General features: G+C 60.2%; 4 protein-coding genes across 13 annotated transcripts in view; 2 read left to right on the top strand and 2 right to left on the bottom strand.

Moving 5' to 3' along the window:
• Positions 1-7,358: 7,358 nt before the first annotated feature.
• On the top strand, positions 7,359-28,777 carry IMPDH1 (inosine monophosphate dehydrogenase 1). Of its 10 annotated transcripts, none has more exons than XM_088129146.1 (15): positions 7,542-7,700; positions 8,019-8,117; positions 12,682-12,730; positions 15,099-15,200; positions 15,412-15,486; positions 15,774-15,980; positions 16,200-16,287; positions 16,466-16,665; positions 17,477-17,567; positions 19,603-19,698; positions 20,280-20,423; positions 20,917-21,061; positions 21,368-21,511; positions 23,548-23,631; positions 28,035-28,776. In XM_088129146.1, exons 2-15 carry the CDS (start codon positions 8,020-8,022, stop codon positions 28,054-28,056), a joined length of 1,545 nt encoding a protein of 514 aa, XP_087985272.1. In that variant the 5' UTR covers positions 7,542-7,700; position 8,019; the 3' UTR covers positions 28,057-28,776. The 10 variants fall into 10 exon arrangements, with proteins under 10 accessions (XP_087985266.1, XP_087985272.1, XP_087985270.1 ...); XM_088129144.1 differs by having other exon boundaries at positions 17,477-17,565; positions 19,592-19,698; positions 20,166-20,423; XM_088129145.1 differs by having other exon boundaries at positions 17,477-17,565; positions 19,592-19,698.
• A 1,635-nt stretch (positions 28,778-30,412) lies between these two features.
• Positions 30,413-46,449, bottom strand: PRRT4 (proline rich transmembrane protein 4). The gene is made up of 4 exons (XM_088129072.1): positions 46,164-46,449; positions 42,636-43,199; positions 42,206-42,325; positions 30,413-32,719 (listed from the first exon to the last, which is right to left on the bottom strand). Exons 1-4 carry the CDS (start codon positions 46,447-46,449, stop codon positions 31,011-31,013), a joined length of 2,679 nt encoding a protein of 892 aa, XP_087985198.1. The 3' UTR covers positions 30,413-31,010.
• Positions 38,206-39,645, bottom strand: LOC103063377 (adenylate kinase 8-like). Its single transcript, XM_015890297.1, has one exon. It carries the CDS (start codon positions 39,643-39,645, stop codon positions 38,206-38,208), a length of 1,440 nt encoding a protein of 479 aa, XP_015745783.1.
• Positions 46,450-56,516: 10,067 nt separating the features above from the next.
• Positions 56,517-66,399, top strand: part of RBM28 (RNA binding motif protein 28) — a 10,399-nt gene continuing 516 nt past the window's right edge. The window contains exons 1-19 of the mRNA XM_088129049.1: positions 56,517-56,722; positions 56,821-56,973; positions 57,077-57,180; positions 57,352-57,427; positions 57,787-57,879; positions 58,843-58,917; positions 59,207-59,300; positions 59,668-59,861; positions 60,292-60,361; positions 60,598-60,707; positions 60,949-61,022; positions 61,108-61,243; positions 61,471-61,535; positions 63,578-63,736; positions 64,494-64,628; positions 65,011-65,085; positions 65,568-65,899; positions 66,072-66,159; positions 66,257-66,399. The exon at positions 66,257-66,399 is cut by the window's right edge and continues 516 nt beyond it. Coding sequence (XP_087985175.1) covers positions 56,563-56,722; positions 56,821-56,973; positions 57,077-57,180; positions 57,352-57,427; positions 57,787-57,879; positions 58,843-58,917; positions 59,207-59,300; positions 59,668-59,861; positions 60,292-60,361; positions 60,598-60,707; positions 60,949-61,022; positions 61,108-61,243; positions 61,471-61,535; positions 63,578-63,736; positions 64,494-64,628; positions 65,011-65,085; positions 65,568-65,899; positions 66,072-66,159; positions 66,257-66,397 — 2,334 coding nt within the window. The 5' untranslated portion in view covers positions 56,517-56,562 and the 3' untranslated portion in view covers positions 66,398-66,399. The remainder of the gene's footprint in view (positions 56,723-56,820; positions 56,974-57,076; positions 57,181-57,351; positions 57,428-57,786; positions 57,880-58,842; positions 58,918-59,206; positions 59,301-59,667; positions 59,862-60,291; positions 60,362-60,597; positions 60,708-60,948; positions 61,023-61,107; positions 61,244-61,470; positions 61,536-63,577; positions 63,737-64,493; positions 64,629-65,010; positions 65,086-65,567; positions 65,900-66,071; positions 66,160-66,256) is intronic.

The raw sequence follows: 66,399 nt of genomic DNA on the forward strand, positions 1-66,399 counted from the left end.
GAGGAACTGCTGCCACCTTCAGACTCCAGGCTGGAGAGCCAGAACAGGCTGGTCCCCTGGTGAGCCCTCACTGGCATGTTGAGAAGGGCTTGTGGCCCTCCCCGTCCCTAGCAATGGAGCAGGTCAGTCCGTCCAAAGCTTTGGTGGGAAAGGATTGGGAGGAAGGAGAGTTGCCTGGAGGTCACCCGGTCATCGGCCTTTGGAGGGGAAAGAGGGGGCCAGGTGGGACTGACAGCCCCGAGGATATTGAGGAAAAGGACGGCCCTGCAGGGATGCTCTGCTGGCACGGCCTGTCAGTTTTCAGCCACATGTGGATTTTACGCCCTGGGTTTCCACACAAGGGAATGCTGGTGGGACCCACCCTCCATTGCAATGAAAACCATTACAGGTAGTCCTCACTTAACGATCATTTGCTTAGCAACTGTTCAAAGTTACACTGGCACTAAAAAGGTGCCTTACGACCAGTGCCTGAAGTTACAACCGTCACAGCACCCCCACAGTCACTTGGTTACAATCTGGGCACTTAGCAACCAGCTCACACTTATGACAGTTGCAGCGTCCCAGGGTCACGTGATTGCCATTTGCAATCTTCCCAGCTGGCTTCCAGCAAGCAAAATCAATGGGGAACCACATGATTCACTTAACAATCACAGTGATTTGCTTAACAACCGCTGCGAAAAAGGTCGTAAAATCCAGTTAAGTGATGATTTGCTTAACGACCGCATCGCTTAGTGACCTAAATTCTGGTCCCCCTAACCCTGTATATAAAAACAAGACAGTTAAACCTCATGTGCTAAAATGGTTGGTTTTTAAAGATCTGACAAAAGAGATGCATCTTGATTTTTTTTCTGAAGGCGGAGGGGGCTCAAACCCAACAGAGGGGGCAATGCAGGAGCCCTCCCCCAGCTGCCAGACAGGCTGCCAAAAGGGGGAGGCATCTTTGTAAGGTCAGCCTGAGTGCAGACTTGTACTGAAAGATGGATCATGGGTCGCCATCTGAGATCCCTTTGGCCAGCCATGACCAACTCAGATCCTCCACGCCCCCTGCCACCCAAAATAGACTCTTCCAGGTCGCTTCTGCCCAGAGGCTGGGGGAGCTGGACTGAGATTCTCAGTCAGGCCAGGCGGGGGCAGCAGTCGCCCAGAGCCCTGGCAAAGTATGGCAGAGAAAGGGCTTTTGAACCCTGATGCGTGGTCTCCACTTGGCAGGCATGCGCATGCCCACCGCCCAGAACCATCTTCATGCTTGTACACTTGCCAATGTGAAAAAAACTCCACCTTAGGTAGGAAACGTCTCACCTGCTTTTCATTCTATCAAGAAGCTTCCTATCAGTCTGAGAGTCAATGGGTGGGTTGCTGGGTGTTCAAGGGGCGTTCCGGTGGAAAGGCTGGCGTTCAGATTCCTGCACTGCGAGGGGGTGAGGCTTGGTGGCTCAAGGGCCTCTTCCAAGTCTGGCGTTGTCTGGCCTTACCCCGAGCAGTCCGGGGCATGGGGGGGGCGGGGCCTAGAAGGCTTTGGCCACAAGAGGAAGATTCAGAGGTCCACAGAGGGGAGGGCAGGAGACCCCAGCCTTTCTGCTCACTGGAAATGCCCCTTTCTGCCCATCCTGCATTTGGCCAGAGGAGTGACCCACAGCTCGTGAGCCGCTGCCTGTACGTAGACCCCTCCCGTGGGTGCTGAACTCATCCTCCTGCCTTTTCTCCAGGACTTTGCTTGGGATCCCTCCTCCCTTTTTTATCTGCAGGACAAAAGGAAATGCCCCTTATCTGGATGGGTTTTCATCGAGTTAGCCTTTGCTTACGTTTCAGCTGGGTGCTCGTGCGCCTGGGGGGTGCCTCATCCATTCAGTGTTAGTTCCTGAATGAAAGCAGGTAGAACCCACCCTCCACATTTTGGACTGCCTATGTTGGGTGACATGGCAGGGCCCCCTGGACATGCCATGACAGGGGAAAGGAGATCAATCTCTTCTGGTCCAGTGCCCCCGAGTCTGGGTCCTGGCGGCCAGGTTGATGCTCTCCTGGGTCTCAAGTTGATAATGAGACCACATTTGTCCATAAACATGTGATGGATGAGAGGTGGCCTGGCATGTAATACAAGCTGTAGTTTGGGGAGGGGGATCTTGCCCTCTCAGAGATCTGTCCTCTTGGGCTTGGAGCCCTGATGCCAAGACCATGTGGGGGGGTGCCCTTGATCTTGAAAAAGGGGAATTCTTCCCTCTCACTAAGCTGTGATCTGCTTTACTGTGGCTTATTACATAAACCACAGCTGGCCAAGCCACAAGCCATCCTTACCCTCACTGTGGCTGGATTCCTTGCTCCTCTTGGCTGACGCCAAGGCTGCTGGGTGAAGAGGGGCCTTCTTGTGCCCCAAGGGGCTGCATGTGGAGTCGGGCGCTTGCTGGTGCACCCGCTGCCCTACCCGGTCCAGAGCTGGGCTGGTTGGCACCGGAGTCCCCTTGGTCCAGGTGTTCATGGTCACCTCTGGCCCCGGAGCTGGCCCTGTGCGAGACCTCCTGCTGCCTGGGAGCCGCTAGGCTCGACGTACCCTCAGCCCTCTGCGGGGGCCGGGTCATCTCCCACTCCGGAGAAGCCCAGGCGCTGCCAGAGACCTCCGGCAGCGCCCGGGGGCCTGACACATCCTGGCAGGCGCTTGCGGAGTTTCCAGTGACCTGACAGCCGCTCTGGCACCGGACAGCCCCCACCCCCCCCACCCTGGCTCTTGGCATGATGCTCCCAAGCCCTTCTGCCTGTTGGGCGATGCCAGGCGGCGCCCAGGTTTATCCCAGAGCTCTGGGAGAGGGAGGTGCTGCTTCAGTGGGCAGCTTCGGTAGGTGGTTGCGGCAAAGAATACCTGCCGTCTTCTGGGTCTCCGCAGCATTTGTCTCTTTCCCCTGCTTTCTACCATGTACATGAAACCATGGAGAGACCATCCAGGGTGCACTGTCAGCAGGCCTGGGCGACACCCAGTTGCCGTTCAGCACCTGGGCTGTTCGAGAGATGCAGCGGAGGCAGCTGGAGTTGGCCGAGATAGAGCCGTCTGAGAGGAACCCAAGCAAGGCTGCGTTGCTGCTTGGGCGCCAAGGCACGCTGCCAGCTTGTGCTGCCTCTTGAAGGGGTGGCATTGCAGCCCGAGGACCAGGTCGGTGAACTGGGGGTCCTCACGGCTACCACTGGAGATACAAGTGGCCCCTGCAACTTGGAGCTGCCTTGCCCAGGGGACCACCGCAGTCTTACCGGGAGCAGGAGGACCCCACGGTGGCAACTTCAGATGCTGCCATTCGTACTGCTAGCTGATTGTGTCGTCAGGGTTGGCGTCCCTTAGGCTGTTAGGGTTAGCCCTCTTTTCCCTTTCTTTTTCACCCTGTGACCAGCTGTGAGTGAACCCCTCAGATTTAACCCGTGAGGAGCGCTGGGCTGAGAGAGAGGGAGCAGCTTCCCGGCTGAGGGCGGCCCGGCCCTCCTTCAACTTCTGCGCCACTGGGCATGCTGTTCTTTCTTCTTTTTATTGAACGCTTGAAGAAAACATATAAACAGGTGCGAGAGAGACCGTGAAAATGAAATAAAAGGATGTAATGCAGATACATAAACCAGGGATTTAATACCTGCACTTTTTATGGATCCAGCAATGTTGGGCGTCTGACAGCACACGTCTGAAGGTGTCGTCCAGTGAACTTTGCCAAGCATCCGTCACCCTGGTAGCCCCCTTTCTGACTAACCCAGTTTGTTAAAAAGCAGGAGCTTTCATGAGCTGCAGTGAGGACGCCTAACCCTTGCAAGGTTTGGCAACCTTGGAAGGTCGTGGTTGCTTAAAAAGGTAGCTTTCATTCCTGCCCCAAGCCCACCTGGAATGTCTTCCCAGACCACAGTGATCCAGGACCTCAGCTGGCAACAACTGCCTGAAAAAAGATTACCCCCCCCCCCCACACACACACACTTTGATTAAGGACCCCTTTTAATTGTCTTTTCTTCCTTCTTTTCCAGCTGGGCCCTTCCCTTCAGCATGAAATGCAATGCCACAGCAGCACACCAACCTTAATGGCAGACACCTCCCCTGCCCTCCTCCAGCAAATCACCAGATATTTTTTAAAATCTCAGCTCAACTCTGGCGATTGTTGGTGACCTCCTTGCCAGCATGGCCAAGATGGCTGGCCACCGCGTTCTCCCACCCACAGCCCTGAGATGCCTGGTGGTGTCCCATCCAAGCACGAGCCCTTATAATAAATTAAAGCAAGCTTTGCATGAGTCTCCATTTACTGCCCGTCCCTCATTCACTCAGATTTTCCCACCAGCCCAATTGCATTATTGTATTTTTGGTGCTGCTGTTTGGGGAGTATAAACCTTGTTAAGTCCTTCTTTAGCATAGACCAAAGATTTTATACTTGTCAGAAGGTGAGGGGATTCATAAGTATTTACTTCTCTTCCAGAGATTTAACTTAATTGTTGCTTCTTTTTGTAGGAAGCATATATGATAATTGGACCACAAATGCACGCACCCTCCATGCCAAGGGCAGCGATGCAATCACGTTCCTATTAATATGGAATACTATTTCCAGTTCCACCAGGTTGATAAAATCTTCAGCTTTCAGCAAAGAGACATTTAAGGCCTAATTAAGAGATGCACTTAAATTTTCGCCACACCAGAAAACAAACTTTATAGAAGGGCAACGATAGTCCCAAGCCCTCCTCCTTCATCAGCTGCTACTAAACATGTGGCCTGGATTTTCTAGCATAATTTACAGCTTTTTGTGATGCTAAATCATCTGATGAAGAAGCAGCCCCAACGGACAGGGGAGGAAAAGCAGGCTGGGGTTACAATTCCTCCGGTGGAATGAAAGTGGTTCCTTTCGGGTGGGCGTGTTGTGAACGGTCCTGAAACTCTTCCCCCCATTCTGAAGACCAGCTGTGAGCCCGCCCAGGTCCTTCGGGCTTGGGGGAGGCCGCTGTCCTATGGTTCTGGGCCTCGCCCTGCGAGAAAAGTGGGTGGCCGGTTCCACCCCACTCCCCAGTCCTGAGCCACCCCTGGATGCGGTGCCTGGGACTGCCCTCCGAGGCCAGCAGGCTTGGCCTTGGTGCCCTTGACTTCTGGGGGGCTTCGGTGCCCTCTCGCTGCAGGGTTGCCGGCTAGCTTGGTCCTGGAGCCCACCAAGCTGGGATGAAACACAGCACAGCTGCCTGCCCACGCCAGGGCTCGGCCTGGGCTGCTAAGGAGGCGAGAGCGCCTGGGGCGTGCAGTGGGGCAGGCTTCGCCTAGGCACAGCTGTTCCTCCGGGCTCACGGGCACCAGAGTTCCCTTGAACCACCCACCCCACGCTCTCCAAAACAGAGCAGCCGCCACCGCCCAGGGCTTCTGGCTCAGCCAGCAAGGGGGAGCCTGCGCCTCTCGGGCTGCCTGGAAAGTTCAGCAACAGCTCCCCACTTGGTGTTCAGGAGCTCCGAGTCTGGATCGGGACCACGGCACAGGCAAAGAGGCTCTTCCCCAACCGCGCCTCCCCCTTGAGCCGCAGAGTGAACAGTATTCAGGTGCAAACAGGGCTCTGCGTGCTGCCCCCCAACAGTCTGTGCCAGGGCCTGGGTGTCGATGGTGCCAGAGCCCAGGAAGGAAAGGGCTAGAAGGGCCTTAAGTCAGGCAAGCCGGGACCAATTCTTTGATCTCAAAATTGCTGTCGGTGGCAGGACTAGGCTCCTGGCCAGCAGAGGGACATGGTCTCTGAGCATGGTCAGAGTGCCTTGCCTTCTCTTGCTGAGGGGTTGGGGGCCCTCTACAGAAGCAGGGCCTCCTGGAATACGGCCAGTGTAGGAGAGACCTCTGTTTGAACAGCGGGGCTCACTGCCAAAGTCGGCTCTGCAGGGTGAGCCTCTCGCCACGCCGACTTGCATCTTCTCAAACCCCAGCTGGGGCCGGAGAATCTCGCACGGAGAGGCGGCGGGACGGCAGTGGTTCGAAGCAGGAGCCTTGGCCACGCTGCAGCCACACGGGGCTTCCACCTCCGGCCTCGCCTTGCCCGACTTCCGGCTTATTTTCATGGCCCATCCAGATAGGAGCCCTGGGAATGTAGAGGAGGGGTGGCGTGGCGTGAGTCGCTGACCCCTTCTGTCGCACGGGAGCGTGATGCAAGAAGGTTAGGGTGCTTTAGAGGAGAGCGCGCGGAGGAGCAGCACCTGTTCTTTCGAGCGACTACAGCTCTGCGTGGAACTACAGTTCCTAGGATTCAACGGGGCAGAACCAGCCAGGGATGGCCCTCCCGAGCTCAGGATTTGGAAAATGCCCTTTGCTTCCAGAGGAAGTTCTCAGCAGGGCGTCCCGCCTCTCTCCACTGCTGGCTGGGCCTGCACCCTGGGCAGGCTCCGGCGGGCGCTTGCCTCCGGATCATGCCACCCAGCCCCAGTCCAGCCCCTCTCGGCACCGCTTTGCACTCCGTCTTGGCCATGTGATCAAAGGGGCTGCCCTTTGGGGAACCAAGGCTTCGTCTCCCCCCCCTTTCCTGGCAGAGGGAGACCCCCAGGTGACGGCTGCAGCGCCCCTCCTGCCGGGCATTTGTTTGCCAGCCCTTGTATTCGCCAGCTCCAGGCAGGTCCCCCCGAGTCTTGGCTGGGGGGCAGATGGAAATCAAGCAGGGAGCCTGACCGGAAGGCGGGGAGGCGTGTAATGGAGGCGTGTAATTGAGCCTCGCTCGCGTGGCATCCCGTGGTCAGGAGATCTGGACGAGCTCGTGGGTGGCAACGGCCCACCAGGCAGGGAGGTGCAGATGTGGGGGTAAGTCAGCTTGGGCTTGTGCCACGAGCGAACCCCACACTGGAGCCAGCTCGTCGTGTGGGGGGAGGCGAGACTCGGCCCTCCTCCTCTGGCGCCCTGTGGCCAGCCATCCCACTGGCCGGACTGCGGTTGGGCCGGGCTGCTTGGGCGAAGCATACCCACGGGGTCTTGTAACCCGGAGGGTGGGGGCGGTTCCTGGATTCTCTCGTGGGTTCCCTCAAAGGGGCTAGCCAGAAAAATGGAAAAAACGAATTCGGCCTGGAAAGCCTTGGGAAGAACGGCTCACCTTGCGGTCCAGTTAAGGTGACCTCTGGACGGCCCCCCCCTTGCCCCGAAGAGGGAAACGGCTGCTTTCAGTGGGCCAGGAAAACGGGCAGCCGTCGGCACAGGGCTCCCCGGGGCATAAGGCGCTGCTCGGATTGGGCCTGGCTCCCTGCATCTCCAGGGGAGGCCGGGCAGGGTTTGCGGAGCTGGGTGAGGCTCGCCCGGTCAGAGGGGGGCAGACTGCCCAGGGAGGGGCCGCACCGGCATGCCTTGCCCGGCTGGCCGTGCGGAGCTGCATAGGAGAGGAGCGAAGCAGCCCCAGCGCCAGGCGGGAAGCTCGGCTTGGCCAAAGCCCGTCTGCGCGTCACAAGCGCCCGCTTCCTGGCCGGGGAGGGCCCTCCTCCCACGCGGGCGAGGCCGGGGCGCCCCCGGCTTCCCCTAGGACGGCGCCCGCGGCCCTGCGGCTGCCAGGCTCAGGTATGGCACGGCGGGGGGGGGGGGGGGCGGGCGCTGCTGCAAGGGATGCCGGGACTCTGACGTCCAACCCAGGAACTGAGCTCAGGATGCGAGCGGGGGGGCGCGCGCGCCAGCTGGGCAGCCTTCAGACAGCCCGCCGACCTGGGCGCTGACCGGCCCGGCTTCCGGGGGGCGCGCCGCGTGGCACCGGCGGCGAGCAGGGCGGGTGGGTGTCGCGGGGGCGCGGGGGGGCTGGGCCGGTCGCCCGCGGCGCGGCGAAGCGGCGGCTGCCCGCGACGGGCCCTCCTCCGGGGGCGGCGGGCGGGGAGGAGCCGCCTGCCCCGCCCTGCCCCGCGGGCAGCGCATCCCGTCCGCCGAGCCGCGGGCGCGCCAGGCAGGGAGCCGCCCAGGTGCGCGCGGGCCGGCGGCTGGGTGGGCAGGCGGGGGCCGGGGGCCGGGGGGGCGCGGCTCGGGGCCGGGCGGGCGGCGCGCCGCTGACGGCCCTCTCGCTCCCTGCCTCCCTCCTGCCTCCCTCCCTCCGCAGCATGGCCGATTACCTGATCAGCGGCGGCACCGGCTACGTCCCCGAGGATGGGCTGACGGCGCAGCAGCTCTTCGCCGTGGCGGACGGGCTCACCTACAAGTAAGCGGGCGGCGCAGGGGCGGGGGCGCGGAGGCTGCCCGGCGGGAGTTGCGGCGCACGCGGCTCCGCGGGCGGCGGCCGGGCGCGGCGGGCCGGGCGGGGGGCTGCACGAACGGCGCGGGCGCGGGGAAGGGGCCCGCTCCGGAATGGGGGGTGGGCGCGGCGGCGCCTGGACGCCCCCCGCGCCTTGGCCGGAAAGGGCGGCTCAGCATCTCCGCGCCGCAGCTGGAAGGCAGCGGCGGGGCGGGGCGCACCGAGCCTGGAAGCGGGACCCTCTGCTGGGGTGGGCCGGAGCTGCCGCTCCCCGAGCCTGGCTTGACCCCTCCCGGACCCTCAGGCCAAACGTCAGGCCTTGTTTTGGGAAGAATCGCCTCCCCAGGTGAGGGGCTCGGCCCCGTCTCCTGGCTGACCCCCTGGCTCTTTCGGCGGAGCGGGCTCGGTCAGAAACGCTGCGAAACGCGAGCTGGGCAGCCTGGCAGAGGTGTTTCGCCCTCCCAGGGCCCCTTCGGCGGCAGCCTCGCCTCTGCGCACCAGGTCAGCCCCGGAGCCCGCCGCGGCCGGCTCCGGACCTCGGACCCCCCGCCGTGAAAAGGCTTCCAGCCCGTTTTCCGCAGGGGGTTGCCCTCCACGCGAAGAGGCCCGCCTGCAGGGGCCTCGCAGAACCGCGGTTTGGTGCGCAGCGTCTTGGAAGTCTGAGGCTCCAGGAGTATTTGCTAGGGAGGGGTGCTGTGCACCCCGGTGGAGCTGCTCGCATCCCGGCCCAACCACTGTGTAGCTGGGGCGGCCTGGGTGGTAAGCCTTAGCCCCCCGCCTCCTGGCTGACGGAGGGCAGGGGAGAGGCTGGCTTCTCAACCACCTTTGCAGGGGCCGCCTGCCGAAGAGCAGCCACCTCCCCGCCCTCCTTGGAGCCTAGCTTCTGGGTCTTGTCCCTGAATTCCCGAATTCCCAGCACTTGGCACATCCTTCCCTGAAGGGGCACTTCAGGGACTAAGTCCAGGGAGCAAGAATAAAGTGGATTGGGCCTTATTTGGAGCAAAAAAAGCTGTTCTGATAGGCCCAGGATTGGGTGTCTCAAGCAGGGTGTCCCTTGTTTAAAATTGTGGGTGGCTTTGGGCCCTGAGGGAACCTGCAGGGTAAGCCATAAAAAAATTTAAAGGGGGAGGGGAGAAGCAAGGATCCTTTTAGCTTTGCAGATAATTGTACCAATTCTGATGGAAGCGGAGATATTTCTTGGCCCTGGTTTTAAGAAAAGAGAAGGAATGAAGGAGGTGGCTGAGCAAAATTTGGAAGAATTTCTCTGTGTGAAATGCAGGGAGTGTGAGCAAAGAAGACAAACGTGGTCCCAGGAGACTCTCTCATCCCTCAGCATGAGCAACCAGGGTTTTCCAGCTTGAGCTGATTTTCAGTTTCGCCGAATGTCTGCTGCTCCCTTTCCCGCCTGGGCCTTCATCCTCCAGCTGTTTGGGTGCAACTGAAATGCTTTGCCCCTCCTCAGAGCGCTGGTTGCTCTCTGAGGCTTCCTTCTAGGACACAGTTTCCTTTTCGAGAACAGAGACTTCCCTTTCAGTTCTGGCCTCGGCTTCTCAGTCAAGCAAGGTTTCTGATAAAGCAGGTGTTGCACCTATTATTTCTTACACAGAAAACCAACCATTAAAGTTAGTTCCTTCTGAGCTGCAGGAGCAGCTAGAGAGTGGGGCCAGAGCCCCAGAGGGGTGGGGTGCCCCCTTCCTCTGTCCCTTGGAGAGGCTTTGGCTGGTATTCCTGAACCTACGGGCTGGAAGTCCGTAGCCTCTTCCAACTCTACGAGTCAATTAATTAATACCGATTTTATTTATATTTTAATGTTAAATATCCTAAATTTCTGCTGAAAAAATGCTGTAACATCTCTGGGTTGATGGTCAGACTGTTTCCTTATGACGCTTATTTACATAAGTCTCATAAGGTTCCTCCCAACAGCCTTGTGGAAGTTGATAAAGGCCTTATTTATTTAATGATTGGTGTATAATCGCAGTGTTTGATCTGCGGAGCTATCTGGTTGCTTCTTTTCAATTGTGCGTTCTGTTAATCGTTAATTGTTGAGCACTGCCTAGAATTCTTTGGGGGACAGGCCGGAAGTCTGCGCTTTAAGTAAGATGCTTGTTCTCAGAGCCAGTGCGTGGCATGCCCAGAGCCTCCGCTTGGAGGGTTGGGTGGCCTCGCTGGCTTTTAGTCACGCACTCACACCAGCCTGGGTGTCCGGCAGTCGTCTTGAGTCTGGCGTATGTGGGAATGTGGCAGCTGGACCAGGTCTGATCTGGGCTAGGCTCTGTCCCGGATGAAATTGGCACCATAAGCACACCGCTTGTGCTCTTCGTTTGAATGAATGCAGAGCGTTGCAGAAATTGTCCCTTCTATGAAATGCATTTGGTTCATGTTTCCAGGGGAGAATATATACCTACAGGTCAGCTGTTGTTGCAAGTTTTCTGCTGGAAATTAGGGGTGGGGGGCTGTGACCAGGGTGGATCCAGGCTGGTTAGAGTGGGGGTCTGTGCGCGGAGGGAGGAGCAGCCCCTTGCTCCCGGCGCAAGGGAAGGGTGCTTGTCTGCTGTGCCCGAGGAGAGTGTGGGCTGTCCAGGGAGAAGGTCCCTTCCTGCCTTGCAGCTGAGCACAGGGTCAAGTGGAGAAGGAAACGCTGCAGGTTTCTGAGAAGCACGTCTTGGGAAGGCTTCCTCCAGCGTCTGGATCCCCTTTGTTTCCTGACGGAATCCTCGCAATTTTGACCTGGCTGGGGGTTCACAGTTGGCTTTGCCCTCTGGCATCTCCTCAAGTGAACAACCTCTGTTGGAAGGTTGGATGACTTCCAACTTCAGGCCCCTTGGGGGTATCCGAAGGCCCCCAGTTCACAGCTCAGGGCCTGAGTTCGTACCACTCTTAACTCTACCCAGTGAACAGAAAACCCATGTCTGTGTCAAACGTCATGCAAAGAGGAAACAAAGAAATCACGGCCCAGCTTAAAGCGATGGCTGGGTTCAAAGCACATACTGGGTGGTGGGGTGGCGACCTGAAACAGCCCCCCAGCCCTTAAGCCCTAAATCCTCTGCTGCTGCTGCTGCTGCTTTCTTGTTTGTGCTACAGAGGGCAGCTGCACACGCGCGTACACACACACACACACACACACACGCAGAGTTTGGGCCCCCAGACGTTGATGTCTCCTCATCCTGAACAGTCGCTGTGGCCGGTCAACAGTCTTCCAGCCGCCTCCTACTCTGCTGCCCGCCCGTTTCTGGCTGGGTTCAGGCCGGGTTACAGTACAGTGCGGGTGACCTCTGGAGGGCTCGGGACGGAGGTGGTGTGACTTTCCTGACCTTCCTGGATCTCTTGGTGGCTTTCGGTACCATTGACCATGGTATCCTTCTGGCCAGTTTCAGGGGTTGGGGGCGGGAGGCGCCGTCTTGCAGTGGTTCTCCTCCTTCCTCCGTGGCTGGTACCTGTTGTTGGGCAGGAGAGGTCTGGCCTTAGGTCCCGGGGTGTGCTGTGCCTCAGGGCTCGGGGCTCCCGCCCCTCCTCTTTCACAGCTACGTGCAACCTCTGGGCAGGTCATCTGACTCATCACTTTACTGATGATGCCCACTTGCACCTCTCCATCCCGGGCCGTTTCAGTGCCCGGGGCTGTGAGGGTCTCAGTGTGGAGGAACCGGCTCCGACTCAACCCTTGCAGCATGGGGTGGCTCTGGGTTTTTGACCCAGAGGGCCTGTGAGGGGTGATCTTTGACTCTTGCCGGGATGGTGGAGTTGAACTGTGATTTGGGGGTCCTCCTGGACTCGCAGCTCCTGCTCGAGAAGCAGTGGCGGCTGTGGCCGGGGGGGGGGCCTTTGCGCAGAGTCATCTTCTTCACCGATTCCGCCCATTCCTGGACCGAGAGGCCCTGCTCACGGTCAGTCACACCTTGGTCACTTCCCAGCTAGACGATTGCAATGCGCTCTACTTGGGGCTGTCCTTGAAGACCAGCCAGAAGTTACAGCTAACCCAGAACACAGCAGTCTGCGCAATGCTGGGCCTCCCTCGGTTTGCCCATGTCACACTGTCGCTGCACCAGCTCCCAGTTTCTGGATGCAATTCAAGGGGTGGCTAGCCCCTTTGAAGCCCCGCGTGGCACGGGGTCAGCTTATCAATTGGCGGGACTGCCTCTCCCTGAGGACGCCTCCTGTCCACCAGGGTAGATAGGTTGGGCGCGGCCCCATCCTCGAAGAGCGACTGTCTAGTGGGACCTTGGAAGCATCCGGCACTCGTAGCCTTCCAGAAAGCTGCAAAGGGCCGGCTGCTCCTCCAGGCGCCAGAATGGGGCAGGGTTGGGCCTGGGGGTTGCCTGGATCGATGGGTGGTCGGGTGCCTGGTCTCAGAGTTTGGGCCTTATTGTCGTGGCAAGCTGCCCGGAGTTGTGCCCGGCAAGGTGGATGCCATGTTGATCTTCTAAATGAACACGGCTGCCAGGCCAGGGAAGGCCCGCCTCCTGCTTCTGCCTCTGGGCTGGCCGGGCATTGGGTGACGGCTCCCCTCTCTCTCTCTCTCCCTCTCCCTCCACAGCGACTTCCTGATCCTTCCCGGCTTCATTGACTTCACGGCAGATGAAGTGGTGAGTCTGCCGGAGAGAGCCGGGTGTTCCCATGGGGCCTCTGGGGAGCCCCAGCAGACATGGGGGGGGGGGCACGGCTGACCTGTTCGGCTCCCCGGACAGAAACAGGCTTTGCTTATCTAGCTGTGTCCGAGGGGCTCCAGAGATGCAGATCTCTCTTCAGTTTATCCCAACATCAAGCCTGTGAAGTGGGCTGTGCTGTGAAGTGCCCAAATCATCCCTCAGGTTCTTCTCCGTGGTCCTGGCTCAGCTTCAGGAACAGGTGGCGCAGGAGGGCAGGCCAGCCTTCTCTGCAAGGCTGCCGTGGAAGGAGCCCTCCCTCTTCTTGGAGAGCAGCAGCACCTTCCAGCTTCCTGAAAGCCCTTTGGTGGCAGGGGGTTCCATGGGGAAAGCCTGGCTGGGTTCTGGCAATCTGCCGCCTCCGCGGTCTGGGACATCCAGCTGGGCGTCAGAGAGCCAGGCCAGGACTGCTGCCTCGGGGAGGAGCTGGTGAACTGGCGGAGCAGGACGCCAAGGCTGGCCACTGGGCCAAATGCCAGCCCAGGGATTGACCTCCCTTGGGCCCAGCCTGGGGCCTCTTCTGCTGCCCAGAGAGGCAGGCAGCAGGGGCAGATCTGGGCGAAGAGAGGGGCTGCTTGAAGGACACTGAGCTGGCCTGAACAGTAGGGCCTTGTTGTCGGGGCGGGGGGGGGGCACGGAATGGCTTCAGCTTGAGAGGCACTTCTGTTCCTGCCTCTGTGCTGCCCCGTGGAGAGCGTGGGGCCCACCTGGTGCCCCAGTCCTTCCCCACCAGAAATTGGCTTCTAGGATTCCCTTTTCCTTGGTGGATTTCAGGCGGCAAAGGGAGGCTGGGTGTGGGTGGCTGCTGGGGAAGTGAGTGGTATGGGGCTTGGGGGGGGGTCCCATCTCATGCTCTGGGTGTCTCTGCCATGCCCACCCCCCACCATTAAGAAAGCAGTCCCTTGGCAAAGCTTGGGGGGATAATTTTTAATGACATTTTAGATGAGCTGGCATTAACTTGCACATAAAGGACTTGGTATTTGTGGCTGCTGACAATCACCCCAAATGCCTGGTCAGTCATGGAGGAGAGGCCTGTGCCAACGGCCCCAGCACCCTCCGCTCTCAGTTGGGCTTCTTTGCCATTGAGCTGATGAAGGTCAGGCCAGGGTGCTGGTGTGGGTTGGAGGAAGGAGAGCATTGTCTACTGCTTGGAGGGGTTTGGCAGCCCAGTGTGATGTCCAGCTGCCAACACACCTCAGTAAAGCCCTCAATGCTCTTGTGAAATTCTCCTTTGTAACATCATAAAATACAGGCTAGGTGATGCTACTGTTAGGCTCACGTTTGGCTTACAATTGCACCCCCATTAGTGGCTCCATTTCAGGGGGAAATGGAGGGGTGGAGTGCCATGGGCTCTGTCCTGGGCCCCGCACTGTTCAACACTTTTGCCATGACTTGGAGGAGGGAGTTGAGGGGACAGAAGCCGGGGAAGGTGGCTCATGCTCCAGAGGAGGCAGAGAAGACCCCATGAAGTCCAGGCAGGCTTGAGCAGAGGGCTGAAGTGAACAGGATGGAGTTTAGCAAGTTCTGCCTCTGGGTAGGAGACATGAGAGGCGTAAGTCTAGGATGTGGGGAGGCCCAGCTTGGCTCAGGTAGATGTGAGAGTCCTTGGGCATCCTTCTTGACCACAGGTTCAACTCGAGTCAGCAGTGGGAGGCCACTGCCGAAAAGGCCAGTGCTGTTTTGGGAGGTATTAACAGGTGCGTAGAGTCCAGACCACGTTCCCACCTTAGTCTAGTCCCTGTTTGAATACTGTGCTCAATTTGGGGCATGGCAGTTTAAAAAGAAGATCAATAAACCATAGAATATTCCAGCCATAGTGGACCACCAAGATGGTGAAGGGTCTGGAATCCATGTTCTACAAGGAATAGTTAAAGGCACTAGGTGGTTTAGCCTGGAGAAGAGAAAGCTGATCCTAAGAGATCTGAGGGGGAGTCATAGGGCAGGACCAGGACTGGTGGGTTGAATTTTCAGGGAAGTAGATTCAGGTAACGCGTGAAGACTGTGCAAGCTATTAGCCAACAGAACAGGCTGCCATATACTGGGGCCTTCAACAGAGGCTAGATGGCCATCTGTCCAAAATGTTTTAGCAGATTCTGCATCAAGGTCCTTGCAGCTCTGTGACTCTTTCCGTGCAGAGGTTCAGAAAAATATGGGAGTGTCTTTCTCACTAATGTTGCAAGGGAAACGGAAGATGGGCAGAGGAGGTACATCCCCCTGCCTTTCTTGGGGACAGGTAGTGGCCCTGGGAGAGGATGGTGGCGCCCGGCTGGCAGAAGACAGAGCTGACCCCTGCCCTCCTTGCCTGCAGGACCTGACCTCTGCCCTGACCCGGAAAATCACCTTGAAGACGCCCCTCATCTCCTCCCCTATGGACACCGTCACAGAGTCAGATATGGCCATTGCCATGGCGGTGAGTCTCTTCCAGGGCCAGTGGGGCACCTCTGCTGTCCGCAGGTGGACCCGTAGCCGCCTCTGTGGGCCTGAGGCTGCACAGGGGACGACCTCCTCCCATGCACCCCTTTCTCACTCGGGGGTGCCGGAGCAGGGGGCTGGGAGACCAGAGGCCTGGGCAGCCCCTCTGGCCCTGCGACTTCAGGGGTCCTGCCTCTTTCCCCCTGCAGCTGATGGGCGGGATCGGGATCATCCACCACAACTGCACCCCGGAGTTCCAGGCCAACGAGGTCCGCAAAGTCAAAGTGAGTGGCAGCGGCTGGTCCCTGGAGCTGCGGGTCACCTGGCCGGGCTGGGCTGGGCTGGGCTGCAGGAGCGCTGCCCAGGGGCGCTGGCGGAAGGGCCGCGCTGGGGGTTCTCTGAGGCTGGCCTTGCATTCGGAGCTCAGAGGCCCTCCCGGACGTGTCTGCAAGCTCTCTGCCAGCGTGCAACGGAAGGGAGTGGGACATGCCGCGTGGGGCATGTGCAGCTCCTGAAGAAGCGAGAAAGGGAAGTTTTACAGAAAAGGCCTCTCCTCTCCCTTGGGCCACAGAAGTTTGAGCAAGGCTTCATTACTGACCCGGTGGTCCTGAGCCCCACCCACACCGTGGGGGACGTCTTTGAGGCCAAGATCCGGCACGGCTTCTCGGGCATCCCCATCACGGAGACGGGCAAGATGGAGAGCAAGCTGGTGGGGATTGTGACTTCCAGGGACATTGACTTCCTCTCCGAGAAGGACTACCGCACCCCCCTCAGTGAGGTAGGGGTGCAGAAAAGCCTGGACGCGGTGGCCCCACCTTCCCTCCCACCTGCAAGGGTTCCTGGGGTTCAGAGGTGGAGGCCCCTTATGAAGGCCGGTCTCTCCTCCAGGGCAAGTGCCCCATCCTGCCCCATCCCCAGACACGCACACCAGCGCTGGTGGCCTGGTTCGCTCCACACGGGCCCAGCTGAGCCACCACCTCCCCTCCCCTTCTCCCAGGTCATGACCAATCGCAATGACCTCGTGGTGGCCCCGGCGGGCGTCACCTTGAAGGAGGCCAATGAGATCCTGCAGCGGAGCAAGAAAGGTACAAGGGGAGCAGAGGGAAAGCCCCGCCCCGGGGCTCGGCATTGGAGGCATTCCTGTCTCCCGCCTTGGGGGGTTCCCTCCCCGTGGGGAGGGAGGGAGGGGAGACCCTCTGCAGGGGCTCCCTCCAGGCCACGGCCCAACCTGCACGACCTGGCCCAGCCCTCCTTGCCCTGCAGGCAAGCTGCCCATCGTGAATGACACAGATGAGCTGGTGGCCATCATCGCCCGCACTGACCTGAAGAAGAACAGGGACTACCCTCTGGCCTCCAAGGACTCGCGCAAGCAGCTGCTGTGTGGGGCGGCCATTGGCACCAGAGAGGATGACAAGTACCGGCTGGACTTGCTGGTGCAGGCCGGCGTGGACGTGGTGGTGCTGGTGGGTGACCCTCCCTCCGTGGCAAGCTGGTGCGGGGAAGGGACCTCCAGAGCTCTGAGAGGGAACCGCAGCGGGTTCCTGTTGGTCCCCCTGGGCGTCTCTGCCGGAAAGGAGCCGTTGTGTATCAGGGCGACCCAGATGGCGGGCTCTGAATGGTACCCATCTCCTGTGCTGCTCCTCGGCACCCGAAAATTGTGCCCCCAAAACAGAGAAGCCAAACGGCCTTTCAGAAGCTAATCTGACACCTCTGGGAGCAGAGCACTCCCATTTTCATACTGAATCCCCCCCACAAGCAGTCCCTGAAAGGCCTCCCACTCTTTCCCACCACTAAGCCCCCCCCCCGCCCCTGCCCCCAGCTGCAAAATTAGCCCTGAGAGCTGTCAGGAAGCCCCTGGGAGTGGAGCCTGCGCTGTACCCCCCCTTCCATGTTCAAGTCTGGGGCAGGTGAGTGAAGGAGATTGAAGCGCTTCCCCACAGCCTGCTTCCCCCCCAGCTGCTTCCTGAATTTTGTTTTAAGTGGTGAGGCTCACAGAGCTTTGCAGCTGGAATCCTGGCAGGTTTCTTTGAAAGGGTGGAAGGAAAATTCACATCACGGTCCTCTCAAAGCCATGCTTGGCATGGCCTGCTGCCCCCTTGGTGTTGCACCAAAGGGGCTCGTGGCTGCCTGCCTTCTGCCACTTAGTGTCTGTCCTTTGGGGCTACGTGTGGACGTGCAACAGGGCTTGCATTGCGCTCCATGGGGGTACCTGTGGGGCTGTTCTAGGTGCCTGATGGTCCTTTCTTTTTCCTCCTCCCCCGCAACCCACCCAAGGATTCATCTCAGGGAAACTCCGTCTATCAGATCAATATGGTTCACTACATCAGGCACAAGTGTCCAGAGCTGCAGGTCATTGGGGGCAATGGTGAGTACCTGGGGGCACTGCCAGGGTGTTTCCTCTTGCAGAGCTTCTTTGCTTCGAGTTTGCTTCCCCAGCTGAGTGGGTCCTGCAGGGTCCAGTTGCAGCCCCTGCCCCCCGTTATTCCAACTGACCAGCATGGCCGCTGTCACCATGACAGGAAAGAAATACCATGTAGATGACAGGCAGAACCCAGTGAGTGATTGGAAGTTCCTCTTGTCTGTGCGTTCGTGCACATTGCAGCTGAGTTGCCAAGGCTGGGAAGCTGGGAGATTTCTGGCACCTGCAAATACGTGCAGGATTGCAAGTGACGTTTTGAAAAATACTACCTTATATACTTGCAGATAAGCCGAGAATTTTAGGTGCCAAAATGCACCCCAGAAATTGGGTTTGGCTTATCCACCAATGGGCTTATCCGTGAGCATATACAGTAGTACTTTTTAAAGTACCTGTTGGCAGATAAGCCGGCCCTTGAATTTTTCATCAGAATACCATGAAAAAATGTGGGTTGTCTTATCCGTGGGTGGCACATTTTTCGTGGTATTTTGGTTAAAAATTATCCATGGATGGGCTTATATGTGAGTATATATGATAATACCATTGCACAGCTAAAGTTTTTTTCCTGAATCACCATTTATTTAGAAAATACCCCTTGAGAATTCTCACACACTCAGAGGAAGACAACTTGGTATCAGATTTCTGTCTGTTGCTAAAAAACGGAGGGATGGGACCCAGAGCGGCCTCTTGCTCTGTTGTCTTGGAGGCCATTGTGTAGCTTCGGTGGGAGGAGGACATGCAGAAGTACACACTTGATTTCAGTATAAATAGGACTCGCTTTTGACACATAGCTGTTGCTGGAATTCTTTCACAATAGCTTCTTGGCCTTCTGCAGTAAATTACTTCACAGAAGTTCCCGGATTCTTCTGTGCCTGTCGCAGCCGGGAAGGCCACCTGGATCTACAGTTTCTGGCTTTGTTCTTCCAGAGAGAGTCAGGCTGGCTATGAAGGGGGTGGGGGCGGGGGTGGAGGGGAATCCGTCATCATACCAGAATAGTGCATTAATGTGGATATAAACAAAATGGAGAATGTGTTTTGTTTCAGACCAGAAGAAAGGCATTGCCTTCCAGAACTTCTTGGAAATTGTTTGGAGTTGGCTGTGGTTCAGCAGAAACAAAATATGGAACATTTTGGTTGATTGGGCTTTTGGCTGAAACAAAATCCAGAGGAATCCTGGAGTGATTTTTCAGGCCAAGCAGGGCAAGGCCGGTGTGCATCTCCCCTTCCCTGAACAGCTCTCAGCCAACCCACCTTTTATCTTCCAGGGCCTCCCATCCCCAGCTGCCCCCAACATACTGGCCGTGTGCCAGTTCCTTACTGCAGCAACTCTGCAGCGAGGAGCAGGTCCCTGTGACACGTATCTCCCCAGTCTTCTTATTTTCCTTCCTTCGGCCACTGTGGTTGATGTCCTTAGCTTTTCCTGTTCTCTCTCACTACCCTGAACCGTTTGTGGGGTGGGACAGTCTTGTTTCAGTCAGTTCCCAGAACTAGGCATTCCTGCTCGCTTTAGACCAGAACCTCTAAACGCTCGTTTCTGTGTGGGCGAGGTTTGCCTGAAAACAGCTCTTAGGTGCATGGACTGTTTTGAAAGTTTCTGAGTCAACATAGGTCATGGAGGGTCTGGTGCTCTCTAAGGCCTTGGCCTTGTGGACTGGAGCAGGTGGAAGTTTGAGTCTCCTCCTGCAGACGCTGCTAAGTTGGGGAAGGGGCTGCATTAGTCCATGACCCTTTTACGGATACCTTGGCTCCCAAATTCTGCTTCGGCACCCCCTCCCCTTTTTTCTGCATTAGGGCCCATTGCTGAGGCAGCGCTGCTCCAGGTCAAAATACCCCCATCTTTGCACGTTGGCCATCCTGTCCTGTCAGTGGGGCAGGGGTCTTCTGCTGTTGGGGCCCAGAAGGCATCGGATGCCCTTGGGGTGGAGTCCCTTGCTGCTCAGGGGTCTTACGGGTGCCTCTGCTTTCTCCCCTATTGGATGCGCAGTAGTGACAGCGGCCCAGGCCAAGAACCTCATCGATGCTGGTGTGGACGCGTTGCGTGTGGGCATGGGGTGTGGTTCTATCTGCATCACACAGGAAGGTGAGTCCTGGGGTGGAGCCCCCAAGCACGGGCACTCCCTGCCTCGGAGGAAGCGGGCCCTGAGTTCTGTGCATGCCTCGGGGCCCTGGAGGTGAACTCTCTGGGCTCGGTGCTTCTCGCAGCCCACGAAACAGCCCACGACCCTTTTCAAGCTAACGGCTGCCCCCAAGTGGACAGTGGCCCTGGCGATACCTTGAGGTTGGCCTTTGGCCGGCCAGCAAGTAAAAGGGGCTGGGCCCTCCCAAAGGTCCCCCTGCAAAGGCTGGATCGCCCCCTGCCTTGGTCAGTGGGGTCGGGTGTGGTGGTGGTAACCGCTTAAAAAGCGAATTCTCGCCGTGGCTGCTGGAGCCTGTGGGCAGAGCGCGGAGGAGCACCCGCTGCAGAACTGAGGGAGCTCTGAAGGCTGACGCTCCGTGCCGGAGACCGCAACGCGCTCACCCTTTTTTCCTCCTTGGGTCTCCGATCAGAGCCGCCTTCGCCTCCCTGGCTGCACCCCGTGGCTCTCCTGAGCTGCCAGGGCGGCCGAGGGCTGGGCCGGACCCACGGTGGCCCCTTCCTGCCTATGACTCTCCCTCCCTCAGTGATGGCGTGTGGCCGGCCTCAGGGCACAGCCGTGTACAAAGTGGCAGAGTACGCCCGCCGGTTTGGGGTGCCCGTGATCGCGGATGGTGGGATCCAGACGGTGGGCCACGTGGTCAAGGCGCTCTCTTTGGGGGCCTCCACAGGTGAGGGGGCCTTGCCTTGGGGAGGGGGGTCTTTGATACTGCGGGCGGGAAGGCCCGAGCCACCTTGCTCTGTGGCCTGAAGATCAGTGGCAAATGAACTGCAGCCGTGTTTTCGTTTTGTGGTCTGCAAACGGGCATCGCGTACATACAGGCCGCCATAAAGCGTTCCTGTTTTGAAAGAACTCGCTGAATTTTAGCTGCTTAAACGACGATCTGGACTGAGGAGAAGGGCCCTGTTACTCCTTCAGCTGTAGCTCAGCCCGTGAGGCCTCCCAGCCCGGCGCCCCCGCGGCAGCTCCGGGCGGCTGGCAGCGTTCCCCCGCAGCTGCTTCCCAGCGTCCCTTGAGGCGGCCTTGGCAGAGCCTGGCCGAGTCTGGCCTGCGGTCCCCAGGAAGCTCTGCCCAAGCGGTGACTTGCCCGGCGCAGCTCCCCCGGGGACGAGGGCCCCCTTTGCTGGTGCCTCCAGCCCTACTCCGGCCCTCTCTCTTTCCAGTCATGATGGGCTCCCTGTTGGCTGCCACCACGGAGGCGCCCGGCGAATATTTCTTCTCCGATGGCGTGCGGCTGAAGAAGTACCGGGGGATGGGCTCTCTGGACGCCATGGAGAAGAACTGCAGCAGCCAGAAGCGCTACTTCAGGTGTGGGAGGCGGGAAAGGGCTCTCCCGTGGAGAAAGCAGCGGTGGGCATGGGCCGAGGGGGAGAGGGAGGGCTGCCACAGAAGAGCCCCTGGGAAGCGGGAGAGGCCTCCCTCGGGTCCCGCGAAGTGCCTGCCGGGGCCTGGTGGCTCTGACTCGGGCAGGGAGGGCCGCTGGCTTGCGGGGAGCGGGCGAGTTCGCGCTGCCGTGGTAGAGCCCGCTGCTGCAGGACTCCTTGCTCAGCCCGGCTGCCTCGGGGCGGGCTAGGAAGGCTGCCGGCTCCAGCGCCCTCCTGCCTTGCCTTGCAGCGAGGGGGACAAAGTGAAGGTGGCGCAGGGCGTCTCCGGCTCCATCCAGGACAAGGGCTCCATCCAGAAGTTTGTGCCATACCTGATTGCTGGTATCCAGCATGGCTGCCAGGATATTGGCGCCAAAAGCCTCTCCGTTCTGCGGTGAGTAGACTTGCCTCACCGTGCCAGGCTGCGGGTGGGAGGCTCCCCGCTGGGCCCCCGACGGCCCGCCTAGCCAAGGCGGCGTGCTTTGGGCTGCCAGGTTGGCGCGGCAGCTCCCGGAGGAGGCGTAACGGAGTGAGCGTGGTCAGCGTGGCGCCCGGGGAGGCAGAGCGGGAGCCTCCCTAGAGCAGGGGCAGGCTGGGCCCTGTCCTGGTGGCAGGGCCTGGCCCAGCAGAGCTCCCCGGTGGAAGTGCGAGGGAATGGGACGGCTTGAAATCAGGGCAGCATCTTTCAAAGCAAGAGCTATTCCAACGGTGCACCTCTCCGTGAAATAGCCTTGGCCTGAGAAGGTTGTGCGAAGAGGCACCTCCAAGGGAACGGCCAAGCCGGGGTCTCCCGCAGAAAGATCCCTCTTCCTGCTCCCCGAAGGTCTCTTCCTCTCTTGCCCCCCAGCTGCGAGAACCTACCCCCCTTCTGCACCATGTCGCTGGAAGGACGGCTGCGCTGCCGAAGGAGGAGCGTCACAGGCCTCGTCTGCCCCTTCCACTTCGCTGCCCCCAAAAGCCCTCGGCTCAGGCCCTCGGCCGGGGCTGCTCTCAGATCAGGCCTTCGACTCTCCTCTGTCTCTCTCTTCAAGGTGGCCCTCCTTAGCGTAGTGGCTGGAGAGGTCGAGCCTGGGTGTTCTCTGCTTCTACGACATGCAGGTAGACTGCCTTTGAGCAAGGGTGCTTGGTCCTTCCAAGCACCCGAGTTTATTTTCGTTGTTCGCTGATGAGGCCGCTGAATCCCTTCAGTCCTGGCTGACCCTAAGCTGCGTATAGAGAAATCGATGGGTAACGCAGTGACAAAGGTGAACAAGGAACACGGGTGCCAGCATAGCAGCACCCTCAGCAGGCGCTCCCTCCTGGTGGGCATTCTGGGCGACTTCACTTCTCCCAGGCCAGCTCCAGAGCCTGCGCCACGGTGGGCTCTACAGGGGACGCCCGGTGCCCAGTGCGTGCTTGGAGAGGAGTCAGCAGGCAGGGCAGCTCCGGGAAGGAGACTCAGTACGACCTCAGCAGGCCCGGCCCAGGGCGGCCAGGACCAGCAGCTGCAACTGCTCCCTCAGAAAGGAGCCCCCCCCTACCCTCGGGGTGACCCTGAAGGCTACCGCGGTCAACCGTATCAGAGGCCATGGAGAGGTCTGGTGGGTCGGCCGTGCTCATCTGTGAGAGCGAGGGGCCCAGGTTGGTGTGGCTCAGCCTCGGCAGCTTTAAGATGTGTGGACTTCGACTCCCAGAATTCCCCAGCTGAGGTTGTCGAGGTTGAGCAATGCCAATCTAGAGAATTTGTTTTCCACCGAGTCCTCTGCAGCTGCGGTTGCACCGCCTTCGTCAAAAATGGGAGGTTGAAGATAGGTCATCCGAACAGCTGGGTCTGCTTGTCCCCTTCTAGCCACCTGGACCGCCAGGTGGGGCGGCGGGCAAGCCCACAGATCGCAGGCCTGGCGTGAGAAAGGACCAGCCGCCACCTCGCGACCTGCAGGCTCAAAAGCCACGTGGCAAACCTCGGAGGACGTTATCTTGTCGGGTGCTTGGATGCCGACCGTCTGGCTTTTAACAAACCAGAGCAGTTTATCCACAAAATCCTCAGGCGGGTCAGAGCAGCCGCTTGACAGCGTAACATCTCATCATTTCCTTGCCTTCCTCCTCGGAGCATTTGCGCACTACGCTTCAGTTGTGTTCTGGCTTCACACAACACTCCGAACTGCGCATTAATCATGGAGGCCGGGCTTGTGTGACACAGCGAGCCTCTCCCAAACTAGTCTAAAGGTTTAGAATAATGTGCGAACGCGTTTGCCAACGCTTCCCCTGGCCAGGCGACGCGTGATGCGTGAATGCGGATGCTGGGCTTGGATTCTTCAAGTGTCCCCGCTGCCATCTGCGGGTTCGCTGCCATCTGCGGGTTCTCTTGGAGGATGTGCGAAGGAGGGGGCGAGGGTCCAGAGCTCCTGGTGGGCAGAGGCCCCTAAAGCCCTCCTCCTCTTCTCTTGCCAGCTCCATGATGTATTCAGGGGAACTAAAGTTTGAGAAGAGGACGATGTCAGCCCAGATTGAGGGGGGAGTCCACGGTCTCCACTCGTAAGTATCTCGTGCTTACTTGCAGCCGCTGCCCTGAAGCCCCCTCCCCTGAAGCCCCCTCCCCTCCTCCTTGCTTCCAGGGTGCTGTTCCAAGCCGAGCAGGTCCAGAGTGAGGGAGAAAAGACTGTTGCCCACTTTGGGGGGCAGGGAGCTGGCCCTGCTGAGCAATGCCCTCCTCCCCTTCTCTGCTGGCATTCCCCATGGCATTCAGTCCAGCGAGGGGGCATCCCTTGCTGCTTCTGCACAGGACTCCTTCTGACCTCCTTGTGGCTCCAGTGCTCGGGTGGTGGGGGGAGAGTCTGCCAAGCTCCTCTTCTCTCTGTGCAAACTAGGGACTCGTAGTTTTGAAGCAGATCCTCAGGACCACAGCTGAGAGTTATGGAGGGGAGGGGGGTGCAAAGCAAAGGTGTCTTGTTCTGAACCCAAAACAAATGGATTGTGGCTTGGAAGATTGGCAAAGCCATTCTGGGTGGGCTACAGTTCTTCTGAACAGAACCCACAAACTTCTTGATAGTTCTGGATGTGGGCCTTCAGGGGTGAGTAGGGCAAGGCTTGCTCCTGGCCCCCCGTCTCCTCTTCTCTCCCTCCCATTAGGTGCAACGGGCAGCCTGTCCAGCTGGTCCCCCTGCCCTGCCCTGCCCTGCCCTGCCCTGCCCTGCCCTGCCCTGCCCTGCCCTGCCCTGCCTTTCCGCTTCCCCGTCTCTCCTTCCCTCCTCCCCCACGCAGTAGCCACCAAGGCTGTCCTGCTCTCCCACCTGGAGATATTCTGCCCAGATCCCCCGTCTCTTGGTACCCCAAGCTGCCTGCACTGCCCAGGAGTTGTTTGCACACCCCTTGTTGGTCACCCTTGAGCCAGGAGTTAATGGGTGTGCAGGACCCGAAGGCCTTCTGCTCCAGGACAAGCAGGAAAGCCTTTCTGTCCCCTTTGACTTTCGAAAGCCATAGAGGCCTTGCCAGGAGGGCCTTCCCTGGACAGGGACTCGAGCCCCCCCCCCACAAATGTTAGGCTCCCCTCCCTGTCATGTGCTTGGGCCCTGGTGGGGGTGGGGAGCGCAGTTCAGGAAATAACTGGGGGGGGGCAGGGAAGGCAGCTGCTGCTTGGCCACCGGAGGGGAGGCGCCAGAAGCAACGCCGCCCGCTGCTGCTCTGCCTCACTGGCCTTCAGCTCTGATGTCCTGAGTTGCTGCTGCCGCCTGCTGTGCTGGGTCAGTCGGCATTCGCTCCAAGTGAAGGGGCCTCGTGTGCATCGTTGGATGACGCGAGGGGCAGTTCTCTTCGTTTCTGCCCCCGTGCTCTTTGCAAAGGGCGCTGGGAGCTTCCGGGGTCCGTCCAGCCGGTTGGAATCCTAGCAGCGTCTCCCGGGTTTCTGGTGCTTTGGGGCTCTGTGGTGGAATGCAGTCCGTCCAGGTGCAGCGGGGTTGTGGGTACGCTGGAGCAGGATCGCTTGGGGCGTGGCTCGGCCTGAGCAGACGCCTGCTGTGCTGCGGTCCAGGGAAAGGAGGCGCGTTCCCTCTTGGGCCTGACTGAGCCTTGCCACGAGGAGATTCCCAAAGGTCTAGGGAGGGGCTCTTGCAAAAGACGGACGGGGCTGCTGGGGGCCCTCTCTGGCTTTCAGCACGACTGATAAAAGTGAGAAGATGCACTTTGCCTTTTCTTCTTCCTGGGTGAGTTGGGAATTGGCTGTTAGTTGGGGCACCTCGTCTGTTCTTGTCCCAGCTCTTTGGGTTCTCCAGCTGGGGTCCCCAAAGGAAGGGTCAGAAGAGCGCCTTCCATCAGCCAGCCGGTCCTTTTCAGGAAGAGGAGGGCTGGAACCACCCCCTGGAGCTCTCTGATGGCCACCTGTTGAGGCTTAGCTGGGAGTCTCTGATGACCCTCCGGGTGGGGCCTTTCAGGGCTCGGAAGGCCACCAAACGGAGGAGGAGGAGGAGGCAGCAGGCCCAGAGGGAGGGTCGAGCCGGGTAAGCGGATGCGTGTATCGATGCGGGATTAGACCAAAACCTAAGAACGTAGACATTGGCACGTGGAATCAAAGCAAGCTAGTTGCTGTATTGCGTATTAAGTCCTTCCTTTACTTTCCTGGAGTGCATGGGGTTCTTTTGGTGACGTTCTTCTCCCTGAAGAAAGAGTAAAATCCTAGGGGACTTTGCCCCGTGGCCTTTCCTCCGTACGGGCACTAAGTATCCCATCCCCTGAAGCAAGTGGAGCCCAAAGCCCATCAGGTCCCACAGGGAGCTTCTCCCCGAAGCTTCATGTCTGCTGGAGGACTCACCTGACAGCCTAATTTTTACAGCCAGTGTAGACCGTTGGGCGTTTGGTGGCCAAAGGGTCTTCAGGAAGGGGACTGATGGTGTCCTGAGGCTCGAGCTGTGGTATGTGGGGGGTGGGATTTCTGGCAGCCACTAAAAGAGCCAAAGCGTAAAAATGGGATTGGGTTGAGCAGGTCCCGGGAGGGCAGAGAAGTCAAGCCAGAGCAGACAGGGAAGGCCTGCCGCCACTGCCGCCTCCTCCTCCTCCTCCTCCTCCTGGCAGCCAAAGGGTTCATAGGGAGGGTTGAGCTGGCCTGGAGCAGAGACCACGCTGAGGCTGGTCCTCTTTCCAAAATGATAGGGCCTCACCAAGCAGATGAAGTGGAAAGGCCGCCAATTCGGGGGGGGGGGGGATGCAAGAACAGGCGCTGTTTGTAAAGGGAAGCTGGGGTTGTCCCTACAACCAGCAGGTTCCCTGTGGCCTGATGGGGGCCCTTCTGCTTCCCCATTTCCTGCTTTCTGTAAGAGCAGACCTGGAGAACCCCAACGCTTGCATCCTTTGGGGGAGCTGTTGGATTATCCCACCTCGTGCTATGGCTTGCTTCTGCTTCGTGACGTTCCTCCCCCCTCCCTGCTGTCCCAGGGCTCTGGGGCCTAGGAAGGGTCTCTCTTTGCCAAAAACAGCAGTGGGACAAGCCTGGATGAGGCATCTTGGGGCCACCTCATGTGGGATGGAGCAGGAAATGGGGTGCTTTTTCTCTTGATCTGTTCCTTTTGGGGGGTATGGCAGATGGGTAAAAGGGGGCAGCCTTGGGGGGGGACTGACCAAGGTCACTCTGTGGGCTTCCACAGCTGAGGTGGGCTCAAATCTGGGTCTCCTAGCCCTGATCCCCCACTAACCATTAGCTCCGAGGCTGTTCCTCCAAGCAGTGGGCAAGGGGAGGCTTTTACAGCCCCTCCAGCTGGACGAGCAGAAAGGTCCGTGCCAGAGTCCCGCAGGGAGATCCGGCTGTTTTCCTTGAGCCTCCCTCCTGCGTGCAGCGGGAGCAGCGCTGGCCTTGCGCGGCCCCAAAAGCAGCCTCTTTGTCTGCACGTGGAAGGGTCGCCTCTTGGCTCCTGGTGGAGGAGCACCAGAAGGGTTGGGGGCTTCCCGAGAGGTCCCTGCTCTGGCGTGGGGAAGAAGGGAGGGGGCTGCAGGCCCAGCTGCTGGGGCTTCTGCTGGTTTAGTAGTGCTGTAGCTCCTATAGGCCCGCGTGCTTGGTAGGATTGGCGGCGCTGTGGCTGGCGTGGTGACTGGCAAGGCGGTGGTGGTGGTGTCGAAGGGGGAACACGTTGACCTTGTCCCTTTCTCTCTCTCCCTCCCACGCCCCCCCCCCCGGCCTTCCTGTAGCTTTGCGTTTCTGCCATGTAAGTAACTGACTCCAAGCCGCTCTGGGTGTGCTGGACGGGGGTCGCTCGTTCCCTCGGCCCACCGCCACAGGAGGGCGATGGGCGCCTTGCACAGCCGCCTTCCTCCTCCCTCGCTTGGCAGGCTGCTCCAGAGCCAGCTCTCCCCTGGCGCGGACAGGAGGTGCCACGCTGAGGAAGAGGCTGAGCAGACCCTCCCGGGGCCTGGGCCCAAAGTCGCCTTCACCCCGAGCCTGCCTGGGGTGACCTGGGCTGGGCTGGGCTGGGCTGGGCTGGCAAGGCAAGGCAAGGGTGAGGAGGAGGGCTTCTTCGCAGCTCTCCTCCCTTTTGACAGCCCCCATGGCGCTCACGGGCCGTTGGGGGTCAGTACCCTGGGGATCCAAGGGGCTCCCCAGTCCTGCTGCTCCCGGTCCTCTCTTGAGGGCTGAGGGCCCAAGACCCACAGGGGCCCCCTTCCTTGGGCTCTTACTGCTGCCCACTGTGTGAAGTTAAAAGGCCCCTCTGAGCTATCTCTGCCCCCCCCGGACTCTGTTTCTGCTCCCTGCCTGGTTTGCTGCCTCCCCTTCCTCACCAAGTGTCTTGGCGAGGGCGGGGGTCTCCGCAAGGGTCTTTGGGGGAGAGCTAGCAAGAGGGCCTGCTTGGCCCCACGTGGGGCCAGTCCCGCCTCCCCCCCGCCCCTGATCGCAGGAGAGGTCCCCCCGCCTCCAGCTGCCGGGAGGGCTGATCCGCCCCTCTTCTGCCCCTCTGCAGGTACGAGAAGCGGCTGTACTGAGGAGGGCTTCCAGAGCAGCGGCTAGTGACTGGCTTCGCCCCCCGCCCACGGCCACTGTCGCGCCTGGCCAGCACGCCACCCTCTTCTCTCGCCCCTGGCTTGGCTGCAGGCAAGACTTGCACTTGGGGCTGCCTGGCTGGCGGCACCTTGCCACGTGGCATCTCTCGCCCGGTGCTGTGGCCGTGGCCGTCAGACTCCATGGGGGGCACCCCTCTTGGGCTTTCCGCCAGCGCCTTGCTCCGGCTTCCAGGTAGGGGGGCGTTGGGGGAGTCTCCCAGCCCCCCTCAGCTCAGGCTCCCTGCCCTGCAGCTGCCCCCCAGAGCTGCCCCCAGGAAGGCAGAGGGCTCCCCAGGAAGTCGGGGAGGAGATGGCTTCCTCCCCCGGCTTGGGGGGTGAGGCGGGAGGAGCTGCAAGCGGACGAATTGCAGGACAGCTGCTGCCAAGGGGTGGAGGGAGCCTCTGTCCCAACCCTTGTGCCCCCCGTCCCAGCCCGAGGCCATCCTCTGCCAGATCTCCTGCTGGCTGTCCTGCCCCCGACTGCAGCCTCAATGCTTCTCTGGGGGAAGAGGATCTTGGCTAGGATTGGGTGGGGCCCGCCCCCCCCCCCCAGATTCCCTCCCAATGCTGTAATTTTCGTGCATGCCGGGGCCCTATGTTGTGTCCCTGTATTCTCAGATAATAAAAGCAGCACAGTGTCATTATCAAACGGTCATGCTGGTTCTTCGTTGCACCGGGGCTGGGTGAGAAGGAATGGGGGGGCAGGTGTCAGAGCCTTCAGACTGTGGCCCTCCCCGCCCAGGAGGAGATGAGACACACACAACACACCCTCACCCATGGAGCCCTTGACGCTGCCTCTGCTGCTGTGGGAAAATGGGAGCACAGATGGGTCTCCTGGCAAGTTGGGGGGGCACAGAAGGGCTGAAGCCCCTTGGCTTGGAGAATCCATCCTGCGGAGCCTGGGTCATCTAGGGCGGCTTCCCTCTGCCCAGAAAGAGCGTGGCAGGAGTCACCCCCTGGCTTGCTCCCCGCCTCCAAGGGCTTGCAAGACCCTTCAGGCCAGGGGCGGCCTTCACCCCTTCCCCTACCCCTCCCCACCGTCTCAGCCCCGCTTGCCTCTGCTGAGCCAGAAAGCCCTCGGCTCTCTCCCAGTGCCCTCAGGCGAGATTCACCCGGTCTGGTGCGTCAGTGCCGGGGGAGAGCCTCCGGAGACACCCACCGATGTTCCCCTTGCCGGGCCTTGGAGTTGATTCATCACACCAGTTAACTTCATCACACCCAGGAAGTGTGGGGTGTCGAGCGGGGTGGGGCTGGGGGGCTCTTCAAAGCAAGGTCAATCCATTCTGATGGTTCGCATTTTTCAAGGGCTGCCCTCTTGTTCACAGCTCAGGACGTGCCATCCAGAGTCTCAAGGGGCAGGGAAATCCAAGTCCAGCCTTCTCTAGTCATGGTGGCCCCTCCCCACCTTGGTCTTCCCCAAGTCAGGACCCAGCAGGCACCGGTGGAGCTCTCTCAGGGAGCAGCTTTCCGATCACTTCCAGGACTTCGCTGGCTGCTCCCCGGAAACACCCTCCCCGTGGCCTCTCGGCAGCCCCAGGAAGGAAATGGAGGGGCTGTAAGAGACTCTCCGGGCTCCCTGCCCTGTGGACTGCAGCACCCAGCATCCCCAGCCTGCACCATCATTGGCCACACTGGCCTGGCTAGCAACCAGACCCAGACCCCCCATTTCCAGAGGACCTCAGCTCGGGGAAGCTGGACGGCGGTCTGGCCCCACCAGCCGCGCAGGGGGCTTTCTACCCAAAGCTACATGCTGGCCTCTCCTCTGGAGCGTGACTTTTTCTGCCTGCGTCGGGAGAAAAGGCCAGGATGCGTCCGCTTGCCCTTGTCCCAGGCCTGAATCAGGTGTGCTTGGTTACACTCAAAGGGTTGTGGGAACTCAGCCAGGAGACTGATTCAGTAAACCTGGTTGGACCAGTTGGGGCTTAGCATCTGCAGAAACTAAATCTGAATTATTGAAAGCCATTTCAGAGCAACTGACATTTTTCAAAGAAAGCAAACATGGTTGGTACCAACCTCTCCCCCGCCCTGTACTTTTAACCCGGTCAGTCCAAAAGTACTAATGCTCTATTGCTGGGGGTGGGTGGTGCAGACCCTCCTTCGCCAGTGGTGTTGGGACACGGGTTTGGGATGAAGAGGGTGGCCAGCTGGCATTTTGAACCCCAAAACACTGGGTGCTCTTGGAGGGAGGCTCCCAGCCCTAAAAGGGGCAGAGGAAGTGGAAAAGCGCCCCCCACCCCTTCAGGTACTCCTCCCAAAGACAAAAGGCAGACAAGGCTCTCCATAAAATGCTTTTATTAAAACTCTAGTGCTCTCTGTCCCCTTCTGGGGAAGGACAGAAGATCCACGTTGGATTCTACCCTACAGAACAAAGTCACGCCCCCCTTGCTGGCTTTGAAGGTGAGGAAGGGGGACTTCATTTCAGGGCCACCTTGGCCTGGTCCCCAGCGAGGAGGAGATGGGGGAGAGGCAAACTCTTTTTGCTAGCAGGGGAGGACAGTGGCTGCACAACGGCAGAGCTGTGACCCATGGCTTCTGTTCGCACAACATGTTCAGCCAGTTCTGCTGAAGACCGAGCAGCTGCATTTGCACAGGGCACAGCTTGGTTAGTTGTGGGGTGCTCGGCACGTGTTCCAAACCAGCCCCCTTGCTGGCAACAATTCAAAGTATTGCGTGGATGCAGAAAACATGGAAAGGCAGAAGGCGCCTTCTGCTGGGCCAGTGACCTCTGCTGACCTGTTCCTGCCAATCTCACCCAGGGTTTGGAGCCCATGCGCTGCCAGCGCAGCAGGGAGAGCGCCACAAGGCTAGGAACACTGCTGCCATGCCACAGCTCCACAGTGAGCCTGGATTCCGCAGGCCGGGACAAGGGTCCGTCCTCCAGGTTGGGGGGGGGGGTGTTACAAGTCTATGGTGTCACTGCCAATGCTGAGAGCATCGATCTGCCGGCTAAGGTCCACGAATTCCTCCTGCAAGAGGGCCGCGTGCGCCCCTAACTGCCCCACTGAGGCCAGGGTCTTCTGGGAGACCGGGGGCAGCAGCCAGCCTGGGTCTCCGGGAGCTGGCAGAGACTGGGGCACACTCCCGTGGCTCAGGGACCGCCCAGCGGCGCTCTTCCTGGGGCTGGCGGCGGAGGGCAGACCGGCCTCCCGGTCAGCCTGGCGCTGGGGCTGGGGCTGGGGCTGGGCCAGCTCCAGGCAGGAAGCCGCGCGGCGCGGGTCGCCCTCGGGGGCCGAGCCCAGCGAGAGGATCCTGGAGGCGGAGAAAGCCTCGCCGCCCCGGAGGAGCCCTTCGCTGCAGAGCGCTTCGTCGATGCTGCGGCGCAGGTCGATGGGCGACGGCGGGTGGAAGTCGGCGGTCGGATCCCCAGCCTCCGCGGCGAGGCGGAGCACGGACCAGGACGGCGCGCCGGGGCCGGCGTCGATGGGCCCCTGCGCAGGCACCGCGCACAGCGGGAGGTAGCCAGACTCGCTGCGGGCTGCGGGGTCGCAGACCGGCAGCTTCTCGTGCTGGGACAGCGCCCAGTGGAGGCTGCCGGGCAGCAGCGCGGGCTTGGCGGCGGCGCGGGGCGCGGGCAGCGCCAGGCATTGGCAGCGGCAGCAGGTGAGGTAGAGGCCAAGGGAGGCCAGCGGCAGCCCCACGCCCGCCTCGCAGAGCCGGCACGACAGCTGCAGGGCCCACCAGGGCCAGGGCCCGAAGAGCGCCGGGCTCAGCCCGTAGCCCAGCGCGTGCAGCACCGAGTAGGCGTGCAGGCCGGCGCTCAGCATCCCGAAGAGGGCGGCCGGCAAGGCTGCGCGGGCCGCCCGGCTCCACTGGCGGCCGCTGGCGAAGAGGGCCTGGCGCGCCGGCGGGGGCGCGCTCCGGAGGTCGTAGATCTGCGCCGACTCCCCCCGCCTCAGGCAGAAGCCGCCCAGGGCGGCGGCGGAGAGTAGGGCAGCCAGGAGCGCGAAGAGGCCGCGCGAGGCCAGCAGCAGCGCGGGCAGCCGCTCGGCGGCCAGCACGGCGCCCGCGGCCGCGGAGAAGTGCGCCAGCAGCAGCAGGGACAGCAGGCAGGGCCGGCGCGGGCCGGCGCGCCCCGAGAGCCCGGCCCTGGGGCGCCGCGAGAGCAGCAGCAGGGCGGTGGCCTGCGCCGAGGTCAGGCAGGGCAGCGGCAGGTCGCGCAGCAGCCGCAGGGCCGCGGCCGGCAGCAGCCCCCGCCGCCGCCCGTCGGCCTGGCCGAAGAGTAGCCCCGCGCGCGCGCCGCCGGCCCCCAGCAGCAGCAGCAGCAGCAGGCTCAGCAGCCTGCCCTCCGCGGCGGCGAGGCGGCGGCGGCAGCGGCAGGGCAGCGCCAGCAGGCCCAGCAGCGCCAGCAGCGCCAGGAGGGCGAAGAGGGAGCCGGCCCCGTAGACGTGGGCCGCCCAGGCCGGCCCCCATGCGGCCAGGGCGGCGTCCCAGTCCGAGTGCAGCGGCACGAAGAGGGGTGCGCCGGGCAGCGGCGGCGGCGGCGCGCCGGGCTCCGGCCGGGGGGAGCCGCAGGCCTCGGGCCGGTTGGGCAGGCAGGCGGGCACGGCCACGAACGCGTCCTCGCTGCCCGGCGAGGCGGTGGGGCTGCCGCTGGACTCCGCCGGCCCTTGGGAGAGAAGAAAGGAGGAGGGGTTAATGCCAGGAAGGGTTAGGGTTAGGGTCCTACCCCGAGGGGAGCCGGGGACGCGCGGCGCGTCCTTGCAACGCCGCCCCCCGCCCCGAAAGAGGAAGCGGCGCTTCCGAGCGAGCCAAGGTCCGGCGCGCTGAATTGGCATAGGTGCAACCGGCGCTGCTTTTGTGGGGAGCTCCTGGGGTCAATCCGCTGCCTTGCTGGATGGAGCCAGCTGCCCGCCCCCCCAGGGAGGCTGGGAACGTCCGTCAGGGCCGTCCGCCGGAGGGAGCGCACAGGGTCCGCGCCGGAGCGCGGGAGGCAGCTGCTTTGCCCCCGGCCAGGAGGAGAGGCGCGTTTGGACAAGCGGGGGATGAGCGAGCACCCTGTCTCTCGTCCCAGCCGAGTTATGAGACGCACAACGTGTCATTTTGCTTCAGCTTTTCTGGCAGATCATTTCTGTGCCAACCCACCTGCTAAACAAGCTTGTCTACACAACGACTTCGCTCCCAGTAAAAACAATAGCAGCAGTGGGATGAAATAACAGACTCACTTCATCTTTGCTTGCAATGTCTCCAAACCCAAATGAGGAGGTTTGGAACTGCCTTGAAAAATCTACCACCTCAGGGGTTGGAGAATCTCCTAGAGAGAAAGCTCCACAAAGACATTCCTGGGGGGGGGCTTTCCTTTCTCCTATGCCCCTGCTCTGCTTGCCAAGGGGGACGAATTCTGACATGCCACACCCCAGCTGAGTATTTGCATGTCTGTTAACAAGGGAGGAAGCTCTGGCTGGCCCTCAGGAAGAAGTCCTCACCCCAAGAGCTGTTCTGCAAGGGGACCGTCTGTGCTGGGAGATGGCGAGCTCAGATGCGGGGATCCTGTGGGGCTGGATTCCTGCCCTGATCTGGAGGTTGATCTCCAAGTCCCTTCCAACCTTTCCCTCTCTGCTCCTACGAAATGTGCCAAGCCTATCGTCTGAGGGCACAGCCAGCCGGCCTGCTAAGGAGCTCTCTTCCAGTCCAGAAATTATGCCCATGTGAATTGCACAAAGGAGTGTGGCCAGCAAAGGGTGCTCCCCTGGCCACGTTATTAATGAACGCATTCATTGCAAACCCTTTTATGCTTACTTCAATTATCTGATCCTCAGCAGCATTAAAGCTTTAATGCTGAACACACAAAGGTCCCAGCTGGTGGATTCTCCCACATAGGAATCCACGCCTAATAACGAGGAGACCAAAATGTCCTGCCCTTTTGCACCTGCAACATCAAACACACCTCTTGCCCCTTGGCCCCCTGCTGTTGTCCCAGACCCCCAGCTTTTCCCAGCTTCATTTGGCCTGTCACCAAGTGTCCCTGCTGGCAGGCCAAGCCACCACCCTTGTTCTCCTGAATGTGTGGGGAGGAAGAGTCGAGGGGGGTAGCTGGTGCCTGGGGTGGGGCTTTCAGGCTGCCCAAGTGACAGGGGGCCACCAGGGCGGTGCTCCAACCCAGTCGGGGTGGTACTTCTGCCCCATGTCCAGAAGCAGCCTGGCTGACAGATCACCAGCGAGGAGGAGGACTTGGGAGGAAGGGGGGCTCCCCTCCTGCTCCCTCCTCCAGGGCTGTGACTCATCTGCTGGGCCCCCAGGGGAGAGAAAGGCGAGGCACAATGGGCAAGAGCCATCTTTGGTGCCGCAATGCAATGGCAGCGACATGGCTGGTAGCCCTGGAAGTAGCCTGTGGAGCGGATAAAATGGTACAGGAGTAGGTAAAATGCCATGCTCTTCCGGCACCCCCACCCCCACCCCGCATATCAGAAACTGCACAATGCCTGGCTGTACAAAACAAGAGTGAGCAGAAGCCGTGGGAAACCCATAGCACCCTCCTTGGAGACAGAAGCAGCAGCGAGAGCTGGCAGAACCTGGTTCTCTTTCCTGGTTTAAACTGAGCTGCTGTGCAGCCCAGGAGTGGCCCTCTCTGCAGATGGCCGTGGTCCTGTTTTTAAATAAATGCTCAATGCTTAAAAAGAGTCTAGCACTCTTTCAGGAGCGGGCTGAACCACGTATGTAAGGAGCCTGGTAACGCCTAACTGGCACCTTCCAAAGCATGGCTTGGGCATTATGAGGGGCAGCCGGGGGTCTGGTCTCCCCCACAGCCTGAGCCCCAGTGGCCACGGAGGACTGCGGCCAATGACGAGGAGGGGACGCGCGTGCAGCAGCCCAGGCTGGCCAGTAGGGGCTGGGCTGACCCCTCCGGTGAGGATGCTGGAAAACCACACTGTTGAAGATGCAAGCGAGTCTCTGTCCTTGGCGAGAAGCGGCACCCGCAGAAGAGAGAAAATGCTACTTTAAAACCAGAACCAAGTTGCCTCAGCAATGGCTGGGAAGAGATGAAGGCAATGCCAGGGGGGACACAGAAACAGCTTCCAGAGCGTCTCCACGCTGCAGATGGGTTGGGGGGATTCTTGCAGACAGAGACTCGGGGCCACAGCCCTGTCCCCTCACTGAACGCATGACTTGGTTGGTTTTCACCATGTTTAGGATTCTGGTGGACAGACTGCAGTATATGAATCCAGGCCATTTGGGTGGCTTGAGTGTGTCGTACCCAATGGAGACAGAAAAAGGGTTAATTCAGTGAAGTGTATTGTGCGAATGCCACCAAGCCCATTTGGTGTTTTCCTCCTTCGTGGGTATTTTGAGAAAAAAGTGACGGAAAACACAGGACACCCTCTAAGTTTCTGTGAATGGATCAGGAGGCCTGGTCTGCCTTGGGGGTGAAACGCACAGTGTCCCCCTTTGTGGTCCTCAGAAATGCTCCTGCCAACCAAATCGGACAAAAAACAAGCCCACCCGTGCTGTGGCTTTTGTGCACGAGAGGTGTGTGGTTGCGAGGCAGGATGATAGTGAACTTCCTGAGAAAAACCTATTGGTGTCCATTTTCTGGACAGAGAAAGGCGGCCTCACCCCACCCAGGTTCTTCCTCCAGCGTTGCACTGCTGACAGGAGCCAAGGGCACGTGCGGCATGAAGAGGCACGGGTTGCGGTCACGGGAGCGCTGGTGGAGGTCTGCGCCGCAGGGGTCGGCCAGCTCCTGCCTGGAGTACTGGTCCAGATCTGGTCCCCCCGAGGCAGGAAGGATGCTGAGCAGCCAGAAGGAGGGCAGAGAAGAGCAGCAAAGAAGGGGAGGGGCTGGGCGGCTCCGTGTTAGGGGGTGGTTAAAGGAACTGGGTGTGTTTAAGGTGAAAAAGAGAAGGCTGGGGGGAGACCGGATAGCAGACCCCCAATCCTTGAAGGACAGTCGGGGGGGAGGAGTGAATTCATCCTGCATGTACCCAAGGGCAGGACAAGGACCAGTGGGTGGAAACCTAAGAGATCAAAACTTGAAATAAGGAGGCATTTCTTGCCCGTGAGAGCTGTTAGGCGGCGGAACAACCTGCCTTCTGGTTGGGGTGGGGAGGGGGCTCCATCACTGGAGGTTTTCAAGAGAAGTTGGACAGCCATCTGTCTGGGAGGGTGTAGAGAGTAAAGAGGACAACCTGGAGGGAGAGACGGAAGATCCATTATCAAAGCAACAAGGAGGGACATGTTGCTTGAATCCAGGTGATGGGGGAGAATTGGAAAAACCTCTCAGATAGACACCCCCCCCAATCCCCATGAATATAAAAGGGGGAGGAGGGGAAGCACAGCCACACTCGCAAGATTGTGTTACGAGGCCCAGTCTAAAGAAAAGTGGTTTTTAGTCTTCCGCGGAGTCCGTTTCTCGGACTCGTCCACCCGGGAGGGCTGATAGAGGGCTTGGGGGGGTTGGGCTGGAGCCAGTCCTAGGGTCCTGTGATATTCTGGGGACGTCACCAGCTGTACAGTTAATTTGTCGTCACTTTTTCTTGCGAAGGGACTGGACCCTGTGAAGGCTGCTGCCCCAAGAAAGCGCTCTTGTGATTTTTGTAAGAACGAGACAGTTTCCTTTGGGGATCCGGGGGTATGGGATCAGGAGCCATCTGGACGGATGCCCACGGCCACTCCCTCGGGCACTCCAGGGTTCCATGTTTTCTACTTCCGCTCCAATATCATAGACCATCCTGGCTTGCAACCTTCCTCTTCTCTGGAAACACTCCTGGTTTTGCTGGTGTGTCTTGTTGCGTAGGCCAGTCCACGCGCCTTTGCTGGCTCTCCAAAATCGAAAACATCGCTTGGATGCCACCACTGGCCTTGACCAACTGAGGCTGGTTCCCCATCTCCGAAGAGGCCTTTGTCCTGGGCAGCAGCTGGGCAGTGGGAAAAGATCCTGTGGGGACCATCCCACGTGAGGGGATCCTCTTGAAAAGTGGCTGGCCGGGGACGCCACGCAGAGGATGGCAGAGGTGAAGCCCCCACCCTCAGGGGCCAGGGAGAAGCTCCTTCCCAGGCTGGCGAACACGTCTTCCCAGCAAGATCGAGGTGGGAGGTCAGCCAGGAGGCGGGAGGAGCGCATCACCAGGAAGAACCGCGGGCCTGGCCTGCCCAGGGCAGTTTGCGGAAGCCCAAGGGCCCTCCAAAGGTCCAGCCCCCCGGACGCTGGGGGCAGGGCAAGCACCCTGTTAACACGGCAGATGCCCTGGACCAACAGAAGAGGGGCAAGGCAGCACCTTTCGGCCTCTCATCGCCTGGTCGGCACCTTCTACACCAGCCGGCCAGGCGGGGAAAGCTGAGCTCACCGAAGGGGCAGTTTTCGCGCACCTCTTGCCAAGCTCAACAAGCAAAAGCTGTCCAGGGGCAGACTCAGTAACACCATGAACGCATCAGCACAGCCTCACCGGGGAGACATGGTGAGTTTCAGGGGGTCCTGGAATCAAACTCCTTTGGTCTCCCCCCTTTGGAAAACTCCTCCAGCTCCTCTAGGGTTACCTGCCCCTTCCTCTACAAACTTAGGAATGAGGCTGAGGAGCACAGAGGACTGCAAGGATGCCCGGAGCTCCCCTGCTGTGACTCCACCACAGCCCCACCCATTCCCAGTCAGCTGGAGAGAGGCACCCACCTGGACGTGCCTCTGCTGAAGGGCATGGCTGCCTGTTTCTCTGGCCCATCCCTTGTAACAGTTCCGACTTTTGGGTTCTCAGGGGGCAGAGAGGAGCAGTCTCGAGGGCAGGTATTCATCGTGGTCCTGTACAGGCCACAGGACTACTGGGAGAAGCTGGCTTCGCCACTCAAGAGTTACCCCAACTCTACTTTTCCCACACAGCTGAGAAAGAGCCCCAAAGAGGGCAGAAAGGCACTTTTTCTCCCCTAATCTGCTGCCTCTTTTCAGAGATCAGCACCAAGAGCAGCGACTTGCCGGACCTGGGCACGGTGGCTGACCCCAGGAGGCAGGGAATATTTTAAACAAGCAGCAGCAATGGCTTCCACATTACACCAAAATATTTTTATTCTCTAATCGGTGCTGGACACGTTACCCTCCACCTCGCCGTCCATTTCAGTGCTTGCTGCCGGGGCGATGCTGGCGAGCCATGGAAGGCCTCTCTCTGGGAATCACAGCTTCGCGACTGGCAGTGGCTTGATCAGACAGCTCTCAATGTACTCAAAGATGGTGTACGGGTCTTGGTCTGCGTTGAGAAAAATTGAGCCCTCGTAGTGCTCCTCCAGGTCGGCCACCTGCTGGTTGCAGATGTCCATCTTCCTCTCCACTTGGCTGGGTGCGTCCTTGGGGTTCCGGCGCAGGCGCTGGTGCACTTCCTCATCCACAGGGGGCTTGTAGATGGTGTGGTACCTCTCCCCCGAGACAGGGTCTGTGGCACGCTGGCAGATGCGCTGCAAGGCGACCTCTGTGGGCAGGTTGAGGAAGAAGACCCGGTTGGGCTCAGTGCCAATCTGCTTGAAGAGTGATGCCTGGTCCACGTCCCGAGGGAAGCCGTGGAGCACCCAGCCGTAGGCCAGGCAGTCTTCCTGAGCCAGCCGATCCTTGAGGACGTGCAAGGCGAGGCTGTCGTTCACAGGGTAGCCTCTTTCAAAGAAGGGCTTGATGACGTTGCCCACGGCTGTGCCCCCAGCCACTTTCTCCCGCAGGAGGTCCCCAAAGAAAATGTTGACCACCCCATATTTCTGGGCCAGCAGAGCTGCCTGCAAACTTTTGCCACTGCCCGGGGGGCCCAGGAGCAAGATGCGGGGGGTGAAAGGGGCATTGGACCGTGGACGGCTCTGCACAAAATGTAGGGCTTGGGCAAAGACATCAGCGCAAGGTTGGTCAGCGTTGATAGCCTTGTAGTTGTTCTGGTACGTCTGGATAATGCCGGGGATGTGGCGGTGGCTCTCCAAAAGCCGCCGAGCAGTGGCTTGCTCTGAGATGTCTCCTGGCTTCACCAGGCGCTTCTGCACGGTGAAGTCTGCCGGCCAGTCGAACGTGGTGTGGTATACCTCCTGGGTGATGGGGTCCACAAGCTTTCCCAGGTTCCTCTCTATCAGCACCGTGTCTGGGGCATAAAGGACCACGAGATGCCGGGGGACAATGCCCAGAGTCTGGAGCTCCAGGGCCTGTGTCCTGGTCTGTGGGAAGCCATCCAGCACCCACCCATCCATCTCACAGTCCACACTGCGCAGGCGCTCCTGCAGGAGATAAGCCCACAGCTCATCGGGGATCTTCTCCCCATGTGTTTGATGGGCCATAGCCTCCTTGGCCCTCTTCAGCCGTTTGCTATGCACGAGCTGCTCGGGGCAAAGGTATATTGCACTGAGGTGCTTACAAATCCAGCGGGCAATGGTTGTCTTCCCAGAGGCTGGGGGTCCCACGATAAAGACCCTGGGCACCTCCTCATTGTCCTTCTTCAAGTGTTCTATCATGAAGTCAATGGGGTTGGCAGGCCGGGACATGAGGAGAGCTTCCATCAGGCTCTGCATGATCTGGAAGATGCTGTGTTTTTCAGCATAGACTCCCATCTCTGGGGGGATCTGGTGCGGCTTGCTGGTGGCATCCATCTCCGAATGCTGAAGGCTGCCCAGTAAAGCAGATTCTCAAACAGACTTCGCATTCCAAGGTTGCCAGGTGCTTCTGGCGATGGAATCAGCACACGGAACAGCCAGCCACAGTCTATCTGGTTGAGCCAGAGAACCCCCTATGGGAGAGCCCAGGGCACTCAAGGGAGATGCCTGCCTACTCCCTTGAATGTCACCCAAGAGATCAGAGCGAGGACGACTCTGCTCAGCCTCAGTTGTTCCTGTTGGCCTTGTCCCACCACATTTTTCACTTTTGCTTCACGGGCCTTAAGATGCCTCTGATCTCTCTGAGACACACAGGCAGACTTTCTGGCTGAAGCAAGGAGCTACACAGAAGCTCTCCTTCCCGGGAGCTGCTTGGAAGTGGCTTTGCCAATGGCTGGGGGAGTTCAGAGAAGATGCCCCTTGGAGCAGCCAAGCGGGCCTGCCATCATCCATCAGACTGCTCACAAGACAGCGCTTACCTGCAGTGACAGAGTTGCAGGTGGCACTGTGCCAGCTCTGGGCACCTAAGGTGGCACTGGTTGCCTGTTTTGAAGTTAATGTCCCTTGGCGCCCATCATCCAGGATGTGCAGGGCTGTTGTGGATATAAAGAGAAAGGCGGATGCTTGTCCTCCGCAGGTGTGGCGTGGAAGGGGATGTGTGCACACGTGTCTGTGTATGTCGCATGGCGCCTTGGGTCCTGCCTGCTTTTTCCTTGGACTGCCTTACCTTGGTAGGTTATGGGTTCTTATTGCCTTGGCATGTATTGTTCGCTGCCCAGAGTTACACACTTAAGATGGGCAGCGGTATCAACTTCCTAAACAAGCCAATAGGCATCAGTCTTCCTGGGCTCAGTTAGGGATTCTCTTAAGTTGCTCCCCCTCCCATGACGGAACCAGGGAGGGATGCTCAAGGGCAAAAGGGGCAAAGGAAGATGGCACTGGAAGGTCTCGCCCACTTGGCCTTCTTGCAGCCAGAGACGCTCTTGCTGATGCAGAAGACGGGCTTTGGATTGCGGCTCCAGCAGGCCAGGCCGGGCAGCCCCCTCCCCCCACCCCAGTTTGTATCCCTCCTTCTCTTCCCCGGCACGGACTCCCTGCTTTCATTCTCCCACAAGCACAACCCATGCCATTCTGGCTGTTGTTACGTGGAAGGGTTGGAATTCGGGGCATGAGCACACAGTCCGGAACCCTGAACCTTCGTCCCTTAGAATTCGGATCCTACATTCTGAAGCTTTGAAATGGGTTCTGCTCTCAACTGAAGCCTTCTAGAAATTCTGCTCTGCTTCAGACATTCCTCCATAGGAAATTCCTGCATGGCGAGCATTACGTAGGTGCAAAGCAACTGAGTGGGGGCGGGGGGGGCAAGGTGCAATTGCTTTGCCACAAGAAATCTCAGCAAAATCCACTTCTAACGGCTGTTGGAAATGTGGAGGGCATGAAGGGACATTTTACCATGTACATGGTGGACTTGTGAAAAAGCAAAAAAACATTGGATGCAAATACACGTGATGATGCAGAGAGTATTAAAAGTCAACATTCAGATAAAACCAGAATTTTTCTTACTAGGACTTACAGACATTCAATCAGAAAAGATCCTGGACGGTTGGTTTTATATAATGGTAACCACAGCCAGGTTATTATATGCATGAAGGTGGAAAGATTTGGCACTTCCCACAATGGAGAAATGGATCGTGAAGACGGTGGAACTTGCAGAAATGGCTAAATTGACTCTTTTGTTTAGGGAGGGAAGAACAACTACTTTTACAACAGACTGGAAACACTTTATGGACTTTTTGCTGAAAATGGATAAAAACGAACTGGTGATTTGTGGAATTACTGATTAATAAGGGGGGAATATGGGGAGAAGGGGACCACATTAAGTAATTTAGAAGGGGGGAAACAGTTTCAAGTATGTCTATAACTGCCACAAAGAAGATTGGAAGTCACTTCTTTAATTTTTTTTTTCTCTTCGCTTTCTATTGTTTTCAACACTTTTCCCTTTTTCTTTCCTTTTTTCTTCCTTTTTTCTATATTATTTCATGTTTATCTTTTAACTTTGTAAAAAAGTCCTTCATTAAAATTATAAAAAAATAAAAAGAAATCTCAGCAAAGCCCGAGGGCTGTTAATAGTCACTGTTCGACCACCTTCCTTGAGAAACCTCCCTGCCAGTCAAGCAGACCGAGCTGCAACAAGTAGTCCAAAAGCTTTATTTCCAGACCAAGGAAGATTTCCAGGCAAGACCTGGAGGAAGAAGGGGAGTCACCAGATGCCCTCTGGCGGGGCCCCAGGGGCCCCATGGCAGCTCCCCCATCAGAATCCAGAGAAATCAATCTTCCCGGAGGAGACCCACGTCACCGCCCACCCGCCCGCCCATCTTGCTGCTGCATTCCTAGCGAGCTTCCTGGACCGCCTGGGCAGCCCTCCACGGCAGCCCCCCCAGGGGCTTCTTCCTTGGCTGACGGGGGAAGGCAGCGGGGGAAGACTGACGCCCAGTGCAAGCCCCACAAAAGGAAGGGGGGCCTAGGGCAGGCCTGGCCTCCCCAGTTATACTCTTACCTGGCCCCAGGGTCCATTCGGCAGTGGGGTGGGGGTCGCCAGATTCTTCCTCGGGGCCGCCTGTGACATTCCACTCCGGGGGCTTCCACGGCTCTGGAGGCAGCGTGAATCCAAAGAGACCTGCCAAAGGACCAGACTGTGGAAAGGGGCCAGCAGGGCAGCTTGGGGCCCCAGCCCTTGTTCCCTTTCTCTTCTGCCTCTCCAGCCACAGGCATGGTGCCCCAGGGCATGGGCGGTGGGGCTGAGCCATTCCTGCACCGACCCCTCACTGGCTTCACCCTGCAGAGGTGGGATGCTGGATCTCCCCACTGCCTGCTCGTGGGGGCTTGGTGTCGCTCCCTTTCCTGTCCTCATCAGAACACGCATTTGCGCAGCATCCCCCCCCGCCCTTCACCTCCCCAACTCTCCCAAGGTCTTCAGCAATACTCACCAGTGGCTCCCCCTTGGCTGGCAATCCCCACGAGGAGGCCGGGCAGGTGTGGGTCCTGCAGAACAGGGTAGTGACTGCTGCTGCCGCCGCCGCCACCAAGAACTGAGCCCCGCTCTTGGCCAAGCCCAGCGGTCAGGCCGATGTCCACCTGGAACTCGAGTTCGCGGCTGTGCTCCCGTGGCTGGACGGGGTGAGCTGAGGCCCAGAGGGCAGGAGGGGCACGTGCCGAGGAAGAACCATTGCTCGCCTGGGTGGTGGGACCAGGGGTGTGCTTCTCAGCTGGGCTGGTGCCCGGCCCCATGGAGCCTCCCGGGCCCTCTGCTTGGGACTGGGCAGGGGTGGGCGGCAGGCTGGGGGGCAGAGCGGGCCTGCTGGCTGGTCTCCCTGGCCCTTTGTGAGGCGGCCCCTTCCCCTGGCTCCGCACCTTCACCTGGAAGTTGAGCCCCAGGTTCAGCAGCAAGGCGGGGGCTTCGGTGTGTGTGGGCAGCAGGGTGGGGGTCACAGGAGGGGTCTGCAGCTCCAGGTTGGATTCATTCCGGGCAGGGGGCAGGGACATCCCAGACCCTGGCGGGAGCAGGCACAGCAGCACCAGGAGTTCCCACATTGGCCTCTGTCTGACGTCTCACGCTGGCAGGAAGGACCTGGGAAGGGAAGGGAAGAGCATCAGGCAGGAGCTGGTGCCGAGGGCCAGAGAGGGTGAGTGGAAGAGAAGGGAGGCCAGTCGCGGTGCTGGCCGTCTCATGTTCTCCTCCCTTCCAGCTCCCAACTGAGTCTGGAACCAGTCCAGCCCAGCCCAGCCCAGCCCTTCTCTGGGGAGAGCAAGGAGACCCACAGGATCTGCTCCTCTTGACCCACATGCATGTCAAAGCCAGAAGTAGCCTCAGGCATTACCTGAACCCGTGGGGGGGAACTGGTTCTTTCCTTCCCCATGGATTCATTCTACCCAGACCAGGATGTCAGAGAAACTCCATGTTTTGAACCTGGAAAGAGTCCAGCCCCACCCCCCCAACATCTTCAGAGCGAGAATTGTCCCAAGGGCCACAGCAAGGGAGGAAAGAGTGGAATCCTCTCCTGACCTGCTCCCCCCCCCCATTCGCACACTGTTAAAAACACGCAGACCAAATGCAAAACCAGCCGAGCCCGGACGAGATGAAATAGCAAAAGTTAGCTCTGTCAGCACAATGGGAACCTCCAGAACTGACCCATCTCCCGGGGCTTCCCCGAGGAAGGATGGAGGAGCCCCTCTGGCAGCCGTCACTGCAAGGCCTCCTTCCCTCCGCCAGCCACGGGAAAGGAAGGCTGCCCCGTGCCGGGCAGCCGGAGAGCTGCATCTTCTTCCCCAGCGGAGGATCAGGCCCGGGGCACCAGGCCGCTGGGCAACCTGAACAAACGAGCGATGCAAGAGGAATAAAACCCAGGACAAGAATCGGGGCTGCGGAAGGGCAGGCGCAAGACCGCAGCAGGCGTACAGGTGCGTCACTGGTCTGACGTGCTCCTGCACCAAGAATAAACGTGTAGGCAACCCAGGGCCTCTGCACACATCGCAACACACGCAACATGGGAGCTGCTTCCAGGTCAAAACCGAGGACACTTATGTCTGACCCGTATCCTACAGAAGCAGCAGCAAGGCAGACTTTCCATCTTCCAATTTCTGGCATTCGTAACAAAACGCACACCTACCACCTGAAGCACCTGAAACGTGGACATTTTGGCCTGAGAGGACCAGAATCGCCCTCCGCCACGGCTGCTCTTGCACGCCGGTATCCGACTCTACAAGAGGACCAGCGAAGGCCCCTCTCGCTCCTGGATGCTCGGGGCCACTGTGGGAGGAAGAGTCCACTCGAAGCAAGGCGCTCTCAGCCGGCCAGAGATTGCCTTCTGCTTCTAGGGCACGGGGCTCTTTTGGCAGGCCCCCAGCGCCACCCTGCCTCCCCCAGCACTGGAGGACCAAGGTGAGCAGTCAAAGTAGATCCTGCAAGCCCAAGGGGGATGGATGGGGCCCGTGTGGGAAATGTGACAAGAGGACCAGCAGAGAGAGCCACGCGGGGCGACAGCTTCTACTCCAGCGTTCAGACAGGAGCATGAACTGGGTGGACGGCTCCTCCGGCAAGTGGAGATCAGGCGTGAATTCGCCCTGAACCTGGCACGTGCTCTTTCCGCTGGATGGATCCAGTTTGTGGCCGGCACTTTTCAGCCAGGCTGAGGTGAGCTGGGAGGGGCAGGAAGACCCACCAAAGAGGCCAAGACCAACCCCGGCAGCCTGCCAAGGTATCGGTCAGAGTGGCTGGCGGTTTTGGACTTCACTGGCTGCAATCAGAGGAACTGAGTTCAACGCCAGTCTGGAAAAGGCTGTAAGAGGCAGTGCCACCACCTGAAGTCCCACACGTGATCCCTAGAAAGGCCTCTCTGGTCATTCTTCTCAGATAGTTCCAACCGAGATGACCAGCAGCACCTTTAAGATGCGTGCATAAGCTCGCTTTGGGACGGAGAGCCACGTTCTCTCCAGGTTCTGGACCATTTGCTACTTGCAAGGTGAGGGTGCTTCTGTTTCATCCTTTAAGCTGTCTGGTGGGGAAGGACCATCCCCTGGGTGGGCTCTGGAAACGGGATGGTAAGTAAGAAAGAGGTCCGCTGTCCTCCCCCCAATTCACCACCCTGCCTGCAGTCTCAGGCAAGCAAGTCTCCAGGAGCAGCATCTCACAAGGAAACAAGGTTGTCAGCTGGGTTCACAGCACACCTACCCCGATCACTGAATTTCCTCACATTGCACAATATCGTCAACCCTAAACTGACCTAAGGCCTGGTTTGCACCACACCTTCAGAACTGACCAAGGTCATCCTTAGCACATGGTAATGCAGCTGCTAGATTCTCAGTTGTCCCGACTGAGGGTGTTTCGTGGAGCAGCCCTTGGATTCCGGCTGTTCCTGGAACTTCATGGTGCTCTGCCACGGAGGCCAGATGCTGAACTGCTGTGGAACGGGCTGAGTCCGGTGGGCTCAGTTGCCACACTGTCTTTCGCCTCTGGAGACAAGCTGAGTCCAGCAGATGGAAAACCGAGGATCTTGGTCTTCGGGACAGTCCCTGCCAGCCCTGAGCCATGGCATTAGGGGCCTCTCTGGGGCAGGTCCGGGGATCAGTGGCAAGTCCCCAGAAGGCTCTCCAGCTGCTGGTCGGCTGGGCTGGGCTGGGCTGCCTTGCCCAGGAGTCAGCCCCAAGGGCTGTCTGAGAGAGGCTGAGCTTCTGGGCCTCACCTGGAGAGGAGATTCTTCCCTATGAGCCCCCCAAGGTCGCCAAACAGCAAAAGAGCCCCAGCCATGCCCCACCCCACTGACAAAGGGAGGAAAAGCAGAAGGGCAGAGTTCAGACGGCCGCAGCTGGGAGAGGGAGGTTGTCTTTGTCTCGCCCAAGACAGCCCTCCTTCAATGGAGATGGACCCCCACAGGCCTCCTTCACAGGGGAGGGAGAGGAGGCTCCCTGCAGGCTGGGCCCTTCATAAAATTGGGGCCTCAGCTCTCTTGCTCACTCACCGTGTTTGAGCTGTCTGGGCACCTTCCTCTCACCACCAATAGTTCCAGAGGGCCTGGGGGGTGGCACGGCTGCTGCCCTGGATGACCTCTTGTTCTTCTCTCCCTGAATCCCGTTGGCATCAGTGACCTCGTCTGTGACTCCAAACCTGCCCAGAAACCCTTGGGGCAGAAGGATCCTATGGCTGTCTCGGGACACGCTGAATGCTCTGTGCAGATCTGGGATGCCCGCCGAGAGAGCAGATTCAGGGCCCTCCCCATCTTTCAGGAGGAAGAGAAATGGGGACATCACCCAGCCGTGGGCACTCCTGTGCTGAGAATCTCCCCCCCCCCCCCCAGGATGTCATAGCAGCTCAGCTGAGCCTTGTGAAGCGACAGGGTCCAATGCCGGCTGGCACCTCCTCAGCCTCCCTTGCCTGGGGCGGCTGGTGGGCTGACAGATGAAGAGGCAGGAGCCGATGGAGCTGACAGCCCAGCCCAAAGGAGCTGCTCTCGCCGGAGCTGGAGGCCTTGTGGGCACGCCCCTGCCAGCCGGGTGCCAGGACAAGCAGGATTCCTCTGCGCTCTGCTGCATGCCTGGTGAGGCCGTATGGCAACCCCACTGCTTGTGCCACTGCAGCAGTCCAACGCCTCAGCGTCTGCAAAGGCTGGAAGTCTGGCTTGGGCACTAAAGCAGCTCTCGTGTGGAGGTGGGGGCCCCCAGAACAGACGTGGGGGGCTTGCTTACCCACTTACGTTGCAGCTCAGGAGCTGCGTTTGGCACGAAGAGCCTTTTTGGTGGCTGGGCAGGATGTGCTAACCAAGCCCATCAGGCTAGTTGGCTGATGGCTCCACACCCTTTGCACGCGCAGAAATGGAGTTAGTGCCATTTTCTGTGTCATGCTTTACACACATGTTGAATCCCAAGCTAATCAAACAAACCAAGTTCATATAATGGCTAAGCCACAAAAAAGTTAAAACTTAAAAGTTGACCAAGGTTAATGTAGGGCTCACACAACATGGTAAATTTGATTATTGAATTAACCCAGTTTGTGGGTTACACATGTTTAATGTTAAACTGAGGTTAACAACCTAATTCTCCTTCAGGCTGAACAAATAACCCCCACGATGGCTGAATGAGACGGCCCACTTCACACCACATCCTAAAACGCTGGTTGGATTCCCGCAGCTTGCCAAAGCATCGCCGCCCCCTCCCACGGGGCCTCGCTGGGCGTGTTGCCACGATGCACAAAGCGCGCCCGCAAAAAACAGCAAGGAGGAAGCACGCTCGGGGCGATCCCAGCGGAGGGCACGGACACGGCCGCCCAGCACTCCCGACGACTGGGTGGTGACGCGTTGTGGGAACCACCCGCACCCCGTGCGACTCAGCCAGACCATTGCCAATAGCCCTTCGGAGCAGCGTTTCTCAGCGCTGAAGACGGGCAGGCCGCGCACCTCCCAGAATCCATTGCTGGCTGGGGAATTCTGGGAGGCGAGGTCCGCATGCCTTCAAGGGCCGAGGCAGAGACACGCTGCGCTGGAGGTCATCGACGCGTCTGCGGAAGAGCCCCGAGGCTGGATCGGGCCCGAGGCCGTCTGGTCCAGCTGCTGCATCACGGCCGGCCGGCCGGCTGGGCTGGGGCCAGAGCCCGTCCCCCCTCCCAGCAGCCGGGATTTCAGGGCTGCCTCTCCCCTCCCAAGGTGGCCTTTCCCGGCTGTCCTGGACTAACGTTCCCAACATTCGTTGTGTGACACCCCCCAAGGGTGGGTTTGCACAAGCGGCTGAACCCTAAGCTCGGACTGACTGATGCCTCACGATGGCTGCTGGGCCCAAGCAAACTGAGCTTCGGCTCGAGGCGCCCTGCTTCACCCAGCCGGCCAAGGCAGCAGCTCAGCTCCCACAGGAGGGTGAACGGCAGACGACCCCCCTCCATCTGGGTCTCGTCTAGCGTGCGGTGAACCCGGACGGTCAGTGTGCGGCAGCTGGGCACAAGGGATGCAAGGCCTCTGCATCTGGCGGGGGGGCAGAGACACTCCAGAACGGTCAGTCGATCCTCACAATTGCCCAGGGCCTCGGCTGGCTTTGGCACAACGTTCCTTGCCCGGCGTCAGGCCGGACCACGTGCCAAAAGCAGACCAGCTTCTTCGCGGCCCCAGCCGCTTTGCCATTCACCCGCCAGGGAGAGGCACGAGCCAGCCATCCCCAGGGGAAACTGAGGCTCATCCCGAAGAGGAGCGGGAGCAGCAAGGGGCGACTGCTTTGCCTGTCCACTCATTAAGAGACTTTGCATCCTGCCTTCGTCTAAGGAGGCAGAGCCACAGGCCATGATATGCAGGTATGGTAGGTGATGTCTCAAGCCAGGATTAGAAAATCAGGAGGAGTCTGAGAGCAAACAAATTTTATTGAAAGGCAACTGTTTTGGTGAGTTCCGTAACAGGTATTAGTCGGACAAGGCCCTCCCAGACTCCCCCTGATTTTCTGCCACCGCGGTCTGACCTGCCTCTGCTACATCATCTACAGCCAGGGCTAGGATGGGCAGGGGGTCTCTCCCGAGGGGCCGCAGAGCTGCGGGTGAGCCACTTCCGCCTGCCTCTTGGGAGATGCTGGGCAGCCTGCTCTCTTTTGCCTCCAGCTCCCCCAGGACCTCGGATGCCCCGTCCTTCACCCTCTTGCAGGGGCAAGGGGTCTCCTGCCAGCCTGATCCCCTTCCCCTGCATGGGCAGCGCCATTTCCACACTCAGTGCAGCCATTGGCCCGTCTGCTGGGAATCGCCGTCCAAGTGGCAATGCCGGCCCACCAGGCCCAGGGGCTCAACAGGCCTGGCTCATCTAAGGCTTTAGCCCGAAGGAAGGGCAGACCAAGCTCTGCCCAGCCCAACTAGGAAGCGGCCAAGGGGGAAAGCGGAGGGCAGAGCAATGGGATCGGGGATGGGCTCCTCCCACCCACCCACTGCTGCCGGTGCCCTGGCAGACGCTGGGCAGCGGCCAGATGGGGGGATCAGGAGGACACCTCCATTTTCAGCCCCCTGGAACATGCGGTGCTGCCTCTTCTTCCTGAAAGGGGGCAGGGGAGGGGATGCTGGGGCTGGCAGCACTTCGCGTTGCTTTGCATGCACAGAGTGTTTTTCAGTCACCAGTGTGCCCCCCACCCACCCCCGCAAGTATATGAGATCTTCTAGGCCCGGAGGCAAAAGGGAGGGGCAGGAACAGAGCAAACCCAGTTCCTCTCCTGCTAAAAACTGCACAGCTCAGGGAGGCCCCTGTCCCACTTCCCCGGGGCTCCCGGGTGGGCTCCCAAAGGGGTTGGAGGAGGCAGCCCGGCTGCTCCCTCTCAAGCCCTCCCCCCCCGCCGCCCTCCTCCTGTGAAGAGCCTCTCCTCCAGTCCAGCCGGATTTTGCCTTTCCTCTTATCTGATGACTTGCCCGGCAGTTCCCGGCGGAGCTTCCAGCGCATTCCGACAGGAGCAAGAGAAAGAGGCCTCCGGCGTGTCCGACTCCCGGGCTCTCGGGGCCGCGGAGGTTTCCTCGGAAGCCGCGCGCAAAGGGGTCTCTGCCCTGAGAGCTCCCGGGCGCCCCTCACCCAAGTCTTAGCCAGGCCTGGCCGGCTGAGCTTTTCCGGGAACAGCCTCACCGGTGGGCACTTCTAAGTGCCCTTCCGAAGCAGCCCCGCCCGGGCCTTGGAGGGCTTCAAACGGCAGCCGTCTCCGGAGCACCCAAACTTCTGACGCTGGGGCTGGGGCCAGGCCCACCCCTCCCCTCCCCTCAGCCTGCGCCCTCCTTGTAAGCCGGGGGTGGGAGGGGGGGTGGTTGCTGCTCCACAGAGAAGTCCTCGCAGCTCCTTTCAACGATGCGGTGCGCTTCGCCAGCGACCTCCCGCAATCCGGCGTCCCCCAAGGTCCGTGGAGTCGAATCAGAGCTGGACTTCTTGCTCCGGAATCCGGACCTCCAAGCGCAGGCGGACACAGAAAGTCTCCTAACCCGCAGGCCGCAGAAGAACCCACGGAGGGCACGAGGAGATGGGTCACGCCAGCCGGCCAAGTGGTATCTTGTCCAGCACCCCCCCAAAGAAGCCAACGAACGTCACCGCGTCCCACCTCGGGGACCCAGAAAAAGCCGCGCGCGCGCGCTGCCCGCAACGGCAGGAGGGGATTTCGGCAGACCCCAAAGCTGCAAAACCAGCCGGGGGTTTAGAGGGCCCGAGAGCCGCGGGGAGCCCGCAGGGAAGGCGTTGCAGCGCCCGGGGGGCAGCCAGCGCCGCCGCCGAGCAGACTGAGCCGCGCGGGGAAAGGCGCGGAGCTGGAGGGAGCCCTCGCCCTCGCTCACGCGCGCGCTTCGCCCGCCGCCTCGCGCGACAGCAAGACCCGCGGCGCAGCTCCCCGGCTTTGCCGGGGTTCGCGGCCAGGCGCGGGGCTGAGAACGGCCGCGAGGAAACGCTCGCCCGGCTGCCCCCGCCTTATTGGCGCCGGCGCGGGGAGAGGACTCGCGCAGCGCCGTCGGGGCCCGGGACGCAGTAGGCCGGGAAGTGCTCACCTGGCCCGGCCCGACCGGGCTGCTGCTGACCAGCGGCGGCCCGCAGCGCGCCTCCCCAGCCTCCTTCCGATGCCGCCCAGCAGGCGCCTGGCTCCGCGGCGAAGCGGGAGGGCGAGCAGACCGGGGGACAAGCGGCGGCAGCGGCGACTCCTCCCTGTTTGCCGTCGGAGGGATGCGCCCGGCGCCCTCCCTCTCCCCTCCCCTCCCCCCCTGCCCACGGTGAGGCGGGGAGCCGCTCCGTATTCTGGGCGCGTCCACGCGGCCGCCGGCGCGCGCAACCCTCCCTCAGGCGGAGCGGCGACCGCCCCCGCCCCAGCGATGCCCGCGCAGCCGCTGCCGACCCGCCCGCCGGGCTGGGGACACCTGCTGCACCTTCGCGCGGCAGGTCCTGGCGGTGGGCGCGATCCTAAGCCCTCCGCGTCGGCCCCTCCAGGCCCCTTCTTCTGCTCCTCCTGCTTGGCCTGGGGCGCCCCCCACTCCACGGCACCCCGTGGCTGGGCTCCGCAGCGTTGCAGGACAGACCCCAGGAGGTCCCTGCCCTGGGCCTGGAAGGCAGGCGAGGGGTCTAAGGAGCCTCTGGCTGCAGGGCGCTGCGGTCCACTCAGCGGTGGGCGGGTGAGGCCCTGCAGGAGGGGATGGGCTCAGCCTGACCTAACGGGGCAGCCAGGCTCCCCTTCCGCTGTAGGCCTAGGATCGGAGACCCCCTCCCGGCCTGGCCACTCAGGCTAGCCTACGCTGCAGGGCAGTTCTTGAAGAGTAGATGCTGTAAACCCTTCTGCCATGGGGAACTCCTGATGCGGGCCAGTCGGTGGCTGAGACACAGACACCCAAGGGTGCCCAGCAGATAACGCTACAGCTAGTAGTGTGGATCGCCCTAAAGACTGGCGAAGAAGGCCGGCCTGGGCATTGGGTGAGTGAAGCGCTGGCCTCAGGCGCTCGCTCTGGGCTCTCAGAAGAGGGGTCACTCCATCCTCCTGCAGGCGCTGGGGGGCACTCTGCCCAGTGTTCCAAAAGGGCGGCATTGCCCTTGAGTCCCCCTGGCCTTGAAGGGAGGCTGGTGGTGCCACAGCCTTGACCACCAGTAACATGTGGGCAGTGGGTGGGCGGGGAAGGGGAGGGGAGGGAGCTGCTGCCCCCCTTGTGCACGACCACAGGAATTCAGCAGACTGCTCACCCCGGACCGGGAGCATTCAGAGTCCAACTTGACCTCCTTGACAAGTTCTTTCCCAGAGTAACCAAGTCCCCCAGCGGGTAGGCCTCACCCAGGGATGGCACGTGGCAGCTGCTGCCCTGGGAGGTGGCAGCTGCCACTGGGATTGCAACGGCTGGACAGGAGCCACTTGGCCTTGGGAGAAACTACCGGGCAGGGCTAAATTTGAACCAGGCCATGGCTCAGAATCCAGTATCAAGCACTAGGCCCCAGAAGGCCCTGACTGCGGTGGTCCAACACTCCACCGGCATCCTGAGGCTGAGGAAAGCCGCTGGCCCTGTGGGGCTCAAGGTCTCCCTGAGCCTTTGTCCCCCTGCCCCTATTTCCCAAGCGCCTGGGTCTGAACAGAGGGGAGGGTCCCTCCTGGCGCCTTCCCAGCTCTCGTTGCTGCCACCCAGGCAGTGGGCGAAGGCCAAGGGAGGAACATCTCTGGGCAGAAGCACTCCTAATAGGGGCACTGGCTGGCAGGGTGCCCGTGACAGGAGCCAGACCCCAAGCATCCTGAGAAGCCTCTGAGGCCCTGGGTGGGGTGGGGAGGCCCTCTGGGGCAAGGAGATAGTCACGCAAGACCAGCTCCAGCCAGGGTTATCTGGGCAGGCTGCGGGCAGAGGTTTAATGGCAGGTCCATTCACAAGCTGGCTTTAAGTGGCTGAGCCCCACGAGCATCTTCCACCTGAGGGGGCACCTGCCCATCTCTGCAATTCCAGAATTATACGCATGCCAGGCTCGGCTGGCCGAGATCCTTGCAAGCTCCTGTGCTGGGGGAGCATCTAGGCCAAACTGAAGCCGCCCTGCCCTGCTTTCTTGGCAGGCAAAGCCCTGGCAGAGCCCTCCGGGAGGGAGGCGGGAGGTCTGCTTGTTGGAGCGGCCTCCTCCACCCACCCCAGCCCGTGTGGCGTCTGGCTTCCTTCACGTGGGGACAGCAGGATAGGGGCAGCTCTGGAAAGGGAAGGGAGAAGTCCGTGTCCCTCCTTGCCATGGCGTGCCGTCCAGCCCCCTCCCTCGCTGGCCATCGCTTTGGGGGAAGCAAGAATTAGCTGCCTGAGGAAGAGCGAGCTGACCGGAGAGCAACTAACAGCAGCAGAGGCACCACTGGTGGGGAGGGAGCACTTGCCCTGGCTAAAGGCCCCCGCTGGGACTGCACACTGCCTGGGACCCCCTGGGAGTCTGGAATGGGATGAAAGGAGGTGGAGAAAGAGGCATTTCGGGTTTTTTTACAAAAGCGAAATCTCAGAGGATCTGGAAGAGAGCGTGGAAGAGCCCAAAGCATCCCAGCCTCTGTCCAAACACCTGGTGGAGGAGAATCCACCGTCTCCCTCCGCTCTTGGCCTCTCGGAGTCCCAGCCAGAGCCTGCCCTCCTGCATCGTGAGACCACATTCCTGGTCCTGCCTGGAGGGAAGGAGAGGACATGGGTGAGCCCCTTCCGAGCACTTCCGTCACCACAAAGCGGACACATCTTTTTCCCTCTGATCACGATCGCATTCTGGGGTACTGAATCCTGAGCCACGTCTGAGCCCCCGGGGAAGGGGCTGCTGGTCCTCACTAACCCGCCCGGCCCCGCAGCCTCTTTCACTGCTCTGGTCAGAGAGCTGATGGGCTCCTCTACGCAACTGCTTGCTGCAGAATGAAGATGCCTCGCTAGCAGTTTTGGGGGGGCGGGGAGAAGCACATAACCTGCCCCAGCTTGGCAGCCTGTCTTTCCTTGCTCTGCATCAAGTGTTTTCCAACGTCTGCCAGCAGAGGTGCTGCTGGGTGTTCTGTGCGCGATGCTTCATTGTGCGTGGGCCGCACCTCCTCCCCTATGGGCTGTGGACTCTGCTCCCTGGTAGCCGCCCTCCATGGCCATTTCAATCTGTGCCTGCTCCCCTTCAGAAGACCTTCTGCTTTGAAGCCCAACTGAGCTTTACTTTGCAGGGTACCTCCTGGCCTTACAGGGGTCCTGATATGCCTGAAACACCAGGACAGGTTTCTGCAAGGCGAGGCACCAGTGTGTTCCTGAACAGTTCAAGGCCTTCAGCTGTGGGAGCAGGCAATGGGGCAGCTGCTTTACCCACTTCCCCACCTGTCGTCCTACACGTCATTGCGGTGAGGTGGCGGTGCCATTTTGCCTCCTCTGACGCCAAGGGATTCTCCCGGGCGCTGGGGCCATTTACTGCTGCAGTTTGGGCACTGGGCAGCTGGCAGAGCCCACAAGAATTCTGCCTGCTCTTCCTTCTGAACCAGGGCCAAGTGCTCCCCCAGGAGCTGCAGTGCTGGGAAAAGAAATGGGGAAGGGATGCATGAAAATGGGGTGGAACTCAAAGCAAGGGGAAGGCAACAGGTGCAGATGGCGTCCCTGAAGAAATGGTGACAGACAAATGTGGTTTGGTATGGAGCAGCTGTGCAAGTGTGTAACGTGTGTTTGAAGGCCGCACACAGCTGCTCACCCCAAAAGGGATTAGGCCAAGGGGTGTGCACACCTCTATGCAGATGCAGCCAGATGCAGTGGGGCCAGTGGGCTCTCACCGCCTTGGGGACTCGGCTGCCAGTTGAACCCTCTTCCTTGGACCGGAGGAACCTGCAGCAGCAGTGAAGGGTGGGGTCTAGGCGAAGAGGGCATGGCCAGGCCACAACACTGGAGGGCTGGGGACTCCAGGTTCAAATCCTGACTTGAGGAGGGTGGAACCACCTGGCTGTCCTGACCAAGTCCAACCCACCTCGCAGGGTTGCTGTGAGGGTCAAGAGGGACAGATTCCATCGTGAGAAAAGGTGGGATAACTGAGAAGCAAGTCAAGAGCAACCTGTGGGTGCCCTTCCGCCCCCCTGTGATGTCCTGGGCATTCTGGATTGGCACATGCCAATGCACATGGAGACGGGCAAATAAGGGGCAGGAGGTGTCATGGAAGCCCCTTTTCGGGAGACAGCCAGGCAAAATGCACTATTGTCCCGAAAGCTAACTATGATCAATAGAAGAGAACTATGATCGATATTCAAAATACATGAGGAAAGCATATAGTGCTACCATTTCAAAATTTGCCAGAAGCAGCCAAAGTGGGTGAAACTAGGTTGTGGCCATGTGTGGGGCAAGATGCATTTGTACAGGTATACAAAGGGCATGCCCCGCCCACCCGTCACAAGTCCGTGTTGCTTAGTAACTGGTTTCGCAAGGCTCTGCTACCCTCTGGTGGACGCAGACGCTGGCAGCAAGAAGATCTGCCCCTTCCTAAAACAGCCAGGCTCTGGAGCAAGGCCTGCCCCGAGTCTGTTCCCACCCGGATGCCAACTTGAGGGGCAGATGCCAATGTAGCATGAACGCAGCCAGAGGCTCAGCTCAGCAATCTAGCCCGGGCAGACGTGGGCCGGTGGGTGGTTTTGCAGTTGAATGATCTCCACCTGTCCACCCTGTCCCCGTGATACCTGCGTCACTGTGCAGGGCAGCATCAAGTCACCGGCTAAGGGCTCTTCCACAAAGTTAAAAATGAAGACGGGACGAGCATTTTTAGCCGGGGGACTGCCTAATACCTGTGGGGACAAAATGACCTCGACAGGCTTGGACACCGGGCCAGGTCAACCGCGAGGCCTCGCAGAGGAAACAGCAGGTGGCACAGGGGCAAACCTAGGAGACCTGGCAGCGCACGTGAGAAGGCTCTAGGAGGGCCTCGTGAGAAGGATCCAGGTTCACGCCGCACGCGAGCGAGCAGGGCGGCAAAGCCAAAGCGCCGCGGCCAGGTCAGGGGAGCCGGCGGTTCCGCCGCACTCGAGGACGGTTCGGTCGCTCTTGCCCGGGTCTGGGCACCGGACGTGAGAGAGGCGCAGAGAAACCGGAGCCGGTGAGAGCTTCCAGGATGATCCGGAGCTTGAACGCCAACCCTGTGAGGAGGCGTCGAAGGAGCCGGGAGGCTTCACTCGCCGGAGGGAAGGGGACGGGAGGGGAGGGGAGGAAGGACGGTGGCCCACGAGTATCCAGAGCTGCCTCGTGCGGGAGGGCGCAGGCTGTCCTCCGTGGGAACCGAGGGGGGGAGGAAAGGATCCGGCGCAGCGCCGGGGGTTCTGCGACGGCGAGAGCCGCGGATCAGCGGCGCCACAAGAGGCCTCTCGGGGTTTTCAGGCCAGGCCTGGCTCCACTCGTCGGCCCCTTTCTTCCTCGCAGGCAGACGCCCGGCGACCGTGGCGAGAAAGCCCAGTCCTCCTCCTCTGCGTGGCGCTCCTTCTCCGGGCTGACCCCACGGCGGCCCCCCACCCTGCTGGCACGGCAGAGAGCCTCGAAGGCCGGGCCCCCCTTCACCCCGGCCTGCGGCGAGGGCGGCCGAAGCCCTTCCCGGGTGATGCCCGGCGCGCGCGGCCCTTCGCTCGTCGCTCCGGAGGAGGGCCCCGAACGGGGTCCCCGCTGCTCTCCGGGCTGGCTCGTCCGCTTGCAGCCGCCAGAGGAGCTCCGCGACGCCCAGCAGCGGGGCCTCCCGCCGCCTCCCAGCGCTCGAGGGGCTGCCCGGGGAGGCCCCCGGGAGGCGCGGCAACACCGGGCGGCAGGACCCGAAGGGGGCAGTCGCGGCGGGCGGGCGCGCGCTGCCCCCGGGGCCCCGCTCGGCCCCGGCCCTTCTCCTCCGCCGGCGCCTCGCCTGGGGCGCTCCGGGCCGCCCCGCCCCTTCCCGCCGCTTCCCCGCCGCGCCTGCAGGGGGCGCCGCGCTTCCGGCCCGCGAGACCAAGATGGCGCCGCCCGGGAGGCACGCGTGTGGGGCGGCGGAGGGGGGCGGCGGGCGGACGGTGCTGGTGCGCGGCCTGCCCCCCTCGGCCCGCGCCGCCGACCTGGAGCGCGAGTTCGGGCAGGCGGGGCCGGTGCGGCGGGCGGTCGCCGTCACGGCGCCCGGTGAGCGAGCGAGCGGGCGGGCGGGCGGGCGGGCGGGCGGGGGCAGGGGCGCCCCCCGCCCCCCGGGCAGCCCTGGCTGACCGGCGCTGTCGTTGCAGGCGGCGCGGCGTGCCGCGGGCTGGGCTTCGTCAGCTTTTCCCTGCCGGAGGACGCGCGGAGGGCCCTGCGCGAGATCCGCACCTTCGGCGGCCGCCCGGTCAGCCTGGCGCTGGCGCGGCCCAAGCGGCGGAGGACGGACGGACGGAGCGCAGGTGGGCGGCCGTGGCGGCGGGCTCCCCCCCTGCCCGGGCCTTTCCGGAGCTGAGCGTGCCCCGGCCCCCCTCCCCCTCATTTGCCTCCGCGTCTCTCTTAAAGCGCCAGGTGCTCCCCCCGAGCCGCCCCAGCCAGCACAGCGGCCCCTCAAGGCCAAGGGCCCCTCCAAGAAGGCCAGGCTGATCGTCCGCAACCTCAGCTTCAAGGTAGGGGGTCCTTCGGCTGCGGCGCCGCCAGGCTGCCGGTTTCGGGTGCCGCGGGGACTGGGACCGGGACTTGCACCGCGTCTCTGGCGCAGGCCTCGCAGATTCTGGGATAGCCCTACGGTGGAGCCGTTCTTTGCCCTCTGATCTCTTTTGCTTTTCGGTTCCCCTCAGTGCACCGAAGATGACCTGAAGAGTGCATTTGCTCCCTTTGGCACCGTCCTGGAAGCCACCCTCCCCAGAAAACCAGGTAAGTGGCAGGAAACATGGAGGGAAAGAGACGGTCCCGACGCCGTTGTGGGACAGGCTGAGAATCCTGGGATCCTTGGTCTGCACGCAGGGCTGCCACGCGCCGTGCGTCCGTTCACGGCGTCTCGGTTGGCAGCTGTCCGTTCTGAGCAGCAGGGATGAAGACTGTTGCCGGACCACCTCTCTGCGGCTGAATCGGGAGACAAGGGGGCTCCTCTCCCTGCTTGCTTTGCCCTGATCGCTCTGCAGGCTTGTTGGGGGGGCAGAAGCTGTAGTTCTGGGAGGCGGGGGGAGAAGCCGGTCTAGGGAACGTGCAAATGGATGACAGAGACAGCTTCTGCGCTTGATCTCACCTTCCAGATGGAAAGCTGCGTGGCTTCGCCTTTGTGCAGTTCAGGAACGTCCTGGAAGCGGGGAAGGCCCTGAAGGGGATGAACATGAAGGAGATCAAGGGTGAGTCCCTGCAGCCCATTCAGGCCTGCCAGCAAGTCAGGAGGATTCTGGGTGGACATCTGTTCTCTGGTGCTGGGGTGCCCCAAGAGTGGCAGGAGGGGAACAGCTGTGCCTCCGCAGATCCCACCCTTGGGGGGAGGATTTGCTGTGCATGCATGCGTGCAGTCTTCACTTCTGTGCAAGGCTGAGAGTCGGCAACATGATGGTGTCCTGGAAGTGAGGAGCACAACACTGAGGAGGAGAACTCTGTGTGGGGTGTGTTACAAGAAAGACGGACCCGCAACAACGGAAAAGCAAATATTTTTATAGAGGTTGTGGGCTGCAAGGCGGGAAATCCTAGGGATCTGATGGGCCGGTCCTTGTCCAACTCCCAAGCTCTAAGAATGGGCTTATTCCCATTCTTGGGCCTTTCAGGAGGGCAGCCGAGCCGGGGAATTCAATTGTTAAGGGGATGGAAGGTTGAGGTCATCACCAATGGCGGATGGAAGGCTGGGGATTCTCGGCTGGCTGCTATGTTGCCGGGCCCTTCTTAGGGCTGCCCTGGGGCTGGGCTTGGCAGGGGTGAGGCTTCTAGGCTTTGGTCTAGATGGGATGGCAGGGCGGCTTTGTCTGGGGCAGGGAGGGTCAGCGTGGCTCTGATGGGAGGAACAGGGCTGGTCCTGGTCACGTCCAAAAGACAGAAGGGGAAAAGGGCGCAGCCTCCAGTTTGTTCGCTAGATCTGTTTTCCCCATTGCAGTGGCACTTCTTGGCTCGCGGAGGGTCGGCTTTGGCAGTTACATAGGGCAGCCCTTAAGGTGGTTGAAGGCGTGTGAGCTTTTGAAGATGGCCAAGGAGATTTCAAGCACTGAGACGCTTTGGGTGACCCGTTTGTCCTCCCAGTAAGCACCACCTGAGTCTGGTGGCTCTCCGTCTGTATTAACCCCACCTCCAGCCAGCCTCAGCATTGCCCTTCCTTTTTGCAGAGCGTCCGGTGGCTGTAGATTGGGCTGTAGCCCGGGAGAAGTACCAGGCCGCGCAGGCAGAAGGCGTTCCTGCTGGTGAGTGCCGTCCTGTGTGAATCAAGATGGACAGTGGAGGACCCTGGGTGGTGGGTGCTTCCGTTCTGCCCATAAAGTCTTCGCCGTTTGCGTTTTTACTGTAAAAAGACTTTCCAGGGATCTTTTGCAGCCAAATTTTGGAGTGGCTGGCTTCACACCTTGCTGTGACCAAATAAACCCCATTCTGGTTTGACACGAGGGCCAGGTTCATCCCAGCCCAGTTGCAGCACAGCCTCGCTTATGGTGGCAGAATATCTCCTCATGTTCTTTGCGGTGTGTCCGTCCTCAGAGAAGAAAGTCAGGAAGGCCCAGCAGAAAGGTGCAGGTGGGGGTGAAGAAAAAGGAGGAAGACCGGAGTCTCCGGGGCCAGGAAGGCCTGGCAGGTAAGCCGCAAGGAACCTGGAGAGGCCTCATTTCACTGCTTGCAAGGAACAGGCTTGCAGAGTCCTTGGGGTTCTGTGAGCTTGGCTGTTTTGTTGCAGGCGTTTCGTTACCTGTCTAGGTAACGTTTTCAGTGCCAGAAGGGAGTGGGGTTTGCTCTCCGTTTATATGCAGTAGCTTGCCTTGTCGGAACGGGTTTACTTTTGGTAAACGAGGGAGTGCTTGTGGTCTGCTGGAGCTATCTTTTTAAGAGTAGGGGGCTATCCCGCTTCCTCTTCTTGCCCAAAGCCGGCAAACTCCCAGGTTTCATCACCTAGAGCCTCCCAGAAATGCTCTCTTGCCAATCCCTCCCTACAATCCTCCTTGTAGGGACCCTGAGCATCAGATTCCAGCTGTGGATGGCGAGGACGAGGAGCAGGAAGCTGGCGAGGATGAGGAGCAGGAGGTTGGTGAGGACGAGGAGCAGGAAGTTGGCTCGACGGTGCAGGAGCAGGACCCAGGCGAGGCTGGGAGTTCAGAGGAGGAAGATGATAGTGTTGAAGAAGAGGAAGGAGGAGGAGGAGGTTGGTTTAGATGCTTCGGAAGGACTGGACGTGGAGGGTTTGCACTCTTTTAATCAGCTTATACCTGAAGAAGCATAAGAAGAGGCCGCCTGGAGTAGGCCAAAGAATAACTCCGCATCTTTCAAGGTGCTCCCACCACGACAGGGAGTTTTGTTTAGCTACTGTCTCTAACGGCCTTTCAGAGAGCTCTGCTTCCCCTAAGCACCGCCTTGCTAAAACCAACTCGCCTGCGAGCCTCAGTGCCTGTTCGGCTCAGGATGCGCTGGAGGGTGGTCAGGCTACTGCGGGGGTCCCAGAGGGAGGAGAGTTGATATCTACGCCCTGGGAGTTTCAGAACTATCTCTGTGGCCTCTCAATAACTTGGTGGTTGGGTCTAACGTTGCCCGCAGAGAAACCCTGGCCAACGCCTGCTTCCCCCCTCTCGTTTTAGGAGATGAACCTGCCCCAAAGCAGAAGCAGCGCCCCTCTGATGTGGCAGAGGGCCGGACTGTCTTCATCAGGTGGGTCAGGGTCGGCTTGGGGGCTTAGCACCCTCCCGGGGCTCCAGGTTGCTGTGTTCCAGCCCAGCAGGGCCTCCTTGTTTCTGTCTGATGAGAGCCCCTGAGCTGTTCCTGCCCCAGACGGTGGCCACGCTTGGCAGCAGCTGGAGAACTCTGCCAGAAAAATCTGGCTGCCTCCCTCCCGCTGCTGGGTGTTAGGACACATGTGGAGGGAGCCATCCTCTGCTTGCACCCAGGAACTTGTCTTTTGATACTGAAGACGAAGAGTTGGGGGAGCTGCTGGAGCAGTTTGGAGACCTGAAATACGTCCGGATCGTGTTGCACCCTGACACGGAGCACTCCAAAGGTAGGTGGGGCTGGCAGACCCCATCCCCGGGAGAGAAGTCAGGGCATCCTCCGCTTGGCGCTGGGGAAGTCCCTTGCACTCCTTCAGTTCCCCATGCCTGAATGGAAGAGGTAGAGAGGAAAAATAAGGACAAAAATTTATCTTTTCCTTGCCCCCCGCAGTGGCAGTTCAGAAGCCGCCTCACATCATCTCCTGGTTTCCTTCCCCCAATGCCCCCCTCTCTCTCTCTTGCCCTCCCCAGGCTGTGCTTTTGCCCAGTTTGCCACCCAGGGAGCTGCCCAGAAGTGTCTGCAGATGGCACAGGATGAGAGTGAGGTGAAACCAGGACGCTGTGGGGTGATGGGAGGGGGGCACATGCTGTCCTTGAACCCACAAGACACCACGTTGTTCTTCCTACAAGGGTCGGGGGCTCCATCTGGGTGGCCGCCGTCTCCGAGTGGACCTGGCCGTCAGCCGCGAGGAAGCCCAGCAGCTGCGAAGCACAAAGGCCCGAAAGCCGACTGGCACCCGCAACCTCTACCTGGCCCGAGAAGGCTGTGAGTGGGCAGTGCCCCAGAGCGGTCCTCTCGGTCCCTTGGCTCCTCCACCCTGACTCATCCCCGGGGCTCCCGGGTCCAGCCCTGACTGGGGAGACGCCTGATGCAACGCAAAGCAGAGCCCTCCCAGGGGCTGCTGCTCTGACCCTCTGACTGGCCTCTGACCAGTTGAGGCTCCAGCAGTCCAGTCCTCTCTGGCTGGCCTCACTTTCCCTTTCCCTCCACAGTGATCCGGGCTGGCACGAAAGCCGCGGAGGGTGTGAGTGCTGCTGACATGGCCAAAAGGGTCCGGGTGAGTGTCTCCCTGCGCCTGGGTGAGGGGGGTGACCATCAGTTTGCCTGCCTGCTGCTGTTGAGGGTGCTTGTCCAGCCTTCCTGAAGTGCCCAGGAAGAAGCCTGGTGCTGGATGGGGCTGGACACTCTGCCGGCTGGGTGTCTCTGAAAGCCCCCCAGCAGGAGCTGGCCTCACTATGGAGGGCAGTGCATCTCCAGCCCTGCAGAGATGGCTCCCGCAGAAGGGGCTCTCAAAGGCGACCCTGGAGGAGGTCTTCCTTCGGACTGCTCGGAGCGTCCCAGGATCCAGCTTCACTGAAGGACTGAGGAGTCGGAAGTGGGGGTAGGGGGGTCCGTAGCAGCCCTGTGAGGAGCAGTTTAGCTGCAGAAGAGAAGAGGGAAGGGGGAGAGCACAGCAGCCCCCAGATATCTGAAGGGGGGCGTGTGCAGAGGGAGCAGACTTCTTCTCTGTTCCCCAGAGGGCAGGATCGCAGGGAGGGAAGTTCAGGCTGGTGGTCGTGAGGTTCTTCCTGACCGGTGGAAGTGGCTGCCCCACGAAGTGGGGAGTTGTTCGCTAGAGTCTTCAGAACAAGGCTGGATGGTCTTCTGTCAGAAAGGCTCCAGCGGACCTTTGCTGGGCAGAGGGTTGGACTCGATGAGCAATGCAGTCTGGTGCTTTGATATCTAGAGGGTCGTCATTGGGAGGGAGCGGGCTTGTTCTCTGCCATCCCGAAGGCAGGACCAGAATTGGTGGGTGGAAACTTAGGGCAGTTTCTGATGGTGACAGCTGGAATCGGGCGCCCTCTGTGGTAGCCTTTACAGCTCTGATTCTGTCTCAGTCACTTCCTTTCAGGCCCCCTAAGGCCAAGCTCTCTGCAGGGGCTTAGACAAGGCAGGGCCCAAATGTAGCCGGGAAGCTTGTGGGTAACATCTGGCCGAAAGCCCGGCCAGCACTGGCTCCCTCGGGAGTGATTTGTTTGGGCAGAGCCTGCTGTGCGAACGCAGCAGCTGTGTTTCGATAACCAGACTTTAGCATGTTGTGCGGACCCAGCTACTCTCACTGGATTCACACAACACAGTTAACCTGGTTCCCAAATTGGCCTTTTTGTAGGTTCACACAATCTGGTGAAGTGTAAATTAACTTCACTGGATTGGTGAAGAAGCAGTTGTGAAACATAGAGGCATGTATTGAGGCAGCTTCAGAGGGTGGACAGCAAAGGTCTCCCCAGAGACCCAGGGCGCGATCAGTTGTTCTCTAAGTACTTTATTAGAGCACGGCCTCCAAGCAGCCGCATGTGTCCATTCCCTTGCACACAGCGCACGGAAGAGAGCGGGCCCTTCTCCTCCAGGGCCCGAGTCGGCAAAGGGAGATGCCAGCGAGCTCCTGCTGGGAGAATCTCGGCTTTCCCAGCGCCAGGCTCCCCTCCTTTATGGCAGACCCACGTCCTGGGGGCGGTGCTGAGCCTCCCCGCTGGGTCTCACGCCAGATTGTTCCTTCCTGTTCTGATGTGTCAAGAGAGAAAGCCTCGTTTCCTAGGATGGGCCTTGCAAGCGTGATGGAAGGATGTTCCCTTCAGCTTGTGTCCATTGATGGGTTGGAAATGGTGCCTGTTGATGGTTTAATCTTGTTTGCTCCTCTTTTCTGATCAGTTAGTAATAGAAGGAAACACATAGAACATAACAGGATTCAGAGGGAAGATAACAGAAGAATATCCATAGAGAATAGATTAAGGAGCGGATAATTTCGTGTCAGAGCTGGTTTGGCACAATACTCAAGACGCACAACGAACCTGCTTCACCAGTTGAAGTGTGACCACTACATCTTCCATTGATCTGGTTGATCAATGTGTGAAGACGCCAGGGAGCTCAAGTTCCTTTCCCCGCCCAGGCAGTGTGAATGCCCTTGGGAGCAGGCCAGCAGTTTGTTCGTTGGGGGGGATCCAAAGTGAGTGGAGGGAGCCTGGTCCAAGAGAAATGCCAGGAAAAGGGATGCATCAGGTGGGTTGCGCAAGCTGTGTGCTCGACCCGCAAGCAGAGCTCTGACAGCAGCCCCTCTTGCAGTTCGAGGAGCTGAAGCGGCAGAAGCTGAAGGACCAGAACATCTTTGTGTCCCAGACGAGACTCTGTGTCCACAACCTGCCCAAGAGCGTGAATGATGCCGCCCTCCGGAAGATAATGCTGCAGGCAGTTGGCGGTGCGCCCGGTGCGAGAATCAAGGAGGTGAGCCTGGCCTGGCCTGGCCTGGCCTGGCCTGGCCTGGCCTGGCCTCTCCAAGGAGCGTGGCTTGCAGGCCCGGCTTTCTGTGGCCAGGGGTGACCCAGGTGCCCTCTTCCCTCTCGCAAGGACCCACCGGCGACCACTGAGCAAGAGCTGCAGATCCACAGCACTGCTTCTGGAGCCCAGAAAATTGGACTTCAGCCGGAGGGAAGGAGGGTGGCTGGTTCTCCAGAAGCAGAGCTGTGCGAGTGCGGAGCAGAGGCCGATGTGCCTCCTTCCCTCCTCTGGTAGGAGGGCCTTGCGCCACTTCTGCAGGGTGAGAAGAGAGCAGGAGGCCTGGCAGGACTGGGGAGAAGAGGCGGGCTTGCTCTGCATAGGAGCCAGGAGTCCAGAGGGATGTGTCGGGGGCTGGTCCAAGCGCTTCTCTGCATCAGAAAGTTGTTCTGCTGTTCTCGGAAGGAGCCGCGATTCCCTGGATTCCACAGCCATCCTGGGCTGGTGCTCTTGCCATGCAGCACCTTGTGGTTACGAGGTGGATTGAGAAGCCCAACGTTCGCTGCCGAGTAGCGGGGCTTCCCTTAGTCCACCTTGGTGCGTGGCCAGTCCTGCTGTGGCAGTGAAGCCACTGCTTTGCGTGCTGAGCTGCGTCCCAGGACGAACCTTAGAGCTCCCCATCCCAGATCCAGCACTGGCCCTTGGCCTCCGGGGGGGGCAGTCCGTCTCCGGCAGTGTCCGACTCCTGCCCTGCCTCTCCCCACAGTGCCGGGTGATGCGAGAACTGAAGGGGCGGGGTCAGTCTCTGGGGTACGCCTTCGTGGAGTTCCAGGAGCACGAGCACGCCCTGCTTGCCCTGCGCCAGGTCAACAACAGCCCCCAGCTCTTTGGAGACCAAAAGGTGAGAGTGTCCAGTCCTGTCCAGGGGAGATTGTTGGCTGGCACAGGTTCTCCGGAGACCCAGCAGCACAGGGCTGCTTCTTGCCCGGCCCAGCAGCCATCCTACAATCTTCTTGTTCCATGGGACACAGCCTGCCCTCCATCTTTGAGGTTCCCGGGTGTACCTGGGGATCTCAAGACTTGGGATGGGCCATTTGGGGAGAGAAGCAAAGGAGAGTTGGCAGTTCCCAGTCGTGTGGATTTCTGGCCACCCCCTAGAAGGATGCTAGGCTGGGCACCAGACAGAGGGAGACCGCCCCTTGAGCCCAGGAGGACAGAAATCTGGGTGCTCCTTGGCAGCTGCTTTGAAGAGGGTGCCAAGACGGGGCTGTTTTTCTTCCCAGCGGCCTATTGTGGAATTCTCCCTGGAGGATGGGCGGAAGCTGAAGCTGAAGGAGCAGCGCGCTGAGCGCAGCCTGGTAGGGCATCTGCAGGTCTCTTCCAGGGCTGCAGAGCTGAAACCATCTCCCTGGGGAGGCGTCAGTCCCCGCTTTGCTGCTCCACGGGGGCGGGGGGGGGGCATACGCTGGCTCCTGGCAGACTCCTTGAAGTGCGCAAGGGGTCTTGTGGGTGGGAGCCCCAGACAAACATCGTGCTGGCTGGAGTCCCTTGGCGCTGGCATCCTGACCTGCTGGAAGAGCAAAGAGGCTCTGATTCCACTCTCTGGGGTACCGTTGGCAAAGCCCTGGCTTTGCGAGATGAGCTTGAAACAGATTGGCCGTTCCAGAAGCCGATGAGCACAGAAGGTGCCTCCCAGCTGGGGAATTGGTGCCAGGACTCTGCGCGTCCTCCTTTCCCTTCCCAGCCGTGGGAGGCAGGTGGTCTGTTGCAGAGGGTTTGCTCTCCCTGCTGAGGGATGGCTTCCACTGACCGCGGGACGATGGCTTCTCCCCTTGTGCAGCAAAAGCTGAGGCAGAAGCAAGCAATTGCTGGGTCAGCAAATCAGGGGCCATTGCCCAGCACTGCCCAGCGAGGGGCCCCTCAGAAGCCACCAAAGAAGACCCTGAGGGCCAAAGGAAGGGCTGGGGCCCCTGGTGGTCCCCAGGCTGCATCAGAGCCCAGCGGGCAAAAGAGGAAGCGGCCCGGGCACCCGCCAAGCCTCCAGGCCACAGAAGGAGCCACCTCCTGGTCAGGCTTCCAGACGCGTGCAGAGGAGGAGCTGGTGGAGCTGCCAGGCGGCAAGAAGCGGCGCAGGGTCCTGGCCCTTCCCTCCCACTGGGGGCCCAAGATCAGGTAAGCAGCAACAGGTCGGGGGGTCCCTGCACAGGGAGGGGAAGTCATGCCGCACACCCCTTCAGCCTTTTGTCTGCCGTGCTCTGCCAGCTATACGGGAGCTTTGAGCGCTCAGAGGCGAAAAGCCATTGGTGTGGCGCTCTGGACTGAGGGGGGTCGTTTCTCCTGGCAGGAATCGTGATAAGGGCAAGGCGAAGGGGGCTCCTCCGAAGAAGACGACTAAGCCAAGGGAGCAGAAGGCTCGCAGGGCTCCCCATCAGGTGGGTTAGCTGGGTCCCCCCCCTCCCCTCCCCTCCCCTGCAGAGGCCACCAGCCACCTGCCTTTGCTTCGGAGCCTGATGTGCGGTCCTCCTCCAGGTGTCCGAAAGGAAAGGGCGGGGTGGTCACCACCAGGTGGAGGCTCATTTCGAGCAACTGGTGGAGCGGTATAAGCAGAAGATCCTCGGTGGTGGCCGGACTGCGCTGCAAGTCAAGAAGAGCAAGTGGTTTGAGACCTGAGT

Source organism: Python bivittatus, unplaced genomic scaffold (genome assembly GCF_059951505.1).
Source record: "Python bivittatus isolate LINGU-HERP-01145 unplaced genomic scaffold, Pbiv_v1 ctg000730_np1212, whole genome shotgun sequence".
NCBI lineage: Eukaryota > Metazoa > Chordata > Lepidosauria > Squamata > Pythonidae > Python > Python bivittatus.

What these genes read in the sequence shown, in the direction of transcription:
- PRRT4 (XM_088129072.1), bottom strand. Translation starts at nt 46,449, where the DNA reads ATGTCCCCATTTCTCTTCCTCCTGAAAGATGGGGAGGGCCCTGAATCT. An exon ending in GCCCAGACAGCTCAAACACG is followed by an intron (nt 43,200 to 46,163) that starts GTGAGTGAGCAA and finishes TGCTCCCGCCAG; the next exon opens with GGTCTGGGATGTCCCTGCCC. An exon ending in CAGCCAAGGGGGAGCCACTG is followed by an intron (nt 42,326 to 42,635) that starts GTGAGTATTGCT and finishes GTCCTTTGGCAG; the next exon opens with GTCTCTTTGGATTCACGCTG.
- LOC103063377 (XM_015890297.1), bottom strand. Translation starts at nt 39,645, where the DNA reads ATGGATGCCACCAGCAAGCCGCACCAGATCCCCCCAGAGATGGGAGTC.
- IMPDH1 (XM_088129140.1), top strand. Translation starts at nt 8,020, where the DNA reads ATGGCCGATTACCTGATCAGCGGCGGCACCGGCTACGTCCCCGAGGAT. An exon ending in GCGGACGGGCTCACCTACAA is followed by an intron (nt 8,118 to 12,681) that starts GTAAGCGGGCGG and finishes CTCCCTCCACAG; the next exon opens with CGACTTCCTGATCCTTCCCG. An exon ending in CTCTTTGGGGGCCTCCACAG is followed by an intron (nt 20,424 to 20,916) that starts GTGAGGGGGCCT and finishes CTCTCTTTCCAG; the next exon opens with TCATGATGGGCTCCCTGTTG.